General features: G+C 45.1%; 2 protein-coding genes across 2 annotated transcripts in view; one reads left to right on the top strand and one right to left on the bottom strand.

The window, feature by feature from the left end:
* The first annotated feature begins 23,517 nt into the window (after nucleotides 1-23,517).
* On the top strand, nucleotides 23,518-29,190 carry LOC115481887 (G-protein coupled receptor 37-like 1). The gene is made up of 2 exons (XM_030221333.1): nucleotides 23,518-24,356; nucleotides 27,589-29,190. The coding sequence occupies exons 1-2, from the start codon at nucleotides 23,565-23,567 to the stop codon at nucleotides 28,396-28,398; spliced, it is 1,602 nt and encodes a 533-aa protein (XP_030077193.1). The 5' UTR covers nucleotides 23,518-23,564; the 3' UTR covers nucleotides 28,399-29,190.
* A 17,664-nt stretch (nucleotides 29,191-46,854) lies between these two features.
* LOC115482128 (ADP-ribosylation factor-like protein 8A) overlaps nucleotides 46,855-72,089 on the bottom strand; it is a 37,618-nt gene continuing 12,383 nt past the window's right edge. Inside the window, exons 3-7 of the mRNA XM_030221698.1 lie at nucleotides 67,239-67,312; nucleotides 64,906-64,999; nucleotides 59,187-59,254; nucleotides 51,007-51,077; nucleotides 46,855-50,304 (exon numbers count right to left, since the gene is read on the bottom strand). Coding sequence (XP_030077558.1) covers nucleotides 50,255-50,304; nucleotides 51,007-51,077; nucleotides 59,187-59,254; nucleotides 64,906-64,999; nucleotides 67,239-67,312 — 357 coding nt within the window. The 3' untranslated portion in view covers nucleotides 46,855-50,254. The remainder of the gene's footprint in view (nucleotides 50,305-51,006; nucleotides 51,078-59,186; nucleotides 59,255-64,905; nucleotides 65,000-67,238; nucleotides 67,313-72,089) is intronic.

Consider the following 72,089-nt stretch of genomic DNA (forward strand, 5'->3'; position numbering starts at 1 on the left):
TACTTTTTTTTTTTTTTTGATGGACTCAGCAGTTTTCTCTGTTTCGTTTATATCAACTACAAATGACAGTCTGTAACTACCCGTGGATTTCCCCTCTCTACTATATTCCCTTCCCTCCCCCCACAGCACATCTAGTCTGTGTTGTTGCACGGATTGGTCCTGAGCTGCCATTATAGGTCCTGGATCTGGCCAATAGGTGTCACCCTTGAGCGATACTGACTCTCCCTCCTCTCCCACCATTCCTAGCCCCTGCCAACCTGGGCAATGAGAAACTTAGGGGTCCTTTTACAAAGCCACGGTAAAAAGTGGCCTGTGGTAGTGTGAGCTGGGAAAAAAGACCATTTGGGCCGGGAAATGACTGCGCCAAAAAATTAAAACTAGTGTGTCCCTATTTACAGCTTGAGCCGTTATTGCCAGCCATTGACTTAGCAGTAAAGGCTCATGTGCTGAGAGAGAGAAAGAGAGAGAACAATGCATGCAACTTAATTGGCTTAACAAGCTAATTAGCATTGATAACAGCACTTAACAAGCAATAATGAGCACTAGTTAGCAATAATTATAATTTACACGCACAATTCATTAGGTGTATTCTATAACAGTGCACCTAACTTCTAATGTGTGCAGGCATGGTTATAGGCGGGGAAATGGGCATTTCATGGGTATTCTGAAATCTATGCACATAGTTACAGAATATGGCCCAGTGCATGTAAATGTACACCAGGGGCGTAGCCAGACCTTGGCGGGAGGGGGGGGGTCCAAAGCCCGAGGTGGGGGGCATAGTTTAGCTCGCCTCCCCCAGCCGCCGACCCCCCATGCCACTTTCAACCCCCCTGCTGCTGCCGCCCCCCTCCACTTTCGACCACCCCCTCCCGCCTCCGACCTTCCCCCATCACCACAAAGTATCTTTGCTGGCCGGGGTCCCCAACCCCCGCCAGCTGAAATCTTCTTCAGTGCCGGTCTCCGGCGCCTTCGCTGATCTGTTTCTGACTCCTGACGTCCTGCATGGATGTCCTGCATGGGGCTACATGCAGGAAATCACACAGGACGTGAGGAGTCAGGACTGACAGAAACAGATCAGCGAAGGCGCCGGAGACCGGCACTGAAGAAAATTTCAGCTGGCGGGGGTTGGGGACCCCCACCAGCAAAGGTACCTGGCGGTGGCGGGGGAGGGTCGGCGGTGGCGGAAGGGTGGATCCAAAGTGAACTAATGTGCAGAGGCAAAAAGGGGCGTGGCTATGGATAGGGACATGGGTGTTTCATGAGCATTCCAAAATTTAGGCATCTAGTTATAGGTAAGAGGATGTGACCCAGAACAGCACCAATGCATTCGGATCCCGAACTGCAGTTGTAGACATTTTGAAGTGAGATTACACCCAGCAATGGGTCATCCTTTTTCATCTCAAGCGTGTCAATGATGTTTTGAAGGAAGCACATCAAATTTTGGGATTGCTTGTCAGTGAACTCTGTGTCAAAGTCATGCAAAAAATGAAATGAACTGGTTCCAGTTTTGACCATGTCAGTGCAGTATTAGAAACATAAGTATATAAGTATTGCCATACTGGGACAGACCAATGGTCCATCAAGTCAAGCATCCTGTTTCCAACAGTGGCCAATCCAGGTCACAAGTACCTGGCAAGATCCCAAAACGGTACAATACATTTTATGCTGCTTATCCTAGAAATAAGCAGTGGATTTTTCCCCAAGTCCATTTTAATAATGACTTATGGACTTTTCTTTTAGGAAGCTAGCCAAACCTTTTTTAAAACCCCGCTAAGCTAACTGCTTTTACTACATTCAGAACTATCATTGAGAAGAATGATTGCACTTGTCAGGCGACTGAATGCTTCAGCTTTCCAGGGCATACAATTATGACCTGGAAGACAAGACTTGTTAAATCATACTGAGTCATGACGTCCTAAAAGGCTTGGTGACAATGTACTGTGGAGTCCTGTTTTTGATGCATCTGCCTTCATTCCCTAGACATACCAAGTCCATAGATAGATGAAATTCTTTGTCCCAGAAAGTCTTTCTTTTCTGGAATGTTGTGGGGCTGACAAAACAGGATGATAGCTGTAACCACACTGGTCCTTCAGATTTGCTAAGAATTTATGGTAATTTTATTTATTTATTTTATTTTTATAATACAATTAAACCTTAGCATTGTAAAGTGGTTGATAGAGAAAAAGACATCAATAACAGATCATAGCAGGGGAAACAGCCAAGAGAAATATAGCCAAAGACCTCAGTCAATTTGTGCAATGTTCCTGAAATACTTCCCTTCTTGCATTGACAGTGATCCTTGAAACCTTATGTCTCGGGTGTATAAAGTGCACCCTCCCTCTGGTTTTGCTACATCAGACTGAAATGGATTCTCCTCTGAAAGTTTCTCTTTTATAAAATTTACTGGTAGCCAACTAGGTCCCAAGTCATATATGCTGGTGTTTGAAAGGACATTAGAAGAACTTTGAAAGGAACCGGGGGGTGGGGGGGGGGGGGCGGGGTGGAGGGAGAGATCTTCCTTTTCCATAACAATGTATTAGATGGAAGGAACTTAAGAACAGAAAGAGGGTTACTGTTGTTCTGTATTTTGGCATATATACAGTAGGTACCCCATCAAGGGTATCTTTGAAAAAGAGCTCAACATTTTCATTAATTTACATAAGGGAACAGATTTAATGAGCTTCTTCCTATAGGCAAAGAATGGAAGATAAACTTTAGAAAGTAGTCCATAAATGAATCATTATTCAAAGTGAAGTACAAATCAGTGGAGAAGGCATGCAGAGCTTGGCTGGAAGTTGTGGTACAGTAAATCAGTGCAATCTAGACTGCAGCTATTAGAGGGGATTCATCTCTCTTCTGCCTCAATCACATGTAGAAACTTCACTTCTACAGCATAGAAACTTCCTCCCATTGGCTATACACTACCCCAAATCTCTGCTGTTAGTTACAATGGAAGCAGACCGGCAGGGCAGGCTCGATCACACAAGGGGAGGTGGAGGAGGCAGGTACTACTAGAACTGCAGATAGAGGTTTTAAACTCAGAAAAATGCCCAGATATATTACCTATCCTTTTACCTTCTGCATAAGTGCCAGCTTCACTCCGGACCGCCCACAAAATGGCCGACTTTGTGTTTGGTGGATTGCCCCACACAAGTGATTTTAACCTGCCAGGAGCCTCTGCTGCCTGGTTAAATTGCTTTGACCCCCTTTTGGTATTATTTTTCCAGCTGTTTTTTTTCACCAGCTTTATACTCATTGGCTATTGCCACCTTCTATAAACCATACATTTTTCTTTTCGGTGATCATGATGTTAAAAGTGTTGTGCTCCAACTGTCGGTTTGTATTTTAAAGTCCCATAATAGCTTGACCTTCTCATTTTCTAAATCTTTTTAGTGGTGTGACTTCAATACTCATTTGCTGCAGTTAAATCTTAGCTTTTGCAGAGATTCCAGTGGATTAATTCAGCCACTCTATCGTGACACTGTTTATCGTCAGTTTGGGCTATTTTGCTACAGAAACTGATTACCAGTAGATGGTCTACCGTTTCATATTTGGCTTTTTGCACATTCCGCACTTGCTGTCAGTCAACATTTGTTTTCAGTCTTAGCTTCCATGGTGTTTTCCTTGTATTGCCTGTTCTTGGGTTGCTAAAATCATTCCTTCGGTTTCTATTTTTGACTGTCCCAATTTTCTGCCATTGCCCGATAGGTTTGTGTCACATTTTTCATCAAGATCTTTTACGTATTGGCCACGCAGTGGCTCGTCTTTCCAGTCGTTCAACCTGTGTTCCATTTCTTGCTTTTTCTAATATAGTCATTCAGGCCGTGGCTTTTATTATGTTTTGTTGGGTTGGACTATGTTTATGGAAGATGGTTTACAAAAACAGCGTAACAAAATGCGCTATAACACATTAAACTGCAACGGGCTAAATATTCCTTCAAACATCAAGCGATAACAACGAAGTTATGACAATAATTAAAAGACAACACAGGTCATCTAAACAGAAATCAGGACGTGGTTGGAATGTGCTTTCGTTCTAAATGACACAAAAACACCAACGATAATTCCTGTTCGTTTTGTGTCTTTGCGTTGTATCCCATCCAAAATGATACAAAGAAATAATGAAATGTTGGTTTTGTTGTTTTGGGAAGCACTGTCTTAATGCGTATTATTTTACTTCAAATCCCATTTTGTGTAACGGGCACTGTTTATTAAATGCGTGTTACAGCAGTAGCGTACTTCAGTAACTCTAACCCCGTGGAAGCAAATCTCTAAAGTGGGTGATAACATTTACGGGCCTATTACACATGTACATGAATAGAATCATGGCATATACACGCTAACGAGTGCGCATATATGCATAAATCCCCAAAATCCACCCCAGTGTTATTCTCTAAGGGCTAGCACCTGAAAAATCTGAGGGGTAAAAAATTATACCTAGGCATATTCTCTAAAATACACATAAATTTTATAGACTAGGCTTAAATTTCCACACGGTATATAGAATACTACTACTTATCATTTCTAAAGCGCTACTAGACGTATGCAGCGCTGTACACTTGAACATGAAGAGACAGTCCCTGCTCGACAGAGCTTACAATCTAATTAGGACAGACAGAACAAACAAGAGATAAGGGAATATTAAAGTAAGGATGATAAAATAAGGGTTCTGAACAAAGTGAATAAGGGTTAGGCATTAAAAGCAGTATCAAAAAGGTGGGCTTTTAGTTTAGATTTGAAGACATCCAGAGATGGAGCTTGACGTACCGGCTCAGGAAGTCTATTCCAGGCATATGGTGCAGCAAGATAAAAGGAACGGAGTCTGGAGTTAGCAGTGGAGGATAAGGGTGCAGATAAGAGAGATTTACCCAGTGAATGGAGTTCCCGGGGAAGAATGTAGGGAGAGATGAGGGTGGAGAGCTACTGAGGAGCTGCAGAGTGAATGCACTTATAGGTCAATAAGAGGAGTTTGAACTGTATGTGGAAACGGATAGGAAGCCAGTGAAGTGACTTGAGGAGAGGGCTAATATAAGCATAACGACACTGGCGGAATATTAGTCGTGCAGCAGAATTTTGAACAGATTGAAGAGGAGAGAGATGGCTAAGTGGGAGACCTGTGAGAAGCAAGTTGCAATAGTCTAAGCGAGAGGTGATAAGAGTGTGGATGAGGGTTCCGGTAGTGTGCTCAGAAAGGAAAGGGCGCCTTTCCTCGTGACCAAATTTGGTCATGTCCATTTATGCCTAGTTTCTGGCCTGGTCCCTGGATCCAGAGTTACCTGCACAGTCTCTAGCAGGCACACAAGGCCAGGTCAAAACACAGACTCTTCAGGGTTCCAAGCTGAACTTGGTCGACCTGATTGTAGTGGTTGCAGTTTCTCAACTTCAGGCCGAAGGCACCTGTAGTGGCTATTGCTGCTCATAGGCATTGTTACAGGGGTGCAAGGGGGGCAAATACCTCCCCCCAGAAATCTTAGTTACCCCCCCCCTTTGCCACCACAATTTCCTTACCCAAATGGTTCAACATCTTCTACCCACCCTACCTCCCAGGTCTGGCAGTTCTCTCCCTCTTCCACCCCCCCCCCCATGTAGTCCAGTAACTCTACTCCCTTCTTCCTTCTTCCCCCCCCCCCCCCCCCCCCCGGTCAGTCTCCAACCTTCGGCTACAATGTCGGCAGCGTCAGCCACTGAAGCAGACTACTGCCGACAACTCCAGAAGTGATCTTTGTGCCGCATCCCACCTCTGCGGGAACAGGAAGTTGTGTCAGATGAGGTGGGACTAGGGAGGCAGCACAGAGATCACTTCTGGAGCTGGCCGGCACTGGTCTGCTTCAGTGGCTGATGTTGCCAACAATGTAGCTGAAGGTTGGCGGGGAAGGGTAAAAAGAAGGGAATAGAGAGTTACTGGACTGGGAGGAGAGGGCTGAAGGCGGGAGGAAGAGGAGGAAGAAGGGAATAGAGAGTTACTGGACTGGGAGGAGAGGGCTGAAGGTGGGAGGAGGAGGAGGAAGGGAATAGAGAGTTACCAGGCCACATGGGGCAGGAAGAGGAAATAGAAAGATGCCGTGTCTGCAGGGGGGTAGGGGGATGGATGGAATAGAAACAGAGATGCCTAACCACAGTGATAGTGAGGGGGAGAGATGGATGGGGCAGAAGGACTTGGAGAGAATGAGAGACTCAGGAGGTTCAGAATTTCCCTGGTATTTTACAAAAGGCTCAGTTTCTTTTAGGACTCTCATTAGCCCAATATGCTCCTGGTTTAAAGACCATTCTAAGGTAGTATAGCGAGGAGGTGCATCATTCTCCTATAGCATTCCCTGCTGAACTGTTGAAAATCTGGTCAGATCACTCAGCAATATTCAGACAGTGTCAGGGTGGTCTGGGCAGTATTACATAATAGCACACAGACAAATGCATGCGCAAATCTCGATTGGTGCCAATTAACATCCAATTATTGACTTAATTGCTCGTTAACCTATTAAGTGTTGCACGCATCTCAGGATTGTGCGCAAATATCACCTTGCAACTGTGAGTTACCTTTATAGAATCTGGGGGCCAGTGCTGAATATCTAGATATAGAAAGTCTATGGAGGCCATCATTAAAAAAAAACCAAACAAAAAAACTCCACTTCCTGTGGCCTCAATATTGACCTGTATACGTTTTCCACAAGTCAAGTTAATTGGAGCACCCTATAACAGTCTCTGAGTGTTTGTGGTGAAGATGAGAATCTACACCTGGGCCTTGAAGGGAAATTCCTTCCCCCCTTCAGAGAGAACCTGCAGTCATTGCACAATGGCGACACCTAGAGGCTGAGTCTAGGACTATGTTAGCTGAGCATGGGAGCAGTGGCTTATGGCCCTAGCTGTGGATTCTTGCTGCAGTGCTTGAAGAGTGCTGATTTGGGAAGGGTCTATATAATTTAAGGAAAAAGAATCTTCGGTAATTATGAATAAAAGCTTTGGGCCTTAGTTCCAAATGAGCTGAAAGCCTAAAGCAACAAAAGAAAACTGCTTGGCAAAAGAACTCAAAACATATAGATCACCACCTCCGTTTCTTATTGGTCGAGCATGCATTTTGGGGGACAAACCCTCTGTTGATGAACTAGCAAAGTTATAATTTCACGCTAATACTAAAGAGTCTTTCTCCTGCAAGATAAGCCATGAGCAGGAATTAAGATCTATCAGAACAAGTACTTACGGTATCACTTTGTACTGTAGGAACGTTATAATTTCTGTTTCCTAGCCTAAAGCCTGCTCGCTTCTCTGTGTTTTCCAGAGCCACTGGAGGAACGACTGAGCAGACTTGCTTAGTAACATTACTTTCCTGAAGTGCTTTGTCTGACAGGAGCTGGGTGCTTTCAAGGTATTAAAGGAGGGGCTATTTTGCTTTCCCATCCTCAGGCAACACAATGCACTCAACGCTAAAAAGCAAAACCAGATAGGATTGGTATTTGTTGGGACTTTCTAGAGAAATTTCACCTTTGCAACTCTGCGTATATAAACAAATAAACCAGAAACCCTAAAATAGCCATTACAGTCATTGCGGACGACTGAAAAGTGACTGACCACTGACCTCTTCTTATCTAGGTTACATTGTGAAACAGCAACATTCTTTTTCACTTGTTTTTAAAATGTACTATTTATTGGCTAAAACCCTTGTTACAGTTATGACAGGGAACAGGGCTATGTGCTTAGGGCAGGATTAACCCTTTGGTGAGCCCGGGTAATCACATTGGGCCCCCAGAGTAATATATTTTACTCACACCTTTTTTTCAGTTGTAGCTCAAGGTGAGTCACGTTCAGGTACACTGGGTATTTCCCTGTCCTTTGGAGGGCTCACAACCTAATTATGTACCTGAGGCAATGGAGGGTTAAGTGACTTGCCCAAGATCACAAGGAGCAGCAGTGGGATGTGAACTGGCCACCTCTGGATGTCAAGACTGGTGCTCTACCCACAACAAAGAGAGTCCAAATCTCCCGTTAAAAAAACACAAGAAAACAACAAAAACGGAAGATGTCCAGAAAGACCAAACTCAAATCACAGATGTAAAAAAGCCCAATTCGTTTATTAAGACCCTACACAGTCCGTGTTTCGGCCAAAGAGGCCTTCTTCAGGGGTCTACAAATTGGCATATACAGATATTCTTCCAAAGGTTCACACAAATTGAGACAAATCTCCTGGTACTATCCAAGCGAAGCGTGAACCCTAAAGTCAAATAAAAAAAGACTGGTGCTTTAACCACTAGGCCACCCCTGCATAGTTCTGACTGCACAAGAAAACTGGGAGAGGTGGAAGCAGAACATAAGAAGAGGGGGGAGGAGAAGAGAATGGCAGACCAGTTTGGGAAATGGTGGCTCAGCCACTCCCACCCTCCCCCTCCCCATTTGACTTAACCAGGCAAACATGCCCTGGGAGCCATTGAATTAGTATATCAGAGAGGGCCCCTTCTAAGCATTTCAGCTCTAGGCATATGCTTAGTTTGCCTATGCCTTAATCCTGCCTTGTATCGTGCCCACTAAACCTAACTTATTATCACAAGTTTGTGTTAGAACAAAGAGTTTATTTTTACAACACACTTTCAGGCCTGGAAAAAACTCTTTTCAGCTAAAATTGGAAAGGTGGGTTTAGAAATATAAACAGTACAAGGATGCTGACAAAGTGGCCAGGAGGAATCTGTTACAAAATCTGACTGTGGATTTCACGGCTAAGTTCAAGGGTAGCAAAACACCTTTTTGGTTGGAGTGGCCAAACAAACCAATCTCCAGCCCCATCCCAAGGCTCGTTACTGATGCTGCATTGCCTGTCCTGTTCTCACTTGCGCCATGCATGCTAGTTTCACTAAAAGGAGTGTGCACGGTGTGACTGAGAAGAGCAGGATAGGCATTGCAGCAAGACCAGTGCGGGACAAACACTTCAGCTAGTGGGGGTTGGGGACTCCCACCAGCCAAACTGGGGACCCCAGAGCCAATTTGGGGGGGGGGGGGGCCCAGGCTCCCATGACCCTTTTGTAGCTACGCCACTGATTGTAACCACAGAAAGGCAGTATATTAAATCCTATCTCCTTTCACCCTTTTCCTACCTACTTCCTAAGAGTCTGGGGGAAATGCCATGTCTATTAGGTTATGAAGGATGTCTGCACTTGTGAAAGAAACCCTTTTCTGTGCGACCAGATTTCTTTCTTATCTTCTGAACGCCAAGATTATCTTAATTTAATTTAATTTACTTTCGTAATTTTTATTCTGTTTTTATCATTCCAGTTCCGAGTGGATCACATATGCTTTGAAATGGTAAAATAAAAATGAGGCCTAGCAGTAGATCCACAAAGCACTGTCTGACTCATTTAAACCTATCTGTTCGAATGATATGTCCATATTGATAAATTACAGAAGACAGTTCTATGATGTGAATGAGTCTCTTTACTTCCTTCCTGCTGAAAATGCATTCCAAGAAATGGTAACAAGCTCCCAGCTCTCATGAATGTCCAATCAATACCCTTTATGACATCATAATAAATTGAACCAATCAGGTCTGGTGTGGATGAGGTAATTTGTAACACAGTTCAGAATATGGTTATTTGTAGAGGATATTGCAGTCCTAAACTGTGTATGGGAGTGAGAGGCTGGGGGGAGCTGTATAAGGACTTAATACTACAAACTGTTAGTCCATGTGCAGTAGGTTGGGTGCTATTAATTTTGTGTTGGACAAACAGCACAGCACTTTCCAAGGTGTGACCTTCTTTTAAGTTACAGCATCCCCATGTGAACGAGTAAGGACACCCCAGTCATTTTCCACTTTATTGTGGATTATATATTGCCTTTTGTGACAGGAACAATACCAGATGTTATCACTCTTTCTCAGCAGCAGCTTTGCAGAACTGGTTTGGCTGGATATGGAAATAAGGAGGAGAGGCGGAAAAAAAAAAATCCCCCAAGCCATTGTTCAGAAGAACCCACAGACTAATATTTTACTAGCCTTCGCTACTGCAGTCTGAATGACAAACACGCTAGTAGGATTCCAACTAAGTCCTTTTCCGGAGACGGGAGGCGGTAGAACTAGAGGACATGAATTGAGGTTGAAGATGGGGGGGGGGGGGCAGACTCAGGAGTAATGTCAGGAAGTATTTTTTTCACGGAAAGGGTGGTGGATACATGGAATGCCCTCCTGCTTGGAGTAGGGTTACCATATGGCTCCAGAAAAAGAGCCAACACCAACAGAAGGTAACCTCTCCACTGAAGATCAAAGGCCAAGCAAAGAATGGGTGGGGCAAGAAAAAGACCTCTCTCAGATGGTGTTCACAACAAGGTCTTTATTCAAATCCACAGAGGTCTTTTTTCCTCCACCGTTCTTTGCTTGGCACCCAGAAAAAGGAGGACAAATTGAGCCAGTCTGGGTTTTACTTCCATTTTTTTTTTTTGTTACATTTGTACCCCGTGCTTTCCCACTCATGGCAGGCTCTATGCAGCAGGCAATGGAGGGTTAAGTGACTTGCCCAGACTCACAAGGAGCAGCCTGTGCCAGGAATTGAACTCAGTTCCTCAGAACCAAAGTCCACCACCCTAACCAGTAGGCCACTCCTCCGCTCCTATGGAAGCAAAACCCGGACTGGATCAATGTGTCCTCCTTTTTCTGGAGTCATATGGTAACCCTAGTTTGGAGGTGGTAGATATGAAAACAGTAATGGAATTTCAAACATGTGTGGGATAAACGCAAAGGAACCCTGTTTAGAAGGAATGGTTCCGCGGAATCAGCGGAGATTGGGTGGCGACGCCGGTAATTGGGAAGCAAAACCAGTTCTACGGTCTATGCCCTGATCGTGACTGAATAAATATGGATTGACGAGTGTAAATTTTAAGGGGCTTCAACGTTAGCTTCAGAACATTTAGTACAAGAACAGTGCTGGGCAGACGTCTACTGTCTGTGCCCAGAGAATGGCAAGGACAAATCAAACTTGGGTATATATATATAAAGTATCACATACCATGTAAAATTAGTTTATCTTGTTGGGCAGACTGGATGGACCATACAGGTTTTCTTTATCTGTTGTCATTTACTATGTTATTATCAGGCTTATTTTCGACAGAGAAGGACACCCATCTTTCGACACAAATCGCAAGATGGGCGTCCTTCTCACAGGGTTGCCCAAATCGGCATAATCGAAAGCCGATTTTGGGCATCCTCAACTGCTTTCCGTCGCGGGGCTGACCAAAGTTCATGGGGACATGTCGGAGGCATAGCGAAGGCGGGACTGGGGCGTGTCTAACACATGGGCGCCCTCGACCGATAATGGAAAAAAGAAAGGCGTCCCTGACAAACACTTGGACGACTTTACCTGGTCCTTTTTTCTTACGGCCAAACCACAAAAATGTGCCCTAAATGACCAGATGACCACAGGAGGGAATCGGGGATGACCTCCCCTTACTCCCTCAGCGGTCACTAACCCCCTCCCATCATCAAAAAAATTTTTTAAAATATTTTTCCAGCCTCTATGCCAGCCTCAAATATCATACCCAGCTCCATGACAGCAGTATGCAGGTCCCTGGAGCAGTTTTAGTGGGTGTAGTGCACTTCAGGCAGGCGGACCCAGGCCCATCCCCCCCTACCTGTTACACTTGTGGTGGTAAATGTGAGCCCTTCAAACCCACCAGAAACCCACTGTACCCACATGTACCCTCTTCACCCCTTAGGGCTATGCTAGTGGTGTACAGTTGTGGGGCGTGGGTTTTGGGGGGGATTTGGGGGGGCTTAGCACACAAGGTAAGGGAGCTATGCACCTGGGAGCAATTTCTGAAGTCCACTGCAGTGCCCCCTTGGATGCCCGGTTGGTGTCTTGGCCAGGGGCGTATCTGGACTCTGGCGGTAGGGGGGGCCACAGCCAGAGGGAGGGGGCACATTTTAGCCCCCCCCTGGCGCCACCGATCCCCCCCCCCCCCGCCATTTCCGGATCCCCCCCTCGCCACCAATGACACTCTTCCACCCCCTCCCGCCGCCGCCAACCCTCCCCCGCTGCTGTCACTTACCTTTGCTGGCGGGGGACCCCAACCCCCCGCCAGCCGAGGTCCTCTCTTCCATGCAGGCTGCGCTGCTGCAAGTTGCAATGCTTCCTGTTCTTCTGAGTCTGACGTCCTGCACGTACAACGCGCAGGATGTCAGACTGAATTCCAAATTCTGAGTCTGACGTTCTGCACGTTGTACGTGCAGGACGTCAGACTCAGAAGAACAGGAAGCGTTGCAACTTGCATCCTGCACAGAAGAGAGGACTTCGTCTGGCGGGGGCTTGGGGTCCCCCGCCAGCAATGATCGGCGACGGGTTGGTGGCGGGTGGGACGGAGGGGGAGGTGGAGAGGATCTGTGGTAGGGGGGTCCAGAGCGAAATCTGCGGGGGCCCAGGCCCCTGTGGCCCCACGCAGATACTCCCCTGGTCTTGGCATGTCAGGGGGACCAGTGCACTACGAATGCTGACTCCTCCCATGACCAAATGGCTTGGATTTGGTCGTTTCTGAGATGGGCATCCTCGGTTTCCATTATCGCCGAAAATCGGAGACAACCATCTCTAAGGACGACCATCTCTAAGGTCGACCTAAATTTCGCAATTTGGGCGTCCCCGACCGTATTATCGAAACGAAAGATGGACGTCCATCTTGTTTCGATAATACGGGTTTCCCCGCCCCTCCGCCGGGACGTCCTGCGAGGATGTCCTCAGGAAAACTTGGGCGCCCCTATTGATTATGCCCCTCCACGTTACTTAGCTCATGCTCAAGGTCTAAGTTTCGGTAGCCCAGAGTTACTAACAACTTGCCCAGGAGCTTCTATAGACAGTTATTATTTGATATTATTGGCAACCTCCTTTATCCTTTTTTGTTCAAAAATAGTTGGTTCTTTCTTCTTTTACATGTGTGCGGGGGGGGGGGGGGGCATCCAGTAGTTTCCTCATCTGGGCTTCCAGTTCAAGCCATGAGCCTTCCTTCAGGTTTTTATCTGCCCATTTTAAACTGCCTCCCCGCTTCTGTCTAGCCCTCTCAGGAGCCACAGACCATGGCTTCCTCATGCATCACTGCTCTTGTTGCATGAGGGCTGGGACTTCTCTCCCTCTCAGGGCTATGAAGTCTGCTTTAATGAAGTCCCCTCTCTGACCAGGACAAGGAGATCTGGAAATCAAACCAAGGCACTGCCACCACGGCTTGGCCTCACAAATCTGGTTCTTCTGTTGTTTTGCATATTTACAGTTTTTAGACACATTCTCCCAGATTCTATACAGTGCGCCTAGCGTTCTTTGCCAAAATCCAAGCGTATTCTGTAACAATGGGCATAACTTAATTGGCTTAACAATCCAATCAGTATTGTTAACAGCACTTAACAAGCAACAATGAGCACTAATTGGCGATAATTAGAATTTACACACACAGCTCCTGAAGTGCATTCTGTAGCACACTGCGCCTAAATTTTCATGCGTGCAGGCAAAAAGAGGTGTGGTTATTGACGGGGAAATGGGCATTTTGTGGGCAATCCAAAATGTATTTATTTATTTATAGCATTTATATCCGACATTTTCCCACCCATGGGCAGGCTCAATGTGGCTTACATCAGTCTGAAAGACATACATCAAATGGGCAATAAACAATCAAGTACATTGAAGTTGAAGAGGTTAGGGAGTAATTAGTAACATAGTAACATAGTAGATGACGGCAGAAAAAGACCTGCATGGTCCATGCAGTCTGCCCAAGAACTACTACTACTACTATTTAGCATTTCTATAGCGCTACAAGGCGTACGCAGCGCTGCACAAACATAGAAGAAAGACAGTCCCTGCTCAAAGAGCTTACAATCTAATAGACAAAAAATAAGATAAAACTCACATGTGCCATTTTTTGGGTATACCTTACCTTGATTTGTACCTGTCTTTTTCAGGGCACAGACTGTATAAGTCTGCCCTGCACTATCCCCGCCCCCCAACCACCCGCCCCGCCTCCCACCACTGGCAAGAAGGAGAAGGGCAATAGGGTTCAATAAGTCATTATGATAGCTCTGTAGTTATGGATACAAGGAGGGACTTTGGCGTGAGCTTTTCCAAATTGTCTTGAGAAATGTTCTGAAAGTCGGATGATCAAGAGTAGTTTTTACAGATTTAGGTAATCCATTCCACAAATGTGCACTAATATAGGGAAAGGTGGATGCATAAGTGGTCTTATATTTGAGGCCACCGCGTGCTGGGTAATGGAGATTTAAGTACGAACGAGATGATTTGTGAGAATTCCTTAGTGGCAAGTTGATAAGGGTGTCCATATAAGCAGGAGCTTCACCATAGAGGATTTTATGCACCAGGGTGCAAACCTTAAAAATTATTCGGTCCTTGACAGGGAAGCCAGTGCAGTTTTTCACGAAGTGGTCTTGAACTTTCGAATCTCAATTTTCCATAGATCAGTCTAGCAGCTGTATTCTGGGCAGTTTGTAACTTTTTTTGAAGCATTTCTTTACACCCTCCGTATATTCTATTGCAGTAATCAAGTTGGCTTAAAACTAGTGATTGAACTAAATTGTGAAATACTTCTCTAGGGAAATAAGGGTTTATACGTTTTAATTTCCAGAGAGAGAAGAGTACTTTTTTGATGGTGGCGTTTGTTTGCTGCTCTAGCGTTTCTATCAACAATTACTCCTAGTATTTTTAGAGTTTCAGAGATTAGTAGGGCAAGCTCAGGAGTGAACAGAGAACAAACGCCCCAGAGGAGGGACGTTGTCAACCTCCTGTGCTTTGTCAGTAGAGCAGGGGGTGTTGTGGCTGGTGGTGCCCACTTTAAAGGCATACTTGGTTTTCCCTGTCCCTGCCTTACCCCATTCCCCCTCCTCCCGGAGTTCCTCTGTGGCTGCCTCATGCATTGTTACAGAATATGGCCCTTTGCACGTAAATCTATACGCCGAGATTTACACCACATTTTCACTGGTGTAAATGGAGGTGTGTAGTTTTAGTCACTAGCGTATCAACGAACTGTATTTTATTTACCGCGCCTAAATATAGATGCCACTTATAGAATATGCTTAGGTGGAAATGTTTCCCATGCAAACTGATGCCATATGTAGTATCTGGCCCATTTTGCCCATGTGATCCTGCCTATTCATTCGTCTGAGTGTTTGGCCATGTGATAGGGCATTTGCACAAGCTCTCCTTTTAGCCACCAGTAGGGCACCCACTTTATAAAGCAGTACTGGTTGTGTGCACGACTGGTGCCAAGAATGGGCAGTTGCACACTTAATTCTAGGCGTTAATGTATAAACAGTCTGGTCGATATTCAAAACATTTTAACTGGCCAGAAACAGCCGCTGACCGATTAAATCACTTGATCAGTGCTACCCACTAATTTTTAGCAGCACTTAACTGGTTAGTTCCGCTGAAAATGCCTGGTTAGCGCCCAACTCAAAGCCAGCTATTTTGGGGGTGTTTTGGGCATAGCCGCCGAGAGGGGGGGCAGGGGGGACAAAATTCCCCGGGCCTCCAAGGGGGGCCCAGCGCCGCAGTCCCACCCACCCTCCGTCGTCGACCGTCTGCCACCGGGCCGGGACCCCTGCATTGAAATCACAGCGCCTCTCACCTCCGTGTGAAAGCGCTGCAGGCAGCGGGGCAGCAGATCGCCTCCCTTCAAGCCTCCTTCCCTCCCTGTGTCCTGCCCTCGTCTGATGTAACTTCCTCGAGGGCAGGAAACAGGGAGGGAAGGAGGCCCGAAGGGAAGCGATCTGCTGCCTGCAGCGCTTTCACACGGAGGTGAGAGGTGCTTTGATTTCAATGCAGGGGGCCCGGCCCGGTGGCGGACGGAGGGGGGCGGGTGGAGGGGGAGCGGCGTCGATCTCGGGGGGGGGGAGGGGGGAGCGGCCGTGGCGGGGCAATGGCAGGGGCGGGGTAGGTGAGAGGAGGGTAATAAGCATAAATAAGAATGATTGAATATTTTGACACCCAACAAACAGGACTTAATAAGGATCTGGGTTTTCTAACTCATTATAAACCATAAAGCTGTATTTCTCTGTTTATTACCCTCCTCTCACCTACCAACACCCATTCTGTTAGAATATCAATGAAATGCTTTGATGTCCCCATGCATACCCCCATCCTCCCACCCTGTCAGACTGTCATAGTAATGCTTGAATGTTTTCACTTATATACACTGTCAGCTAGCACATTTGCTTATTTCCGATCTGACGAAGAAGGGCAACCTTCGAAAGCTAATCAAGAAATGTATTAAGTTTCCAATAAAAAAGGTATCATTTTATTTTCTTTTCCATGTTTTATTTTGTTTGATTTCTATTGATAATATTTAGTGGGATATATGGTTGTATGGAAAAGATTTCTTGATAATATCCTGGTGATATGGGATGATGATGACTGTGATACACTAGAATCTTTTCATGCACAACTGAACTCTGGACAAGGATGTAGTCCAAGTATCATTTTGGAAACTATGATTCCTATGCTGAACAAGGAATTCAAAACCTCCACCTATAGGAAGCCTACTGAGGTTTGTAAGCATGATAGGAATTACTTGAGTCAGCGTGTCTAACAACCAACCTCCATACCAAGTCCTGTACCCTTAATTTTTTTTTATACAACCAAGATTTATGGCTTTCAAACCTCCTTTCACCAAGCTGAAGACACAAGAGGAATTGTAGGATGGAGCAGCCAGGCTCCTCTGTGCCTGCCATAAACAGAGTTATCAGGACGTTTCCTCATCTTTTGTCTTTGCTACCATCTAGTGGTCAGAAGGAATAATTAGAAAGCCACATCTGTAGAATTTAACCTTTCCATAAAATCACGTTTTGGAGGGAGAAGTCTTCCATCAGTCTTGCATAGAAATGCTGTCCGATGAAAGCCACCTCGCGGTTAAGAGAACTTGGCTTATAAAAGATCTGCCAAACGCTTTCCCTCACACATAGCTACATCTGTTATTGTGTAATGAAAGCAGTGGCCCAAAAAGAGAAGATATGTTATAATAGTCTAACTGAATGTGCTTCATCTTGGACTTGGGTCCTTGGTCCTTGTTAGAGGGTGAGTGATATACCTGCTTGGCAAACTTACAGCTGTGGGGTAATGCACAGTTCCATCTTATTCCTCCCTTTTGTTTATTTGATACACTGTCACAGATACACAGTGACTGTTTTATTGTGATGTGTAGTGTTATGTCTTTTATATATACTAGGAAAACAGGTCTGTTTCAGGAGCAAATGAAACGGGCACTAGCAAGGTTTTCCTCCCCAACCCCCCCTTCTCCCTCCCTCCCTACCGACCCCTTCATCGCCCCCTTCTCCCTCCCTCCCTACCTACCTACGGACCCCTTCGTCTTTCTGACGGCATTGCTCCACATTCCGCACCTGCCTCTTGGATGCACCGAATGCCATTGCTCCGCCCTCGATGTCATGACATTTGATGCGAGGGCGGGGCCCCTAGCCTGGGCGATTTCAGTGGCTTCACCACCATGGTCTTACGAACCGTTCTGGAAGGAAGTGACAGTGACGTCACTGTCCTCAGAACGTTGAGGGTGAGTTTTATTATATAGGATATGTATTTTATCTATTTCAATATTGGCCAGCCGTTTGAACATTTCTGTCGAATAACCAGGTTATAAAAATGAAAATAAATTAAAGGCATACAATAAATAAAAACGCAGTAGGGTATGTTTACTAAAATACAGGGGGGTTAATATTTAGCTGGCGGCAGACAACGTTTTTAAAAATGCTGACCACCACTGCTCAAATTATGCCCAGATAATCAGTTCTGGGCCATGTCTGGGTACCAGTATTAAGTACATAAGTATTACCATACTGGGAAAGACCAAAGGTCCATCGAGCCCAGCATCCTGTTTCCAACAGTGGCCAATCCAGGTCACAAATACCAGGCAAGATCCCAAAAATGTACAAAACGTTTTATACTGCTTATCCCAGAAATAGTGGATTTTCCCCAAGTCCATTTAATAACGGTCTATGGACTTTTCCTTTAGGAAGCTGTCCAAACCTTTTTTAAACTCCACTAAGCTAACCGCCTTTACCACATTCTCTGGCAACGAATTCCAGAGTTTAATTACACATTGAGTGAAGAAAAATTTTCTCCGATTCGTTTTAAATTTAAATATCTGGATATGTGTGAACAGGCAGCACTTAACTAGATAAGAGCTGATATTCAGCCCTTCATCCCATAAATTAAGCTGGACAAAGATAGTATTATGTGGTCCTATTTGCCTAGTAAAATCTGGTTGAGTGCCGACTGCAACCCTGGCCACCCGCTGTCCAGGTACCTGTCACTGAATATTTTCTCAGGGCCCAGCCAGTGGGGACTTAATCAGCCTCTCCTATCAGGTTAACTCAATTTGAATATGGACACCCAAAAGGTTTTTGTACTTACCTCTTCTTAAGTGCAAAACTTGTGGTAAGTGCAAAGTCTGTGTGGTAAATGCAGGGGGTGTGGCCAACATCTGCCCTGCATCTATGCACAGGGCAGACACTTTTCGGTTCACCTGCAACTCTCTCCCGACTGCCACAGCGGCGTTGTTGACAGAAGTTGGGCTTTAAACCCCTGCTGCAAGCACTCACGGGCCGATGCTCAGAAGCAAACATGGGCGCTAGAGGCCATTAGTGCTAGACTAGTGCCCGCAGTAGTGAGCGCAGAATGCTCGGGCTGTAGCGCAGGAAGCAGTGAGTGCATCAAAGATGAGCACAAATAGAATGCTAAAGTAGTCAACCAGATGTTAACGAGGTCATTTCCTATTCCTTGCCAATGCTCAGAGAACAGCGCACAAAACAAAGCCGCCCTTATCGCTGAAAAAATTACGCCAGCTCGGAGCAGGCATTAGAGTATTGAAGAGAGGATTTCTCATGATTCTTTCTTTAAAATCTGCTGGTTTTTCTTTAATTTGGAAGCAGAAGGAGGCCCGAGCAAGTCCCTAAGTGCCAGTAGTGAGTGTGAGCAAGCCTGAAAGTGAAAGTACACATTGATGCCTGCTTCTAGCATTTAAATATAAGCCTTCCAATTAAAAAAAAAAAAAAAAATTTGAAAAACTTGTATTTAAAGGTGCAGAAAACAGGTACCACGTGTGCTTCACGTCCAGGTTTGCCTGGCGCATGCGCACAGGAGCTGCGCTTACCGTGAAACTCTTCCTCGCATGTGCCAAGAACGTTCCCCCTTGCTTTTACAATGGACATATCATTTGACTATCATTTCCTTTGAGCATTGGTGAGCTAGTTTTCTGTACTGTTGGTTTTACCACGGGAGTTCTGAGCATCGGCCTCTTAGTAGGATATCCAGGCGGCGGGAAGAGTTTCCCACCCCAGCTCTGGACAGCCCAATGTCCACCCACCTGCCCAGTGTGGGTTCTTCCACACCAGTGGCGTAGCCAGACTGCCAATTTTGGGTGGGCCTGAACCCAAAGTGGGTGGGCACAAAATTTTCTCTCTACCCCCCCCCCCCCCCCAGCAAAATTTAGTCACACTCAGATGCATTTGTCACACAGGGTAAAGTGCTGCTTTTCAGTGCATCCGATTTCAGACAATTTATTTAATAGCCTAATCCTTTTCAGTGAGCTTTCAGAGGCCAAAACCTCCTGCCTCAGGTCAGTATAATGCTGTTACGGTATCCTCTCCTGACCTAAGGAAGGAAGTATTGGTCTCTGAAACTTTATTAACACCATATTACTTTATCCTAAATTAAAAATAAAATTATTTTCTTTACCTTTGTTGTATGGCCATTTACTTTTTCTCATTGTGTTGCTCCCAGTCTCTAGATTCTGCTTTCCTTCGTTTTCGCTTAACTCTTCTGCCAGGATTTAATTCATTCTTACTATCCATTCTTTAATTTCCTTCATCTACTTATGGCTTTTCATCTTTTTCTCACCCTTGTTCTCCCCATGCCCCTTCCTCTTATTCTCCAATCTTTCACTACTCCCCCTTTCCATGCAGCAGCTCTCCTCTTTCTCTCCCCATCCTTCCAATGTCTCCCCTCTCTCTCCCCATCCTTCCAATAGTCTCCCCTCTTTCTTTCTGCATCCTTCCATCCAGTGTCACCTCTTTCTCCCTACCCTTCCATCCAGCGCCTTCCCTCTTTCTCTCCCCATCCTTCTACCCATCTACCCTCTCTCCTGATCCTTCCATCTAATGTCTCTCTCCCTCCTTCTAACCAGTGTCTATCTCTCTACCCTTTTCTGTTCAGTGTCCCTTCTCTCTCCACATCCTTCCAGTCTCTCCCCTTTTTCTCTGCATCCTTTCATCCATCTCCCCTCTTTCTCTGTCATCCTTCCATCTGTTTTCCCTCTTTCTCTCCCCATCCTTCCATTTTCCCTCTTTCTCTGCCATCCTCCCATCTGTTTTCCCTCTTTCTCTCCCCATCCTTCCATTTTCCCTCTTTCTCCCCATCCTTCCATTTTCCCTCTTTCTCCCCATCCTTCCATTTTCCTTCTTTCTCTGCCATCCTCCCATCTGTTTTCCCTCTTTCTCTCCCCATCCTTCTATTTTCCCTCTTTCTCCCCATCCTTCCATTTTCCCTCTTTCTCCCCATCCTTCCATTTTCCCTCTTTCTCTGCCATCCTCCCATCTGTTTTCCCTCTTTCTCCCCATCCTGCCATGTTTTCCCTCTTTCTCTCCCCATCCTTCCATTTTCCCTCTTTCTCTCCCCATCCTTCTGTTTTCCCTCTTTCTCTCCCCATCCTTCCATTTTCCCTCTTTCTCTGCCATCCTCCCATCTGTTTTCCCTCTTTCTCTCCCCATCCTTCCATTTTCCCTCTTTCTCCCCATCCTTCCATTTTCCTTCTTTCTCTGCCATCCTCCCATCTGTTTTCCCTCTTTCTCTCCCCATCCTTCTATTTTCCCTCTTTCTCCCCATCCTGCCATCCATTTTCCCCTCAACCGATTCAGGCCCACCAGCCCCAGCTCCCATTGCCGGCCACTGCTGCTTTTCCTGATGAGCAGCAGGGCCGGCGCTACAAAAGAAGAAGCGCTCAGCTGACTGAGCTGAGCGCCAACGCAAACGACGACTCGACGAGAAAAAATGTTTTTTAAAAAATGCGGCACCGCAGGCAGCCTCGAAGCATTGGCTGCTGGCTCTGCAGGCTCCGCCCGTCTCTTACGTCACTGCCCCTGGAGTGAAGCAGGGGCAGTGACTTAAGAGACAGGCGGAGCCTGCAGAGCCAGCAGCCAATGCTTCGAGGCTGCCTGCGGTGCCGCGTTTTTTAAAAACATTTTTTCTCGTCGAGTCGTCGTTTGCGTTGGCGCTCAGCTCAGTCAGCTGAGCGCTTCTTCTTTTTGTAGCGCCGGCCCTGCTGCTCATCAGGAAAAGCAGCAGTGGCCGGCAATGGGAGCTGAGGCTGGCGCCGGCGCGGGCCTGAAGGAAAAGTGGGTGGGTGGGCCAGAGCTGAAATTGGGTGGGCCTGGGCCCACCCAGGCCCACCCGTAGCTACGCCCCTGTTCCACACATACAGTGCCATGTTACAGGTAGTTCCAAACACCCATGGACACTCTACCTTGTTTACTCAAATAATCAGCCTCCCTGTGGGTAAAAGTCTGCGCTGATCATTTCTGGAGCGTGTGTAACTGTCAGGCAGGAGCTGTTGCTTTGCTTTGACTATAGTAGTTCTTTACTGCCCCACTAGACTACCTTCTAGCTTGCCTAATGGTTAATCTAGCCTTATAGAGGCTATTTGCCTGTGGAATTGTATTGGTTTTTACTTGCTGAAGTATCATGGGAACTCCCACAGTGTGTGGAAAACTACAGCCTTGACTCATCTGGAAATCAGTGTTCTTGGGTTGGACTCCTTACTCCACCCTTATCTGACCTATGTCCTCAGTACCTTTAAGAAGTCTGGGGAAATCTTTTCCAAAACATCGTAATCATTTTATATGAGCATCGTCTTACCGGCTGAGTTTATAAATAGATCAGGAAGGGTTTTGTCTTTCCCAGGATGGTATTAACTTCCTAAATTTCAGCCTTAGAAAAGCTTGGACGGATTCACTGGAAGCAATTTTAAAAATCACAGTGAACATGACATCACCATCATTTTATTCCTCCTCACCCCACCCCCTCCAATTAATTCACTATAGCACCTACTGGAGATCTCCCTGGTGGAAAGTGGGGCTAGGGTGAGGGGAGAGGGTACAGGAACGATCCCTGGGTGTTCCTGCTACAACGCCCCCCCCCCTGCTTCAAAATGTTGGCCTGTCAGGAGTCAGACTGCTAGATAAGGGAACCCCATTAGAGCTCTGAAGCCAAGATTTTGAGACAGGAAGATGCTGAGCCAGGAGCTCCTGCAGATGGCTTCTACTCCCACCACACAATTCACCAAGGAGACCCCTGGTAGGTGTGGGGGGTAGAGCACAAGGGTAGAAAGCACCAGAGTTTCCCCTGAAGCATGGGGCCCAGCTTTGAGGCTCAATGCTCTTAGTAACAACACCTTCTGAGGTGTTACCTTTCCATGAATAAAGCAGCTGTGAGATTTAACACAAGCTGTGTTATTGATTTTACGTAAAAATGATCTGCTTTGCAAGCATTGGCATTCTTCATGGCTCATTAATATTTGACGTGTCGCCATAAAAAAAATCCCATGTCAAGCTGCGTTATTGGCAAATAATGCACCTTATTGCCATACAACATGCAATTGGTAAATATAACACCATAGACACTGGAATGGGGTAGGCCCCATGGGATATGGCCTGCCCAAATGTTTCACCCTTAGATCAGTGGGAGCTTTTTCCTTTGTGCACCATCCGCTGCCTCTGGCAGTATGGGAAACTCCACTGGTATCTGACACCAAGATCCTTCTTCCTGTGGGATAGGCATGATTTCCCCACTAGACTTCATACAAAAAGCCTAAAAATAGTACAGAAAGGGAAAACCTAAGCTAAATGGCTAAAACTCAACATGTAATTAAACTCTGGAATTCGTTGCTAGAAAATGTAGTAAAAGCAGTTAGCTTAGCGGGGTTTAAAAAAAAAAAAGGTTTGGATGGCTTCCTAAAGGAAAAGTCCATAGATCATTATTAAAATGGACTTGGGGAAAATCCACTGCTTATTTCTAGGATAAGCAGCATAAAATGTATCGTACTTTCTTGGGACCTTGCCAGGTACCTGTGACCTGGCTTGGCCACTGTTGGAAACAGGATGCTGGGCTTGATGGACCTTTGGTCTGTCCCAGGATGGCAATACTTATGTACTTATGCACTTATGATGTTTTGTGTTGTTCAAGAGGGTTCAGCTCAGTATAATCTGCTGCCAGAAGAGGGCCACGGTGTTCTGTGATTTTCTTGTGGGGGCTTTAGGCGGATGGGAGAGAAGGGAGGGGAGAAAAGAAGTCCTTTTAACCCTGGATTAAGATCTACAGATGATCCAGACCAGCGGCTGAGACAGAGTGAAACCCCTCTGCACCTTGTTCTGTGACCTCAGGGGGAAACATTTGCTTTTTAATGATCTTTCACGTTGTTTTCCTGTTCTTTAAACACTTATTTTTTGGGTGAAATTACAAGGACAGTACATATTTTGGTGCCACAACATTCTTAAATCTTTTACAAGAAAAAGTCCACATTTTGTAAAACTTTTTGGTAGAAACAAAGGGATGCTTTTTGTTTTGCTGTGCTTGCTGGGAGCCCTCCTGCAGACCCCAGGGACCCTGACAGCAAAAGCAGACGCTGAGCTTATTGGGAAGGATGGTGACCCTTCGGAGATGAATTCCAAAGACATGGAATACAGGGCTTGGGAAACATCCCTTTTTCTAGAATCCACTGCACGGTTTGATATGGAAAGTGTTGGATGGAACACGCAGAATTTCAGAACTGATGACATAGTTCTCTCATCTCCATCCAGGTTGCGGACCAGAGAGAGAGTGAGGAGGGGAGCCAAGGATGATGATTCAGTAGCAATGCAGCAGTTTGCCCCGGCTGTACGAGTGGAATACCCCAGACCCATCAACCCTGCCCAGATCTGGCCAACCAAGCCTCCGCTACCTTCCAGCATGGACCCGTCAAAGCACCGAGAAGGGAGCCACACGACAAGAAATGGAAGCAGGACTCCAGACGTGGGACCCCATAACAACTACACTTTGACTTCAGATAAGCAACCACAGATCCAGAACCCGCTGTACCCTTTGACGGAAAACTCTTACAGTGCCTACGCTGTGATGTTCCTGTCCCTGATCGTCTTTGCCATTGGCATTATTGGTAACTTGTCCGTCATGTGCATTGTCTGGCACAACTACTACCTGAAGAGCGCCTGGAACTCCATCCTGGCCAGTTTGGCCTTCTGGGACTTTCTAGTTCTCTTTTTCTGCCTGCCAGTGGTGATTTTTAATGAACTCACTAAGAAAAGGCTCCTGGGAGATATATCCTGCCGAGCTGTGCAATACCTGGAGGTAAGAGAGACCGAGCTGGGTCATCTGGGCGCAGAATTGGTAGAGGAACCGTTCCCGAAACCTCTTGAGGCAGCCGAGCACTTAAAGCCTGTTCATTAATCACTGATCCATGGGGATGGAAAAGTGACTTGTTTCATCCCAAAAATACATCCCCAAGAAACTTTCAGTTAGTCAATAGCACAGGTCTGACCCATTTCAGTCCTTCAGTTTCATTTACATTGTTAGTTTTGTTGTTCATTTATCTTGTATTGTTTTCTGTTTACTGTTATTTTAATGCCCACCCTCCCCATTTTTATGTTCACTTCTTTGATACTGTTATGAAAGGTGGTTAATCAGATCCAATGAACCTTAACCTTAAACCTTCCAAAGACAATCTTATGTAATATACAACACGAGATGTTCTCCCCTCAGATCCTGTTGAATTTACACTAATAAAGTTATTCCAAATCTAAGTGTTAACCCCAACACCCTCAAAGATGGGATTTTCAAATATAATTATTACACCCCTGTTATCTAAAAACACATCACTAAAGGGCTTGTCCTGGTGACCCTGCAGTCGGTCAGGTTTTCAGGATATCCACAGTGAATATTCATGAGATAAATCTACCGACATTGTGGTCCCAGCATATGCAAATGTCTCTTCTGCAAAATCATTATGTTAATGTAAAAAAATATCTACCCCACCACTAAATCTTGATAATTAAATTTCCAGAGAGAGTATGTACGTATGTGCTTATTTATTTGCATTATTTACTGCTCCGTACAATCCAGAAAGTTTTTATGGCTTACAATAGTAACATACATAATTAAAAACATAAACAATATAATAAAAAACATACTTCCAACATAAAAGTAAACAATATCAACCTTAGTTAAATATCAAGCAATAACCCTCCAAAATAAATAGTTAGGAGTTACTAAACATTACTGATTAAAAGCTTGTCAAAATAGAACTGTCTTAAGTTTCACACTTCTCATGGTCTTTCAGGGAGCAATTCCCTTACTGCTTTTAATTGGTTTGTTAGGGATGTGCTTTTGTTTGAAATGAAATGGGGGATTTTATTTATTTATTCAGAACATTTATACCCCGCTTTATACCACTTAAAGTAGCCTCAAAGCAGCTTACAATGAACTGAGGAAACAATTACAATGACAGTAGAGAGGGTAGAAGGATCAGAAGAAGAAGGGAAGGGAAGGGAAAATGCACTGAAAGGCTTTGGCCAGATCAGAGGAGATACAAGTACAATGAAATCAGAAATTGATTAGATAGAAACAAAGAAACAGAGAAAAATAGACAATAAGGAAAAGTGAAAAAAAAAAAGTCCAAAATGGTCCATAAATATGTTGGCAGGAAGGACTTCAGGTGATATTTTGAGGCCGAGGAATTTGATAAAATGTCCCATTTTGTTTTGGTTTTAAAAATTAGGCCGATCCTTGTTGCAAACATGTGAAATGCCGTCCGAGGTCCTCCCTTGATTCCTCAACCTCTTTTACTGTAAGGATCTCTCTTCACGCTGCCGGGCAATTCCCCATCGTTCCTGCTCTGCCAAATGTGGCTGTTGCCAGTGGCACCAATAGACCGAGGCTGGTGTCATTTTTAACTTGTGCCATATGCAAAAATGCTACTGACCTAGAAAGAGATTTTTGTTGTTGTGATGGTGGTGTCAGAGAACTGACTTTTATTTTGTCAGTTTTTTAAAAAGATTTTAAGCGTACAAAATGAAACCACTAGTTAAACAAACAAAATGAAAAGAAATTTTTTTTATTAATTCTGGAAAGCTAAATAAAAATCTCCTTAGACATCATTAGGGGCCCTTTTACCAAAGCAATATAAATGTGGCCTTAGCGTGTCCTTACACACGTCATTCCTGCGCAGCTAAGGCCACTTTTACCACCAGGGTAAAATGGTCGACCTTTCTATGTTCCCTATTAATGGTCATGCACTAAGGGGCCCTTTTACCAAAGCGCGATAGGCTCTACATAAATGCAGCGTACGCCAAAACGAGACTACCGCCAGGCCAGCGCACCCCCTGGTGGTTATTTCAGATTTGGCACACGCCCATAACACCGTGACAAATCATTTTTTAAAAATTTCCTACTGTATGCGGTGTTTCTGGTGTTAATCGTCAGTTGGCGTGTGCCGACCAGTCACCGTGTATATAGCACGTGACCCCTTACCACTAGATCAATAGGTGGCGTTAAGGACTCAGGCATGCGTTGATTTCAGTTTTATCACAGGCCCTTTTCCCGGCCCATTGAAAAAGAGCCCTTTTTCACAAATACACGCACCCACACTGCTACAGGCCACTTTTTGCCACGCTTTAGTAAAAGGACCCCTAATTTTCTCCCAGTCTGACTCCTTCCTAGTCTGTCCTATTATCACGTTAACACGTGTAATGGCATAGCGACATCGTTTTCTCTGCGTGCATCCTTCTTCTTGAATCCTGAGCGCCTCCTGCTTCGCTCTCATCCCGTCTCCGCACCTCTGACTCTGTGGTTCGGGCTGCGGTGGCAGAGAGAAGACTCACTCAGGCGGCTAGCCAGGGAAGGTTAACCCTTACCCGGTCACGGCCACCGGACAGCAGCACACACAGACACAGCACATCTGAGTGGGGACAGTCAGACTCAGACAACCGGGGAGCTTGTGCCTAAACATGGGCATGCCATTACTGGCATTCTATAATGAAATCTTGGCACCAAAATGCCGTTTATAGAATTGGCACTATACACTGACTTGCTGGGGTTGCTGTGAAGAGGCTGTTCACCATCCCTGGGGGAGAGGACCTGTGGTCATCAGCAAAGGAAACCTCCGGTGGCTGGATTTAGATACAAGGTTCTAGAAAGAGCCCTGGCACATGGCTCCTGGTCTCGGGACCATTGGTGAAGTGATTAGATTAGGAAGAGTGAGGTGACAGAAGGGGAGTCCTATTAAAACAGGAGATAAGAAGCCTTGAATATTTATGAATGAATGCTCATTGTGCCAGCCCCAGAGAATAAGAAAAAAGAAACCATCAAGCAAATGACAACAAAAAATGCAACGTTTGTTTTTTACATTATTCTTAGAACTGTAGATCTTAATGGAGGGAATGAGGTTTGCAGTATTTCCATTTTACTAATTTCCAAGCCTGGGAAAGACGTTTTGCATTTGTGTCTTATAATACAGTGACTGATGATTCATTTCTTCTCCAGCCTTTGTTTATGCTGTTTTCTCTCTGTTCCCTCATATTCCTAGGTGTCTTCGCTAGGGGTTTCTACCTTCAGCCTCTGTGCCTTGGGAATCGATAGATTCCATGCAGCAACAAGCCCTCAGTCCAAACTGGGGCCCATAGAACAGTGCCAGTCCATCGTTGCCAAACTTGCTGTCATCTGGGTTGGATCCATGACGTTGGCTCTGCCAGAGATTATGCTTTGGCAACTAACACAAGACACGTCACCAGTTTCTGGTATGGTTACAGAATTCTGCACCATAAAGCCTTCATCGAACCTGCCTGAATCCATCTACTCTCTGGTTCTGACTTATCAAAATGCAAGAATGTGGTGGTATTTTGGCTGCTATTTCTGCCTCCCAATTATCTTCACCATTAGCTGCCAACTGGTGACCCGAAGAATCCAAAGTTCTGTAAAGACAGTTAAGTGCCGCGGTTCAAAGCATGACCAGTGTGAGAAGCAGCTCAACTGGACTGTGATAGGATTGGCCATTGTATACGGAATTTGCACCGTTCCCGAAAATATCTGTAACATTCTGGTAGCGTACGCATCTCTGGACATGTCCAAGCAGACCTTGGACCTACTCAATCTCATCAACCAATTCTTCATGTTCTTCAAGTCATCTGTGACCCCCGTGATTCTGCTTTGCCTTTGCAAACCCCTTGGCCAGGCTTTCATGGACTGCTGTTGCTGCTGCTGTGAAGAGTGTGGACAACGGGGGTCTTCCAGTGATGGTTCTGACGGCCAACTCAAGACAGAGATGTCCTCCTCCATTTTTTTTGATAAGCCTAGGGAGATGCCAGCACCAGTCCTCGCAATTGGAACGCCTTGCTAAAGGCAGAAAAATGTTGAAGATGATTTCATTGCCTTATGCTAAGAACACATGATTTTACTTTTTTGTTTGAGTGTTAGTACATTTGAGCGAGCTATACAGTAGTCTGCATTCCCACTTAAGTCTGGCTGTAAGTATGTTATTGCTCTCATGTGATAAGATGTGTACGTATGACTCAGTCACAGCTGCCTAAGCATTGCTGGAAGGTCTCTAAGTCAATTTTCCCAAACATATCAAGCTTACTGAAGGATAAGCTTTAATGGCTGGAGCCTCACAAGATTTGTTCTCCAAAATTGCCATTTTGGTGAGATGTGAAACAAATAGGAGCTTAGATATATACTTTATAGACTGTTTATCAAATGAATTTGAACTTGAACATTAACCCACTCACAGAGCAAATGGCAAAAGGTCATCGAGATTAAAAAATATTTTCATTTCTGTCTGTTGTATAATGGAAGGAGACTTCTGTATTCTTTGCATTGAACATCTTGAATGATGTTGTGGCCAATATGATGCCAGAAGATGAACTTTGTTATATTTAGTGCTGTGGGAAAAATATAAATTGAAATTATGGGGCTAGATGAGTTCTATGTATTTTAGCTGATGCAAAATTCCCCTTCAAGTGGCTATAAACAGATATTATTTGGCCTTGGTAATACGTATTTTGTAATTGTTATGGAGTCCTTTGACGAAGCTGCGGCAAAAGGGGGGCTGCGCTGGCCTTGGCATTTGTTTCTGACGTGGGCTGAGGCCCCCTTTCACCGCAGCGGGTAAAAAGCAGGTCTGTGCGGCAAGTGAAGCACTTGTTGTGTGCCCGTTTTTGGGGGGTGGGGGTGGGGGAGCACTTACTGCCACCCATTGAGGTGGCAGAAAGGGCTCCCGCGTTAACCCGGCGGTAACCGGGCAGCACGTGGCACTGCCTGATTACCGCCGGAAATGGCACGCGCTGGGGGTGGGAACTACTGCCTGGCTGCTGCGGTACTTCCGTTTTAGCAATAGGTAAACCCACGTTAGGCTTACCGCAGCTTTGTAAAAGGCCCTCTCCGTGCTTTGCCTGTTATGATGACGACAGGCTCTCAAGTTTTTGGCTAAAAACATTCATTTATTGCATAATATTTGGGTATAGTTTTGAAGCTTGATTATTTGTGATATATATCTATATCTATGTATCCCTTGCACCAAGAAATCCAATAATTTCTAGACCTGCACTTCTCTTAGCATTATCTAGGGCTCTTTCATAGTAATCAGGTCATGGTCCCATAGCTGTAGATAATAATAGGCAGAACTTCAGGATTCCATAGATTTAGGTAGGCTTACCATATTTGGTCAACCTAAAAAGAGGATGCGTGCTCCGCCTCACCCTCTGTCACACCCTCGCCCTGCCTCTGTCACCCCGCCTCCCCCACACACTCCCCTAAGGGTGTCCTATCCCCTCCCCTTACCTTACTCTACTGCCCTGGTGGTCTAGTGACCTCTTGGAGGCAGGAAAGAACCCCCTCTTTCCTGCCCGGAGCTCTGTCCTGCATTCTCTCTCTTCCCCTTGCAATGCTGATGGTCCTGGCGCCAATTCAAAATGGCCACCGAAAGTTGACGCGGCCTCGGTCTTGTGAGGCCACTTCAACTCTCGATGGCCGTTTTGAATTGGCGCCAGGACCCTCAGCATTGCAAGGGGAACAGAGAGAATGCAGGGCGGGGCTGTTTCCTGCCCCAAAGAGATCACTAGACCACCAGGGCAGTAGAGTAAGGTAAGGAGAGGGGATAGGACACTATTAGACCCACCCACCAGCCTGCCCATTTGTCTGGAAATCCGGACAAACGGGCAGGCCGGCAAAACCCGCCCAGTTGCCCAAAACCGGACATATGGTAACCCTAGACTTAGGTGTTGCCATTGTTCTCATGGAATGAGATGTTACAAGGTCGTCCTGACCATGGAATTTCAAAGCTTTGGGGACCCTTTAGTGTTATGTGAAGGATCATTGAAATGGGCTTTTCTGATCTGCACTATCTATCTGGCTCGTTGCAGCTGTTACTGACTCCTGTAATACGATTCTCTCAAATCATGGATTTCAAAAGTCCCATCCCAATGGACTTCAGGCAACATCGTTTTCTGTTGGTGCGCTGGGATGGGAGCTGAGATTGGTTCAGATGGCCGATGAGAAATGAGGGGGTATGTCACAGGCGGAGAGTGGACGTTCCTGCCTTATCCAGCTAGTGTATTAGGGGCGCCTTTTAGAAAGCGGTGGTAAGCCCAACGTGAGCTTACCGCTTGCTAAAAAGGAAGTACCGCTGGGCTACTGCAGCAGCCTGGCAATAGTTCCCAACCCCAGCACACGTCATATCCAGCGCTACAAAAATATTTTAATTTTTTTTAGCACCAGCGTATACCCAGGGGTAATCGGGCAGTGCCATGTACTGCCCAGTTACCGCCTAGTTAGCACGGAAGCCCTTACCGCCACCTCAATGGTTGGCGGTAAGGACTGCCCTCAAAATGGCTGCACAGCAAGTGCTTCACTTGCCCCATGGCCATTTCCTGAAAAAAAGGACTTACCTTTTACCCACTGGAGCTTCGGCACACGTGAAAAACACGCGCCGACGCCAGCACAGGCTCGGTAAAAGGGGCCCTAGGATTGCTGTGTGCCAACTGAATAACTGTTGGTTAATGTGGGAGCACTTAATGCAAGTACGCCCATGTTATTTTTTTATTTTGTTTTTTTGCAGATGCCATGTGCTAATGGGTACATTGCCACAAAACATGCAAAAAGAAAAAAAAAACGTCTGACTTTAATGCCATGGTAAATCTGGGGTTAGCGCATGGGAAAATCCCCCATTAGAATGTGCTAAACCCAGATTTCACTGCACCTCAGTAAAAGGGCTCCTAAGTAAGCAACTCTCTCCTTCACCTAAATTTTTCATGAGCTCCATTTTTTTCTTGGAAAAAATAAAGGCTTCATTACAAATGTATTTACAATACATAATTTGTTCTAGCTTTTGTACATTTTCACATTGAACTAGCTGGACCTATGTTACCATGTGATATTTTTATGCAATATTATAGATTAGTATACTAAACCCGGTGCGGTGTTGTATGATGAATCAAAAAAGTTAAATGTCTACTGTGTTCTCATATTTTGTTGTTGTTGTTGTGTCTTATCCTTTGCCTCCAGTGTGTTTTGCATTCTGTGCCTGTAGAGACTGTCGGTATTGAATTTTTCTGGGGAAGGGATAGAGAGAGTTTGTAGCAGAAAATAAAGCATTTGTGGAAACTGAAAAGATGTAGCTCATTTAAAAGATGTCATTTTTAATAGAAATGAAAAGGACATCAGAGCATGTTTGTGGAGCACAAGGAAATGAAGAAGCAAAAGTGGAAATTCTGTTGTTGATAGCATGAGGCTGAATGCTCAAGGTGATGAGCTGAAGACAATCGTCTATTCTAACATCATTAAGTAACATCATTCCATGTAGAATCTCAGATAGTAGCAACATTCCATGTAGAACCCCAAAGAGTAGCAACATTCCATGTAGAATCTCAAGGAGTAGCAACATTACATGTAGAACTCCATGCTACCAATCCCTGGGCAAGCAGTGGCTTCTCCCATGTCCATCTCAATAACAGACTATGGACTTTTCCTCCAGGAATTTGTCCAAACCTATTTAATACACATGGACCACAATGTCATTCATTTTTAGCAAAATAATCCATCATCACCTCCCCCTCCCTCTCCACCTTCCTCATCCCTCCTCACACCTTGAAACATCCTGCCAACCAGGCTACCTTCTCATAGTCATCCACATCCAATTGTATTTTATTTATCCATTTATTTAACAGGTTTTTATCTCATCTTACTGAAAAGATACATTCAACATGGTTTACTAGGTCATGATAGACATAAGCAGTTAGAAACCAGAAATTCATAGCCTGAGAAACCCATCTCAATACCTAAGCCAAATAAAGCCACCTCTTAAAAAATACAGTTACATACTAGAACTAGCAGCTTGGGAGAGGAAAGTTTTCAAATTCTTACACAGGACAGTAAATCAACCTCAATTTTTAATACAAGAGGTAGTACAATCCACTTCATTGGGCCCATAACACTGAAAGCCTTCAATTGCCAAGATACTGTCCTAAATCTGTCTAGCCCAGAGACCACAACTAGACTCCCTTGCTGTGATCTCAAAGGTCATCCAGGGATGTAAGATAATAGTCTATCCTTCAAATTAACAGGTTTATGAGCATGAAGAAAAGGTTCTCCTGGACTGGAAGCCAATGTAGCTGTTGTAGTAGGGGATGAGCCCTCGCCTATCTACTCCCCCCCCCCCTCTCAAATAACAGCCAGGCTGTGGTATTCTGAATGATTTGCAGTTTTTTGTAATGTTTACAATATATAGAGCATTGCAATAATCTAGAGTACTTACAACCAATGACTGAACCACAGTACGGAAGGCAGAACCCTCTAGAAATTGCCTTGAAGGAGACCTCCTCCACTCTAAAACTGCCCTTAACTGGGCATTGTGATGATAACTCTCTAAGTCTGGTACCAGAATTCTCTCTTCCATCCTAGGCTACCAAGAGCTTGCAGGTGACTCAAGGAGGCCTCTTACACCAAATTCAGCTGAACATTTTCCTGGTAAGAATCCTTAACTCCTTTCCAGGAATATGCATGGGAAGGATCTGGCAGAGATCTAAGAACTTGGCTAGTAACATAATCTTTAAATATGGAATCCTACCTATCCAAAAGTGGTTTAGCCTACTCCTTCTCCACTGTCTGGTCTCCTAAACTTGAGTGATCCTTCTGTCTCCTAACATGGAAAGGTTGATATCAAATCACATGTAGAGTCTCTCTCCAGAGTAACATTGAGCTGCTCTGTATTAGCTAGATTCACCTTGAACCCGAGAGTCTACTATATTTTTTCATTTCCTCCCCCTAAGGTGCCCGGTTGGTGTCCTGGCATGTCAGGGGGACCAGTGCACTACGGATGCTGGCTCCTCCCACGACCAAATGGCTTGGATTTGGTCGTTTCTGAGATGGGCATCCTCGGTTTCCATTATCGACGAAAACCGGGGACGACCATCTCTAAGGTCGACCTAAATGTTGAGATTTGGGTGTCCCCGACCATATTATTGAAACGAAAGATGGACGGCCATCTTGTTTCGATAATACGGGTTTCCCCGCCCCTTCACGGGGACGTCCTGCGAGGACGTCCTCAGGAAAACTTGGGTGCCCCGTTTGATTATGCCTCTCTACGAGACATAACCTTCACTTCTGCAAACAGGAAATACCCGACACGGGCCATGTTTCGGCACACATGCCTTCATCAGGGGTCCTGTGACGCAGTGGCTAGAGTTTGAAGATGATAAGGCTCAAATGATAAGCCCACACGGACATACAAACTAATCAAAACAGCAGTACAACACACTTAGGGCCTTGTTTGCTAAGCTGCACTACAGGAGCACTAGCGTTTTTAGCGCAAGCTAAAAATTAGCACACACTAATTCTAGAGACACCCATAGGAATATATGCACTAAAAACGCTAGCGCACCTTAGCAAGCAAGGCCTTAGCGTGTGATGGTCCACAATTGCGTAGCAGCTCTGCTCAGTTGTATCCAAAAAAATAATAAATATAATAAATGTAAACTACCTTGGTTGTACCACAGAAAGGCGGTATACCAAATCCATGACCCTTGATCCATTACATATTCAAGGAGGCTTATTTTTCCCTTTCACTTCTTCATTAAATACCAAGGGGTCCTTTTACTACTCAGTGGGAAAAGGAGCCCTGCGGTAACGGTGGGGGCCATTTTTCTCATGCGCCAGGGTCCTTTTTACTGCAGCAGGTAAAATGCCCTTCCAAAAATGGCCAAGCGGTAAGATAACTCTTACCACGTGGCCATGCAGCAGGGATCACTTAGCACCGCCTACTGAGGTGGTGGTAAAGGCTCCCGCGGTAACATGTCGTAACTGGGCCGCACGTGGCGATGCCCGATTACCGCTGGGTTAAGCGCCACACTACTAAAAAAAAAAAATTCACGGAGTGCTGGAAATGGCATGCGGTCAAGCTGGAAGTACTGCCGGCAGCCGCTTTGGGCCGGCGGTAATTCCGGCATCGTGTGCTGTAAGCCCGCTTTGGGCTTACCATCACTTTGTAAAATGGCCCCCAAATTGCAGAGGAGGCCGTGTGAGACTGGTCCATCCTTGCTCTGAGGATGTAGTGTGTGTTAAGAAGTTTTTAGTGGCTGTAAAATTTTTCTGTTCTGGAACAAACATCATTACGAGTACACACTCTTCTTCAAGATTTTTTATTTTTATTTTTTTTGTTACATTTGTACCCTGCGCTTTCCCACTCATGGCAGGCTCAATGTGGCTTACATGGGGCAATGGAGGGTTAAGTGACTTGCCCAGAGTCACAAGGAGCTGCCTGTGCCTGAAGTGGGAATGGAACTCAGTTCCTCAGTTCCCCAGGACCAAAGTCCACCACCCTAACCACTAGGCCATTCCTCCGCTCATAGATTGCGTACTATGTGCAAAGAGGATGCACTCCTTCCAGTTAGTGCACACTTTTTAAGAGGCGTGTGCACTAATATTAACAAATGACATTTTGTCTCAAACGACAGCCCAACCCTAGGGTCTGTATACTTGAAGACAGAGATCTGGGACCTGCTGTAAACATTTGAGTTGTCTGGATAACTTTTCCGGGAACTGGTGGATTCCTACCCTACACTGCGCTGGTTGCCTTTGGATCTGTGTCCTTCACACCGTTTTTTAAGGCCTCTTGTTCTTCTTCCCTTCTCTCGGAGACATGGAATACCATTCAAAGGAGGAGTTGGTTGCTAAGAAACGGGCCAAAATGTGAGTGGAGAACGAGGGCCATATGAAATGAATTACTCCCTCAGGTTTCTCTGCAACCTGTTGCTATGGGAATGAAACGCACAGGCTTTGTCTAAAGAAAGTTAGTAATTCTCTCCCCCCCATCACCACCCTTTTAACACATTTGACAGGTCCTGTTCAAGAATTGTTTAAGAACAGTTAAACATCTTTTAATGGCAATGTCTGATCACTAGGCAGTTAATTGCTTCCTTTATTTCACTGGCATTATCCATCCTTCATGGCTTATTGGCTTGTCTCAACTGGAACCTACTTATAACTTATGCAGGCTGCACCTACTCTCACCCTGACCCACATGCAGAAGGCATACAATGACTGGGCAAGAACCAGGCTTTGGGAATAAATGGCCACAGCTTTATTAATATACATTATCCTATTCCTAGGAACCACCTGAGCCTTGGGTTCTATGCTGTAGATGGCTTCTCCCCGCCTTGGCCTTCCAGCTAGGGAGCATGACTCACTGGTCAATGTGGTGGCCAACCATATCTTCTCCAGCATGTCCGCAGTGCTGGCCAGTGTGGCAGCCAGCCAAATCTCTCCAGCATGGCCGCAGTGTATGTCTGCTTTTTGACTCCACCCTGGTCTGGCATTCCACCCGTCATTAGAGCCAGCTGGGGAATCAGCCCATCACCAGTGGGTGTTCCTGTCCTTGCCTCAATCGACCAAACACCCTTTTGCCTGTTGTTCCAGCACCTCTGGCAGTTTCTAGGCTCGGGTGTCTCCACAGCTGTGACAATGCTATTAATTATGCACAGACAATGTAAGAGAAGGTGACCAACAATGCGTGCCCTAGGCCCATCCAGTTACACAGTACAACATAACAAACAATGCTGTTAAACTTTTTCAACTACGCATCTGTACAGTTCCCAACATCCTTATCAACTTATCGCCTTACACCTTGCGTAACCACATAGCAGAATTTAGTTGTCAATGCTTTCTAACACTTTGAACTACCTGAGAATAATCAGTGGCCCCCATGAGGCCCAGCCATTTGTCAGAGAAACAAATAAACAAAAAGGGGGGAGGAGGAAGGGATCCCGCCGTCCCCAACCAAAGAAGCTCATTCCCTCCTTCGTCGGCTCTTTATTTCTCCTCTTCCTGCCGCTGTGCTTGGGCCACACCCCTTCCCTGGCTCCCCCACCAATCCTCGCTAGGATTTCCTGTGAGATCACTCTGTGCCGCAGAGAAGCCGGGAGAGGGGCAGAACATGAGTCGGGAGCTCCTGCATTGCAGCCGCCATGTTATGTTCGGCTGCTCGCAAGTCAGCTCGCCAGCCTTCTTAAGTATTGCATTTATGCCCCATAACGAGAAAGGATTTTGATTTCTGCAGTGTCATTTTTATTTATTTATTTATTGCATTTGTATCCCACATTACCTCTTTGCAGGCTCAATGTGGCTTACAATTCATCATGGATACTGGTTTACATGGTGGTGAAATACATAATAGTGTTAAAGCAGCAGACATTATAAGACAATTCTGGAAGTTTTAAAGATTATACAGTTACACATGTTGATCTTTGTGAAATATCTTGCCGAAGAGATAGGTTTTCAGTAGTTTTACAATCCCACATCTTCCTTTCCTTAAGTGAGAACTACCTTTTTTCCCCCTCATGTTCCAACCGTGGAGGATGAAGGAGAGCCACCGAATCCTGAAGCCACAGTAAAATATGCAGGGTGATCCTACCTCATCTCAAAGAAAAGCAGCATGACCGAATGTGATGCTGCCACTAGCACCAGTCATGGAATCATACCATTTTTGGGGGGCTCACCCAACGCATAATTAAACTCTGGAATTTGTTGCCGGAGAAAGTGGTGAAGGCGGTTAGCTTAGCAGAGTTTAAAAAGGGGTTGGACGGTTTCCTAAAGGACAAGTCCATAAACTGCTACTAAATGGACTTGGGAAAAATCCACAATTCCAGGAATAACATGTATAGAATGTTTGTACGTTTGGGAAGCTTGCCAGGTGCCCTTGGCCTGGATTGGCCGCTGTCGTGGACAGGATGCTGGGCTCGATGGACCCTTGGTCTTTTCCCAGTATGGCATTACTTATGTAACCCCAAATAGTAGCAACATTCCATGTAGAACCTCAAAGAGTAGCAAAATTCCATTCAGAGCTCCCAATAGTAGCAACATTCCATGTAGAACCCCAAAGAGTAGAAAGATTCCATTTAGAATCCCGAATAGCAGCAACATTCCATGCTACCAATCCCAGGGTAACCAGTGGCCCCCACGTCTATTTCAATAACAGCCAATGGATTTTTTTCTCCAGGAACTTGTCCAAACGTTTTTTTAAACCCAGATATGCTAACCGCTGTTACTACAGCCTCTGGCAATGAGTTCCAGAGCTTAACTATTCTTTGAGTGTAAACATAGTGCCCATTGTGCGCACTCTTAATGACATTCCAACTCAAAAAAAAATTAACATAAAATGAAAAATTTCTGGGTGCCCATCCCCAGTGGAAAGCCTGGGCTAGAGATTAGATGCCTTGACAGGGAAGCACAAAGAAACCACTGCACTTTCTTTTTCACTCTGTTCCCCTCTGTGCATTCATGACCTGCCAAAGGCGCTTTGTTCCAAGTTTGATCACTGTGGGCTAATATGAGCTGAATGCCTTTTACAATTCAGGAGGATGAATTGGAGAGAGGAGGATAGTTTTCTCTCTCTTTCATTCTATGCATTTTTTTTTTCCATGAGCAAGGGCCAGTGAAAGAACAATGTCTGTCTTGTTGGTTTTCGAGCTCAGCTAATGGTGATGGGGGCAGGGAGGGACCAGTGGACATTAGACAAGTGGGACAAGTCCAGCAGTGAAGGAAAAGGAGGAGTGGGGGGGGGGGGGTGGAATGGGGGGAGGGAGGATGAAAGAAAAAGAGAAGTTCGGATCATCCACAGCTATGCAAAATAGGCATGAAACAGGACGGACCATGTAGCTGCCAAGTGACAGCGATAAACACAGACACTGCAAGATTTCTGCAACTTTTCCTTGCCCTTAAATCCTGCCAAAAGTGAAATACACTTGTTGAAAATACTGAAGAGCAATGTAAGCCCATAAAAAAGCTGCCATTATTTGGTTTGCCCAAACATGTTGATTTTGAGACTGCAAAGGCCCTTTCTTGGGATGTGTCTAGCCTGCAAATGTCAGTACCAGGCACCAAATAGAAGACCAGTGCATTCTAGTTGTGAGCAAATGTTATTATCTCTTTGCGTCTGCATGTGCTGCAAGAGTTCTGTGCTCTCTGTCTCTGAGCAGGGCTACTTTTAGTCTGGAGTAGAGCTTTTCACAGATCCCATGTGCTTACGTTCAAACACAGCCACTTCTGATATACAATTAAACAGGACACATGTAAGCAAGCCCAGTCTTTTGAGACTTAAGCTTAACATCTGGCTCTGTGTGACCTTGCAAAAGTCTCTTTACACCATTGAGCCTTATTTTATTCACTAGATGAAAATGATAATCCTATTGTTTTTCCACTTTGGAAATGACTAATAGTCTAACACATTGAAGGGCAGAGGGGAGGGCTGGGAGGCACAGGTGAGACAGTCCAGACCGTTTGTCTTCTGTTTCAAAGTATTCAGGCAAGTGCCTAGTGTGAAAAAGTCTCAAATAGCTAGTCCTGGCTGTGCTCACCGGTCCTGGCACAGATGTAGGCATATTTTCAAAGCACTTAGCCTTCCAAAGTTCCATAGAAACCTATGGAACTTTGGAAGGCTAAGTGCTTTGAAAATATGCCTGATAGTCACCCTAACCATGTTTAAGCCCGCTGAGTAACGTAGACAGGCCAGATGGATTATGAAGCAGTTGTGATGTGTAGAAGCCAGACCACATCTGTATAGGGGGAAATCCACCTGAGGGACTATTCTAATTGCTTAAGTTCAGAGTTGGGGATGAAAGGGATCGTCCTACTTTAAACTGGAAACTTCTTAGATTTATTCAATCTTCTGAGGTTGCTTGACAAGATCGAACGGAGTTTACATTTTATTGATATTTGAGATAAGACCTTATCACTCTCAACTGGTGCGATAGCATTTATACTTGGATTTAGCTCATGCTTTTTCAGTATGAGCTTCTGGTTATTACAAAAAGCCGCTATTTAAGTAAACTGATATATCAGAATGCCCTTTAGCTTTGCTGCCAATTTGAATTTGGAAAGTAGGGCAGCCAAGTTTGATCCTGTCCTGGTTTAGTCCACCATTACAAACAGGAACTCATTGTTGCTGCTTATCAAAGGGAAATCAGATCTAATGCAATGGTGTCGAGTCAGAATTGGATTAACCTGTCCTGAGAAAAAAATGGAGCCAGTACGTAACCAGGTGGCAAAATTAGTATGTGTCTTTCTGGGAAGCAAAAGTTGCTTGTACAAAACCGCCATTAGCATGTTTCTGGGGGTTTTCCCCCTCTCTCTCCCTATGTCTATGTTTATAAACCAATCTCGCATCAAAAAAAAATAGTTTGTTACATTTCAGTTCAGTTAACCCTGTACTTATGTCTGTAAAAAAAAATTATATTTATAAATGAAACCTCAAACACTTCATAGATAGGCACTAAGGCAGCTCCAAAAAACAAACAAACAAATCCCAGTATATAACACTCAATAAATACAAAAATAAACCAAGCTGTAGTACAGAGTTCACAAAACTGAATCAAAGAAATAAAAAAAAACAGAGTTCAAAAAACACACTGCACTTTAGGTGGCTTGTTTTGGCTTAATTTCCCCTGTAAATGTGTCTTCTATGATCCAACTCATTTGAGTTCTATTTTAGACTCGAGGACTGACGTACCTCCTATTTCACAGCCAGTAGCACTATCTTCATCCACTCCGTAATCAATATTAATATGATACTCCGAGTTTCTCTTCTATTACATAGCTTTAAGTAGTGGAATATATATTTCATGGAATTGTACCTTGTTTTCTCTCCTTAATTGTGGACTAGAGAATGGGGGAAAATATATATTGCCTTTTAATTTGTTTTTTTTTTTCTTTTTTTGTGTGTAATATGACTTTAATATTGCATAATATTGCCTAATGTTTCTCTATCTTTTCATATCAAGAAATTTCTTGATTTGTGAATGCTTAAAAAACAAACAAAAAAAAAAAACACACACACACACACACTGCACTCAAAAAAAAAATCACTTATCTTCCAAGGATCCCAGTGCTGAACATATTTTCCTCCTCCAACTACCATCACTACGGAGAGATAGGCCATTGGGGGTGGAGGGGGGCAGATAGTGGTCCCACTAGACTACCAGGGCATTTTTGTGCGATTTGTGGGGGGGGGGGAGGAAGGGGGAAGCTAGCGGTTCCATTGGACCACCAGGGCATTTTTGTGTGATGTGGGGGCCAGGTCTTGTGTTTTGGAGGGGGGGTGGGCTTAGGTTTGACCTGTCAATCCCAGACCTGTCAAACCTCTTCAGTGGGTCTTCCTCATTCCTCCCTCGCTAGCAAACCCTAATGCCAGCTCCAAAAACATACCATTACACCAATATATATATATATATATATATTAATAAATCCCACCTTGAACATTCTGAAGCTCACTCCAAGGCAGAGAAGCACAAAAATCCTGTAGTCTTCATAGGCTAGGACCAGTCACCCTCACTCATAGACCCGCCCTCAGCCACACCCCATCTGTACATAAAACGCTACCTCAACATGGCATGGATTAAAAAAAGTATTTAAAAATGACCCCAACAGTCCAAAAACACAAAATTGTTAATTTATTAGGAGGCCAAAATGATTGTACAGTTACAAGACCCATCTCCCAACAACAGAAAAGATCTAATATGAGCAAACAACAAAATGAGACACTTCTTACAATTTATTAAATTAAAAATTCATATAAAATAAATTTTCTTGTGCAACTCTGCAAAAAAAAAAAAAAAAAGAAAAGAGGAATTGCATTTTTAAAGATTTCAGCTCTTCCAAGTTAGCTGTACCCTAGGGAAAGGGGATTCTGAAGTAACAGGAACTGGAAAAGCTTGCCAACCTACACATGACAGTTGGAGATGGACATGGGTGTACAAAGCACCAAAATGGGTGTCATACTGGCATTAGAATCATTGTAAGAAATCTGGAATTGCAGCATTATGGAACGGGAACTGCAGAGAACACAGAAATGCGTTAATAGCAGATAAAGATCACAAGGCCCATCCGGTCCGGCCATTTTCCCTTGTTATACCACAGACACTACTCTATCTCTGGCTTTATCCCTCACGTCTCCCGTAGCTAAGGATCTTCTGTGCTCGTCTTAGGTTTCCTAGAATGCCAAAACTGTTTTATGACTCCTCCACCCTCCTGGGGAATCTGTCCCATGAATCTGTCACTTTTTCTCTGATATTTCTTAATGCTACATCTTAGTTTATTCTCTTTCAGTCCGTGAACTCCTGTTCTAATATAAAACACCCTTTCCATTTAAGAAAAAGAATAAAGTTCTCTAAAGGCCAAGAACAGTAAGGGTGCACTGACCACACTGACAGGACTAAGGCAGTCAACTGCCCTGCAAAAGGATGGACAGATTTATCACAAAACTAACACCTATGTTTTCTACGTGGCGCTTTGGGTGCGTTAGCGTTTTTAACACACATACAAGGTTTACGCGCATTAAATGCTAACGCACCCAAAGAAATGTATAGGCACATTAGCGTTTAACGCGCCTTAAATGTACAGGCGTGTTAAAAACGCTAACGCACCTTAGTAAGCATATCCCTAAATCATCTAGTTCAAGAGCTTCAAGACACATCCTTAATTTCTATCGTACACTAACTCAGCAATCTCCAAAAAGCATCTGCATGGGCAAAACCTTATACAGAAGAGTGTGTTGGGTGGAACTTTTGAATGCAAATCTGATCCTTTTCAGTACAGCCCGGATTGTTATTTATCAGAAAATTCAAAAAACGCAATGCAAGACCCTCCCCTCGTTGGGGCATTTCTATACTACAATATTTTTCTAGACTGTTACAGTGCTGCTCTTTTTGACTTGAAATATGGAACTCTCTCATTTTCAAAGCACCTGGACTTACAAAGTTCCATAGTAACCTATGAAAGTTTGTAAGTCTAAGTGCTTTGAAAATACGCCTCAGAATCCACTGCAAGAAAATCTGCAAAACCCTTTTCCTAGTGATTTAGATTCCTTAGATGTCTGAAAAAATGTTCAGGGTTTTTATTATAAAATGAACCATAGGTTTCTGCTTCTACTATTGTCTGTACAAGCCGCATCAAGGGAGAGGATGTAGGTGGGTGAGTGGGGGAGGGGGAAAGAGGCAGGATTAACTTGTATCTAAGAACGTAAGACTAGCCATACTGGGTCAGACCAATGGTCCATCTAGCCCAGTATCCTGTTTCCAACAGTGACCAATCCAGGTCACAACTACCTGACAGAAACCCAAATAGTAGCAACATTTCGTACTATCAATCCCAGGCCAAGCAGTGGCTTCCCCCATGTCCATCTTAATAACAGACTACAGACATTTCCTCCAGGAACTTGTCCAAACCTGTTTTAAACCCAGAGTCCCAGAGCTTGACTATTCGTTGAGTGAAAAAAATATTTCCTCCTATTTGTTTTAAAAGTATTTCCTTATAACGTCATTGAGTGTCCCCTAGTCTTTGTACTTTTTGGAAGAGTAAAAATTTGATTCACTTCTACTCGTTCTATACCACTCAGGATTTTGTAGACCTCAGTCATATCTCCCCTCAGCCATCTCTTTTCCAAGCTGAAGAGCCCTTGCATCTTTAACCTTTCCTCATATGAAAGGAGTTCCCATCCACTGTCATTTTGGTTGATGATCTTAGAACCTTTTCTAATTCTGATATATATTTTTTGAGCTAGGCAACCAGAACTGAATGCAATATTGAAGGTGAGGTCTCACCATGGAGCGATATAGAAACATTATAATATTCTAAGTCTTACTTACCATCCCTTTCCTAATAATTCCTAGCATTTTATTTGCTTCTTTTTATCCACTGCCGCATACTGGGCAGAAGATTTCAGCGTACTGTCTACGACACCTAGATCTTTTTCTTCGATGTTGACCCCCCAAGGTGGACCCTAGCATTGGGATTCGGATTATTCTTCCCAATGTGCACCTCTTTGCATTTGTCCACATTAAATTTCATCTACCATTTGGATGCCCAGGCTTCCAATTTCCTAAGGTCTTCCTGCAATTTTGCACAGTCCGAAAGACCACAGACAAAGGGAAACTCTGTTTGAAAATTGCTGGTTGCTTTACTCAGAGAAAAAGAGCCTCTATCACAGGTTAGGGGGTTGGGAATAGTCTCATGAAGGGTCTATGAAAATCAACTGACTGGTCTGATCTTGCCTGGAGCTGTTGGTTTTTGGTCATCCATGGAGTGGCTACAAACCACATCTGTGGGAAGTGGTTATTCCAGATTCACCACTATATGACTCAGTTACCCACAAGTTCCATTTTATAGTCCTTAACGTTTTAGCCTACATTGAATAAGTGGAAGATTGGTCAGGCACTAGAGATGCTCAAGGGCAGGTGCTAGATTGATTGGCATTGCCAGATAGTAGACTGACTGTAACAGCTGGACATACTACTACTACTATTAATAGCATTTATATAGCGCTACCAGACGCACGCAGCGCTGAACACTTGACATAGAGAGACAGTCCCTGCTCAAAGAGCTTACAATCTAGGTAAAACAGACAGACAAGACATTACGGGCAAGGGAATTACAGGGTAAAGAGGAACAGGGGAGGAGGAGGGCAATGAGTAGCGGCTAGGAGCCAAAGGCAGCAGTGAAAAGGTGAGCCTTCAGCATAGATTTAAAAACAGGTAGAGATGGAGCTAGACGTATGGGCTCGGGAAGACGGTTCCAGGCGTAAGGTGCAGCAAGATAAAAGGAACGAAGTTTGGAGTTAGCGGTGGAGGAGAAGGGGGACGACAAGAGAGACTTGTCAACAAGGGTCAACAAACATAAACAGAGGCTGTCTGCATATACCATTGCATACACTCAGTACAAGGGTCTGAGAGGTAGGCAGGAACACTTAATAGTTGAAAGACCTAGAGGAATCTGTCCTAAGTAACCCTAGTGTGTGTCCTCCCTGACCTGATGAAAAGAAGCTAACACCCAACAGCTTGTCACAGATATAAAATAGTATTACAACATACTATTTGTTCAATGACCCTTATTTACAACTTCTCAACCGTACTGACAACACTAATTCTCTGCTCAACCTAGTTTTCGATAAATTCCAATTTTGTTGCACTTATGAGACAGAGCCAAGTGCGTAACAGTGCACCGCTGGAGGTCAGAATGCAGGGCTCGGGCAGTACATTCCTCCCCGTGAACTCCGCTCTCTGAGCAAGTCTCTCTTGTCATCCCCCTTCTCCTCCACCACTAACTCCAAACTTCGTTCCTTTTATCTTGTTGCATCTTACGCCCGGAACCGTCTTCCCGAGCCCATATGTCTAGCTCCATCTCTACCTGTTTTTAAATCTATGCTGAAGGCTCACCTTTTCACTATTGCCTTTGGCTCCTAACCGCTACTCATTGCCCTCCTCCTCCCCTGTTCCTCTTTACCCTGTAATTCCCTTGCCCGTAATGTCTTGTCTGTCTGTTTTACCTAGATTGTAAGCTCTTCGAGCAGGGACTGTCTCTCTATGTCAAGTGTTCAGCGCTGCGTGCGTCTGGTAGCGCTATATAAATGCTATTAATAGTAGTAGTAGTATGTCCAGCTGTTACAGTCAGTCTACTATCTGGCAATGCCAATCAATGTAGCACCTGTCTTGAGCATGACTAGTGCCTGTCCAATCTTGCACTATAATACAGCTGTGCACATCTAATGAGTCAATCACACGTTGCACAATTTCATACAGCCTGTTTTACAATAAGGAAAAGAAACGTGGCCGGGATTGTAGATATGGCCGAAACCAAAGTGCTATCAATCACTTTGGAAATGTTTATGAAGTCCGATATCACTGATCTGTTAGAATCTTGTTTTCGTACCAATCAATTGCCAAAGAAAGGAGGGGGGGGGGGGATCTTAACAACTTGACTTGATTTCTTTGACCTCAAAAACATTTAAAGGTGGACACCAAAACCCCACATCAATTTGCGTCTTACCTCATACTATATCGGAAATTAAAGACATAGTATGAAATCATCAAAAGGCTCTGCTCAGTGCTGGCCCAGATCAGTAACTGCAATGACTGATGCTGAGAGGCTGAAAATAGATTTATTTATTTATTTGTAACATTTGTATCCGCATTTCCCCACATATTAGCAGGCTCAACGTGGCTTGTGGCTTACAAAATACCGTAATGGTGGACGCCAAGTACTCAACCCAGTCCTCAGAACACACCCAGCCAAGTCTGTTTTTTTTTTAAGACATCCACAATGAATATGCACGATATAGATCTGCATACATAGTAACATAGTAGATGACGGCAGAAAAAGACCTGCACAGTCCATCCAGTCTGCCCAACAAGATAAACTCACATGCTACTTTTTGTGTATACCCTACCTTGATTTGTACCTGTCCTCTTCAGGGCACAGACCGTATAAGTCTGCCCAGCACTATCCCCGCCTCCCAACCACCAGCCCCACCACCCAATCTCGGCTAAGCTCCTGAGGATCCGTTCCTTCTGAACAGGATTCCTTTATATTTATCCCACGCATGTTTGAATTCTGTTACCGTTTTCTTTTCCACCACCTCCCGCAGGAGGGCATTCCAAGCATCCACTACTCTCTCCGTGAAAAAATACTTCCTGACATTTTTCTTGAGTCTGCCCCCCCTTCAATCTCATTTCATGTCCTCTCGTTCTACTGCCTTCGCATTTCCGGAAAAGGTTCGTTTGCGGATTATGGAGGTGTATGCAAATTTCTTTCATGCATGTTCTTTGTGGGTATCCTGAAAACCTGACTGGTTGGGTGTGTTCCGAGGACTGGGTTGAAAACCCCTGCTCTAGTAAATACTCCATTCTTCCAATACGGTAATCAGGTGATGAAAAGCTCTATGGCTTCTGTGCATTTGACTATGTACATGTCCGTTGCATTGTATATAGTAGGCAAGGTTATCAACTCATCTAGGTCAACTTAAAGAGGATGGTCTAGTCCTAGTCTTCCCCCCCATTACCGATTCTTCTAAAACACAGGTTCTCAATCCAATCCTTAGGACTCACCTAGCCAGTCAGGTTTTCAGGATACCTACAAAGAATATATATCAGATAGAGCTGCATACAATGGAGATGGTGCATGCAAATTTACCTCATGCATATTCATTATGAATATCCTGAGAATCGGCCTGGCTAGGTGTGTCCTGAGCACTAGGTTGAAACCCCTGCCCTAAGAAAAAAATGGGACTACATCTCCATGCATACTGTGAGGCAAATTCAGGCTTAATCGGCCTCTTAAGGTTGGCCCAAGTGAGGTGGCCACCAGTTCAAACGGTGACTGCGAAAGTACCTACTGCTAAACTGCGTCACTTGGCACAACATCGTCATCAAAATACGTCTTAAAAGAACACACGTTGTGATCTATAACAGTGGTTCTCAAACAGTCCCTGAGAACCAGGCAGTTGGTGGTGGTGGTTGGGGGGGCGGGGGGGTTCCCAATATCCACAGTGAATATTCATGAAATAAATGAGAAGAAAACCTGTTAGGAGAAGGTTCCAGAACTGGGGTTGGAATCACTGCTCTAGGACATTTAACTGCACTAAATTCCCCTTAGTGAAAACGTGACGGAAGATGGGCCAGTCCTGCTAGTCATGGCAATGCCCAAGGGCCAACTCTGTGCTCCAGTGAGGCAACGGATGGGAGAGCAGGAGGGGCCTGTGTGGTGCTAAGACTAGAGCCTGAGTTGGCCTGGCTGGCTAAACCAAATCTCAACTGTAAGTTCAGTTCTTCTTGGATATTACAAACATCCCTCCCTTCATAGCACATGCGGAGTGTAAGTCTAAACTCTGGCTGATGACTGGCACGGATTTCACCTACTCTGTGCTGGCTTGGAGCATTCCAGCCAATTGGGAGCTGAAACTATGATGTGCCACTTATATTCTTTCCATGGCTTAAGTCAGGGCTTCCCACACTTGTCCCGGTGATTTTCAAGATACATTTGCATACATTGGAGCCCAAGTACAGTATATGCAAATCCCTCTCACGTATAATAATCATGGATATCCTAAGTGCTCAGCTGGCTGTGGGGTTCCCAGGATTGTTTTGGGAAGCCACTCAGGGAAGGAAGAAGCCATTAGATAGGGCATGGGCTGAAAAAATGGACTGCTCATTGTGCCCCACAATCCAAACAGTTGACAGTTAAAGCTAGAAGAAGGGCCAGGAGATGGTCACCTTCGTCTCCCTGGAGTGGGAGAAAATATTCTAGGATTTCTGAAGTTCCTACTATTTAATCTCCCATTTGCTTCCTTCTCCTCACCCCTAATCTTATTAAGAAGCCAAGTTAATTAGGATAAGCTGCTGTGCAATCGAGTTGCCCCTCATCAGAGTCCCACGGAGTTAGCACAGGGACAGATGGAAGAGCTGAAACAGGGACAGACCCACAGGAAAAAGGGGCATGCCCCTATGAGCAAGGCTGTAGGACGATACAATCTAAAAGGGGGAAAAGACCAAGATGCAAGACAAGAAACCAGAGGCAAGAACGAGACTGAAAATGAAAAACTAAGATGGCATTTCTACTAGTTGGCGTCTCCAAGGGACGAGCTTAGCACCAAGTCTACAGTATAACAGCCTAAGGTTGTGTTTAAGCTGTTGGAGAATATAAGCAAAACAGACAGTGCAAACAGCAGCAGTGAGCCAAGGAAGGACGAGACAACAAAAGTTCACTCAAATGTAACTTTAATGGAAACTAGACCCAACCTGGTCAAGTTTCGGACAACTTTCGTTTGCTGTTCCTGCCTCTCCGCATTTGAACTGATTTTTCTTCAGCACAGGAATTGCAGTGTATTATTGGCTACTTATGCATTTACCAGAGAATATATTTGAAAACCAGTGTGACCCCTGATGAAGGTTATCTGAAACTTGGCCAGGTTGGGTCTAGTTTCCATTAAAGTTTCATTTGAGTGAACTTTTGCTGTCTCCTTGGATCACCGCTGCTGTTTTGTACGGTCTGCTTGGATACTGCAGCGGGTTGTCTCTTGTTTCAAATCTTAGCGAAAGCCAAACTGGTGCGCCAAAAGATAAGGTGTGCCTGCGTATGACAGGTCAATGGCTGGCCTAAGAGCGCCATGCAATGTGTGAAGCTAATAGCATTCTAGAAAGTTCTGCGTGTTGCTTGGTGAGATGCCCATGACATGCTGATGCTCTGACCATGGGTACCCAGCTGCGCACTAAGGGGCCCTCTCTAACTTAACATGGGAAAAACAGCCTATCGCAGGAACTGCGACAGCGTTTTGCATTACTTTCGCAATTTGCATACGCTAACTGCGCCGCATTTATTTTTTTTAATTTTGGGGAGAGGGGGAGAATGAGCACAGAAGAATTATTCCGCTAGCACGCTGACATTAGTGCCTGCCAACTGAATAATGCTGACTTAACATTAGCGTATGGCCAGAAAAAGACAATATTGAAAAGGCCGAATTTACAGCCATGTAAGAAATGGGCTTAGGATGCACTAAGCCTATTTAACAGTGCAACTGAGTGAAAGGACCCCTAAGGGATGTCAGTGCACTGTTTCCAGAATAACACCTAGTGTGCATATAATCATCACTTATTGGTACCAATCATTCATGTAGCACTAGTATTCTATAAGTTAGGCAGATTGCTGATGCCTGCATTTAGGTGCCAGATGGAGGCCAACCGAAAACAGTGGTTTTGGTTTCAACTGAAACTACCAAATCGGTTTCGGCCGGAACCAGAACCAAAAATGAAAATGTGGCCGTGGCCCCCCCTTCTGCCGCCACAAGCCTCTCCCACCAGCCCAAGAAAAAACCCCATCCCATCCCCCCATCTCAGGCTGCCCACCAACTCCACCCATCCTCCCCAGGCCTACCATTTAAAAGGTCCTGGTGGTATAGTGGCTTCTTCGGGGTAGGAGCATCCCGTGTTCCTCCTGCCCCCCGGTGGCTCCGTACTCCAAAATGGCGGCCAGGACTTCCCATAGTAGTATCCCCAGTTCCAAAATGGCGGCCACGATCTCCCACGGCAGTCTCGCGAGGCTACCACAGGAAGTTGCAGCTGCCATTATGGAGTAAGGAGTCACTTGGGGCAGGAGCAACATGGGAAGAAGTCACTAGACCACCAAGACCTTTTACAAGGTAGGCTCGGGAGTGGGAAGGGGGGCTGGCGGGTTTGAGGGGGTGGAGTCACGTTTTTGGTTCCGACTGAAAATGCTCAGGCATTTTCAGCAGGAGCCCAACCCCAAATTTTGGGTCAGTTTTCAGTGCCAGATTCGAAACTGAAAATCGGTCGGCCTCTAGTGCCAGTTTCTAGAATTGCCTTTTAAGAAATCCAGACGGTGCAGCCCCGCGATGTGAAAGAGCAGAAACAGAATGAGAAAATCCTGGATTTCATTTTTCCCAGAATTATCACTGCTGTGTCTGAGAAGTGGAACTTGGGGATTCTGAGAGGGCAGAAGATCATTCAGCAATGCAGGAGCTCCTATCACACCTCACTCCCATTGGCCCCGAACATTGTCTGTACCTACCTGACGGTCAATTTTAGTCACAACTCGACTGATTATTTTCATTTAAATTAAAAAAGTAAAATATATATACATATATTTATATACATCAACGACAAACGAAGGGTGCGAAAGAGAAAAGAAGGTATAGGAAGGAAGAAAGAAAGGGAAGATGAAATGATACATAGTGTTTCCAGTATAACAGGTGTTGAACCTTCAGAAGGGCAGGAAACTAGGTTTTCCCCTAAAAATATTGATCTTGAGAGAAAGAAAGAGAGAAAGTGTGGAAGAGAAAGAGAGGTGAATATGTTAGACAGTGAGCTGTAGGCCTTGAGTTATTCACTCTGGTGAATTCCCAAGGCGAAACAGGAACCGAAGAGGCCTCAGCTTCTCCTGGACTTTGAATGCTGAATAAGCCATTGCAGAGTAATGTCTAAAAGACAGAATGAGAAAAAAAAACGCATTTAAAAGAAGGCTCTTCAGTCGGACCTCTTTTTCTTTCCTTCCCCCAACTCAAGAGTGGACTAGCAGATGGACTTTTAAAACCTGATCATTTTTCCCCCATAACAAATATTTTGCCTTCCAAAATGAATGGAATACAATGAGAATTAAGGGGCGTTTTTACTAAGATGGACTAAGAAATGGGCTTTGTGCATGTTAACACGCAACTTTCCCACACATTAAATCCATTCTATTGCATCCCAAAAATAGTTTTTTTTTATTTTTGCAGGTCCTGCGCTAATTCTTCCATTAGCGCGTGGGACTCGCAAAAAAATTAACACGGGAGCACTTACTGCCTCTTATCTAAAAGACGCTCTGCCCCGTGTTAACTCAGCGTTAAGCCAGCTAGCTTATGTTAATGCAAACGCACTAGCTGGTTAATGCTTTCACGCCCATTCCCCGGTTCCACACGCACTGACAAGCTAATTACAACACAACATTTTAGTGCATTTGAGGTAAGTCTTTTTCCCCATGTTATATGCATGTTAGAGCTGAACAGAATTTAGTAAAATATCCCTGTATTGATCCCCAGTTGAGTGAATTTCCAATGGCCCTTCAGGTTCTCTTTTAAACAGTTTTATTCCCCCCCCCTCCCCACAGCCACTATGGACAAGAGAAAAGACCTGATACAAACCGATGTTGTCTTTTTCTTTGCAGGAGATGGAGTAACAGCAAATTTCTCGGTCCTGGATAGCTGAGAGATTCCTAGGGAAAAACAAGGGGTGAAGACAAGCTTGTTATTCATTTTTTATAACTCTGACATCTAACTCTGTGCTTCTTTACCCCGCCCCCTTCCACTCCATTCCCATCTCCTGCATGAACTGGTGAAGACCTGAGCCCAGTTTTCTCTTTGTTAACAGCCTTCTAAGCAGCTGAGTCAGTTCCTGCTTTTACCCCACTGCATGTAGGGAGCTGTAGTTCTGATTTCTCTGAGAAAAGCAAAGTTATCCTTCGGATTCTAGATATGACTAACGAGACGCTAACCAGCAACGATTGGATGCTAACAACCAATTACTGACATTAACTGCAACAATTAGGATTTGTGTGTGCATTTGGCCGTGCGCCATTTTATAACACTGGGAGCCTAAATCCCATAGTGCTGAACCCAAGAGGGGGGCGTGGCCATGGGAGGGCCGCGTCAGGGTGTTCCAACAAATTGCGTGCAGGTTATAGAATAATGGGTCTCCACATCCCGCTTGGGCACTGAGATTTACACCAGGTTTCAGCAGGGAATGCTATGTGTTCTTTATAGAATAATGCTTAGCGCCGATCTTTTCTGGCACCCATTTCTGAGCGACATTTATAGAATTTTGCCCCCTCTGTGCATATGTCCAGCAGTTAGGCAGGAGCACTTACACCAGCTCCATGGCAGGCCTAAGTGCTTGCGCCTAGCAGCGTACCTTCCTTGGGTTGTCAACTGGGGCGGAGCACCGTCCTCCTCCAGGTGCAAACCCCCCACCCTCTCTCCTCCGAGCAAGTCGTGCGGCTGTCAGCTCTGCCAGTCCCCTGCCCCAGAACAGGAAGCTGACATCAGAGGGGGCAGGGGACTGGCAGAGCTGACAGCCGCACAACTGCTCAGCTCATCCCCTTGCTGCTTACACCCATGGTGGACTGCCCCCACTGCTCTGCCCTTGGAATGCTAGAGATGTGCCCATATATACCCAGTTCTGCTTGCATTGAAAGCTGGCGCCTGTTTTCCTTTCTAGAATATTCTCCTCCAGGTAAGTGCAGTGTTCTCAAATTACCCCTGCTAATTAATAATCTACTATAATAAAACTCACCCTCAACGTTCTGAAGACAACGTTCTGAAGTCACTCAGTCACTCCCTGAAGGGTTCATGGATTCATGGTGGTGAAGCCACAACACTGACCATGTCTCTCTGCCCCGCCCTCGCATGACAGACCAATCAGAAATAACACCCTCAACATTCTGAAACACAAAGGACCATCACAACACCGTTCCCAGGCAACACTAGGCAACGTAAGACGGACCAATCAGAGGAAACTACGTGACAATAAGGGAGGAGCATTCCCCAGCAGAATGGCTCATTATCTGTGCAGCACGGAGAGCACAGAACCACCGCTGGAACGAGAGAAGAATATTCCTGCTGTGGGTATGTGCAAAAATAGACCGGGGGGGGTGGGGGGGGGGGAGGGGGAGAAATTTTTAAATGCCTAATGCCAGTACTGAAGAGTGCCAGAGGGCCTATAGCACAGACTATATTTGGGATCGCTTGACATGGAGTCAGAGGAGCCGGAAAACAACGTGCCCGTCACCATCTGGGACGTGGGCGAACAGGACAAGCTGCGGCCCAGCTGGAAGGATTACCTGCGACCCAGCCAGCAGCAAACAGTGACCAAGGACAGCACAGCACATCCCCCAACCCCCAAGCAAAAAACAAAACAAAACAAAAAAAGACACACATCAACAACCTGCACACACACCGCACCCTCACACACACACACACACACACAAAATAACTCTGTGACACATACACACACACACAAAAAAAGCCACATGCTAGCGCCCGTTTCATTGGTTTCGGAAACGGGCCTTTTTTACTAGTAATAATAATAATAATAATAATAATAATACATGACATTCGTATTTCACACTTACCATCATAGTTCAGTATGGCTCACAAAAGAATAAACCAGACCAACTCCAGGAAAATTACATACCAATAGTTAATCAACTACAGTTAAACACAACTAATTCACATTTACAAATTTTCTAAATTAAAAAAAAAACGTTTTCAATAATTTCCGGAAGACCAAATAATTGGATTGCGTTCTGAGATCAATTGGTAATTCATTCCAGTAGTTGGCTGCTACATATGCAAGTGTGCCAGGAAAAACCTTTTTTTATACACCACCTGTTTAGGGTCTGGATACTGTAAAATCAAAAAACACCTAGCTCCAGGGCTGATATTCCTCAGCGATAATCATATAACGTATATATAGGTGCTTCACTGTGCACAATTAGAAAGACAAGGCAGCAAAGCTTGTTAACACGCGTTTCTATTGGCAGCCGATGCAGCTGTAACAGCAATGGAAAAGCTCTATCAAAGTTTAATACCCTAAATATTAATCGTGCAGTCATGCTTAGCAAGGTTTAAAGTTTCTTTATCACTGCATCTTTGTAACCTATATAAATGACGTTACAGGCACAAATACGCACATTTAAATAACTAGAATAAACATTTTAAGTGTGTAAATGCCAAAACCCTAAGTATTATTTGGTAAATACACGCATATCTTACAAATAGATGTACACACAGGTAGAGTCTGGGTGGGACTGACACTAATGCGTGTAGCTTAAAAAACAGTATAAATTCTGTGCACATCATAAGACAGGCCAAAGGTCCATCAAGTCCAGTATCTTGTTTCCTAAAGTAGCCAATCCAGGTCACAAGTACATGGCAAGATCCCAAAACATATTTTATGTTGCTTATCTTGGGAAAATCCACTGCTTATTTCCAAGTCCATCTTAATAATGGCTTATGGCCTTTTATTTTAGGAAATTAGCCAAACTTTTTTTTTAAACCCTGCTAAGCTAACTACTTTTACCACATTCTCTGGCAACAGCATTGAGGCACAAACATTTATGCCAGCTCTAGGGTACCTCCTTTGTTTTATAGAATATATTTTCATAGAATCACCCCATAGTGCTGAGGCAGAGGGCATGCGGAGCGTAGGCATTCCACCTAACTGACGGATTCATCAGTGATAGTCAGCTAACCATATCCATATAGTTCGGTGGTTCAATTTAGGCCAACAAAAAGGTTCTGCTAAATTAAACTACATAGCTATATTGAAAGTGCTGGGTGCTGGAATATCATGCGCTATCTGGATAGTGACAAAGGTCACTGTTCCCTGTGCAGATTCAGGCACCATCTCTTCGATGGATCATGGCACTGAATACTGAACAGGATATGCAAGGGAATAATTTCAAGCTGTTTCAAATTATTTGTATATCTATATGTATAACGAGTGCTGCTGGATATGCAGACATAAATGTACACATAAGTTATACATATAAATACTGAATATTGGCTTTCTGCTGTACGTAAACGGGCAAATACATATAGGGGTAGATATTCAAAGCGATTAAAACGGCCAGGAAAAGATCATGGCCATTTAATCGCTTGTGCGGGGACATTCAGCGGCCCTGGCCAGAGAGAGCTGTTGAATATCCCCTCTAATTGCCCATACCGAAACTGGCTAGTTGTGGGAGTCAGGGAAGAGAGGAAATGCGGCCAGTTAGTAGCAATTTTCAGTTCGCTGACTGGCTGAGCAGCTGCATAAAGTTAGGACAAAAAAAAAAAAGGCTGTCACAACTTTATGTGAGGAGTTAACCTGGCCTAAACTGCTGCCATCCCCCTCCTTCCCTCTCACCCCCAAGCAGCTCACAAGCTCCCCCTTCCAATCCCTCTCTCTCAAACTCCCTCCTCTCCCCCCCCCCCCCCCGAAGCTCTAGTGTACCAAGAGTGGGGCAGTGGGGGTGGTGCAGGCAGAAAAGGGTGCACTGAGCAGGCTCACAGCTGTCAGTTCTGCCAGTCCCCTGCCCCCTCTGATGTCAACTTCCTGTTCTGGGGCAGGGGGACCAGCAGAGCCAACAGCAGCACACCTTCTTGGCGCACCCCCTTGCTCGGAGGAGGGGGGGTGCTACGCCCCGGTTAGCAAATAAGGTAGGTATGCCACTGCTCCAAGAGCACGAAGGCCAACCAAGTCCGCTGCTACCCTTCCCTCCCTTGTAGGTTCCCCTGGGCCTACCTTGGGTGGTCCGGAGAGGTCCTAAGGGCAGGAGGGGGGGGGGGGGTCAGTAAATTTAAAATGAATCAGAGAAAAGTTTTCTTCACTCAACGTGTAATTCAACTCTGGAATTTGTTGCCAGAAAATGTGGTAAAGGCGATTAGCTTAGCAGAGTTTTAAAAAGGTTTGGACGGCTTCCTAAAAGAAAAGTCCATAGACCATTATTAAATTGGACTTGGGGAAAATATTTCTGGGATAAGCAGCATAAAATGTTTTGTACTTTTGGGGGGATTTTGCCAGGTATTTTGAGACCTGGATTGGCCACTGTTGGAAACAGGATGCTGGGCTTGATGGACCTTTGGTCTGTCCCAGTATGGCAATACTTATGTACAGCAGGGGAGGGAAGGGAATCAGGAGAGCAGAGGGCACCTGCATCCCTTATGCAGATCCAGGCCAATGTTCAGCTGGGGCCCGTATAAGTTAAATAGTGGAAGAGTGGCCTAGTGGTTAGGGTGGTGGACTTTGGTCCTGGGGAACTGAGGAACTGAGTTCGATTCCCACTTCAGGCACAGGCAGCTCCTTGTGACTCTGGGCAAGTCACTTAACCCTCCATTGCCCCATGTAAGCTGCATTGAGCCTGCCATGAGTGGGAAAGAGCAGGGTACAAGTGTAACAACAACAAAAAAAAAATACATAAAGATGGGGCACAACAATGACTAGATCAACCTTTAGGGTAGCAACTGTGTTTCAGATGTTCGATGCCTACCCCATCAGACTTCAAGCTTAAAAGGGACTGGAACGTGACTAATGTTACAAATGATATTATTATTATTTTTTATGATATATAAAGGAACTGAGCTGGTGATTTCATTCTGGACTTAAGCTTTACTAGTGAAAATGCAGGACTCTCAACGGCAGCCCAAGAGCCTCCAGGCAGGCAGCATTAGGTTCAGGTTCCATGCAACACAAGGTTAAAGACGCTTTTCCACTATACCAACATGTTTTCATGTGCCCCCTTGTGGAGAAGGCTAGTTATTGCCGGCAGAATTATTATTATTATTACATTTGTACCCCGCGCTTTCCCACACATAGCAGGCTCAATGCGGCTTACATAGTAAAATGGTAGAACAATTCCACTGATACGGTTTTGTTTTTCTTGGGAATTGTTGGGTTTCAGTAGTAGAGTAGCAGGGAATGCAAGGCAGCTTTAGGGTATGCTAGTACATCTACGAGTGAAATGCCAGTGCTGGGCAGACTTCTACAGTCTGTGTCCTGGTTATTTATTTATTTATTTATTACATTTGTACCCTGTGCTTTCCCACATACAGCAGGCTCAATGCGGCTTAGATAGTAAAGAATTATTATAAAGAACATGCAAGAGGAATATTATAAACTGTGATAAGCATACCGTGTTTCCCCGAAAATAAGACACCGTCTTATATTAATTTTTGCCCCCCAAAATGCACTAGGTCTTATTTTCAGGGGCTGTCTTATTTTTCGGGGAAACATCGGGGTTGGCCCGCCCGCCCTCCGTCGCTCCCAGAACTAACCTTAAACGCCTCCTTTCACCTTCGCAGCAAGCAGCAGCAGGGCAGGCCACTCCTTCCTTCCGTGTCCCGCCCTCGCCTGACGTAACGTCCGCGAGGGCGGGGCACGGAAGGAAGGAGAGGTCTGCCCTGCTGCTGCTTGCTGCGAAGGTGAAAGGAGGCATTTAAGGTTAGTTCCGGGAGCGACGGAGAGCGGGTGGAGGGGGGCTGGCGTTTTAACACATATCTGGGTATTATTTGCAGCTGTTATCCAGATACTGGCATTGAATATTCACTGGGGTATAGCGGTGACTGCACGCTGTCCTAAATTATCTGGATTTGCTCCCCGGTTCAGCAGCTTTGAATATCGGGGCTTTACTCGGTGGTGGCTAGGACAGGCTCCTGGCTGGTTAAATCGCTCATGCGGGGCTGTCTTAACTGGTTAGTAATCACTGAATATCGGCACTGACCACTAAACTGAAAGCCGGCTATTTTGTGGGCAGGCCCAGGGGCGGAGCCAGCTCTTAAAACAGTTAAGTGTCAAGATTCAGCACATAACCGCCTAAGTTAAGGGGCAAGATCAGACCACATAAAACACAGTCTTACCTTTATGCGGTTACGTGCTGAATATCGCGCTCAACCACATAAGAGATAGCCGGCTGCATAAACCCATTCGGCTCACATCCACTTTATCAGTCCCAGATTTTTCCCACCACCTTAATTATCAAAGTTTGTCAAAAACAGTTTAACTCTTGCCTCAGTAGTGCATAAATTGTCCAATAATAGTTTTTGGCAATACAAACTAACTTCCTCATCTGCTTTAGTACTTTTATATTAATGTATTCAATGTACTTATCTTTAGTATTTGCGGACTGGGGGCGTTGTTGTGTGTGCCTCAGTGGCGTAGCCACAGGTGGGCCGGGGCCCACCCATTTAGTGCTCAGGCCCACCCAACAGTAGCACACATTTAGCGGTAGCTGATGGGGATCTCAAGCTCGGCCAGCTGAAGACTTCCCTCTGATGGTAACAAAAGCGCTACTCTCCACGATACTGGCACCTGCACACGCTCAGTTTTCAGCGCATGCCTGCTGCATACTGCCAAGGTGGAAAGAAGCATTTTCCCGCCAGCTGAAATATTTTTTTGGGTGGTGGTTGGAAGGGGGGAGAACACTTGGTGCCCACCCACTTCTTGCCTAGGCCCACCCAAATTTTGTTGTCTGGCTACGCCTCTGGTTTGCCTTAGCTGTCTTGAGATCTGGGTCATCGTGAAGAAATAACGCAGTTGACTCAGGCCAAGATGGTTTCTTATTTTGTGACGGGAAGGGTGGTTGTTTTTGGTGAGTGGGGGGCGCGGGGATTTGGGGGACACCGTGTTAAACAAAAATTGGTCACCGCGGTTGTATTGTACAGTTCTGAGTGCTTATTTTGTTTCAAGTGACTTGAATAAAGTAAACAAATAATTTAAAAAATGTTTTTGATCTATGGTGTAGGTTAAGGCAGAGGAGAACTGGAGCACATTGCACAGCTCCAGGCTGGCAATATTTCTTAAGGTCCTTGATTCGTCCCATGAAAACTTTACAATAGGCCACATCCCAACGGCAGCTTTTAGTACAGGTGCTGGGTTCTGCTTTGTTATAAGCATGTTAAACTGCACTGACTGTACAACAAAACACCAAGAATCTAATACTCAAACACAGCAGTTAGCTGGGACCCATTTCTAGAATGAAACAACATCACAGGAGCCTCTGCAGAACAGAATGACTGCAGGCCCCAGAAGAAGACGCGTGGCGAATGCTGTAGGTATGATGCTGTGTGTTGGAAGATTTGCAGACTGCAGTGTATCCACCATGCTCTTCACACTTTGGTCTACCAGGAGACGGGGCCGCCAAGAGACTGAGCCGCCGGGGTAGGGCCGTCGCAGCCACGGCCCCCCCCCCCCCCCCCACTGAGGATGTAGGTCCTGCCACCGCCCCTCGCTTACTCACTCAGGCTGCCACTGCCCCTACCTTCCTGTGTCAACGCGTCTCCTCCTCCCCAGCCTCCAAGGGGGGCCCGGCACCGGTGTCCGTCTCTCTCCCGGTCCTGTGTGCTGGGACTGGGTTATAGTGTTAACGAAATCACCTGGATCCCAACAGGAGCAGGAGAGAGACAGACCCTAGCACCGGGCCCCCCTTGGAGGCCAGACCCAGGGAATTTTGTCCGCCCCCTCTCGGCAACCCTGCCAGGAGAGAATTTGGAGGAATGCTCTGATTCACAAATCGTCTTGAGGCCCTCCAAGAACCCACCAAGTGGTGCGCCACCTTTTCCCCTGTCTGTCCCGGGAATTGGCAATTTAACGTTTGTCACCAGGATTAGGCTGGCACAATCAAACACAGGAGGCGACTCCTCCTCCATCAACAGCGTTGCCTACTGGCCAGAGCCATAAATGTAGTATGTACAGAGTTCGAACTGAGCTAGAAATGAAAGTAGCTAGACAAGAAAAAAAAAAAAAAAAAAAGAGAGAGAGGAGAAAGTAATCCGGAAAATGTACTCACATTTTTTCAATTAACTCTTTTTCATCCAAGGCACCAGGGAGGTCTCGCTTGTTTCCAAGGACTAAAACCTGCAACGGATGGAGAGAGGCAGAAAGAGATCAGGAAAAGAGTTTCAAAGCACCAGCAGTTAACAAATCCACTACTCTAGCCCCAGTGGTCACTTTGGCTACCAGCTTTGGCCAGGATAAATCCACTACCGACTCTTTCCAGCAGCTTTCACTATCACAAATACAGCTGGAAGTGATGCAGTAGGTATGACGAAGACTGACTCTTGGGTCCTTGCTGCTCACTTTATATAATAATTGGTTTTACATCTCCTGGAATTTATTTATTTATTTGTTGCATTTCTATCCCGCTCTTTCCCGCTTGGTAGCAGGCTCAGTGCGGCTTACATAGTATGGGATTACATAGTATCACAGAAAGAACACAGCTGTAGCAATAGTAGAGGTATGATGTGGTTGTTAGGAAATAGGTTGAGATAGGTGAAATGGGCAGGGGATGTAGGGGTAGGAGAGGTACAAGGTGGTGTAGAGTGGGTTCATAGATTGTCTGGTCAATTTGGGTAGGCTTGTTTGAAGAGGTAAGTTTTTAGCGACTTCCGGAAGGGTAGATGGTCACTGATTGTTCGAATGGGTCTGGGTAGGGCATTCCAGAGTTGGCTGCCTATAACGGAGAAGTTGGATGCGTAGTACGTTTTGTACCTGAGACCTTTACAGTTGGGAAGGTGTAGATTGAGATATGTTCGAGAGGATTTTGATCCGTTTCTAGCTGGTAGGTCAATTAGGTTGGTCATGTAGCTTGGAGATTCTCCGTAGATAATCTTGTGAATCATAATAATAATAAATCTACGCCAAAAAATTGTAAAGATAAGATCAGAAAACAAGAAAGGTACTAGGAAAAATTCTCAGAACTCCAGAGCTTTTTTCAATGTCATGGAAAAGGCCAAGGGAACCAAACTGGAAATGCTGGATTTTTGGAAGGGCTCGTTCTGTGATTGTTGCTTCTCTCTGCATGAACGCTTCCCTTTAGAAGCTTCACACAGGGTGGCAGATTTAAGTTTTGGGTAATGAACCATGCGAGTAGACACCAGCCAGGTTCCAACTTTGCACATTTCTGAGGATGCATATTTCCTGCAGCTTCTGGAAGGGAAAACAGAATCTCCCGGGAGTGTACTATGGAAAAAAAAAAAAAAAACGATTCAGGACTCAGACCCAGTTCTTACATTTTCAGCACTTTTGGGCTTAACACTGCCCAGTGGGTATTTCTGATAGAAGTTCTTTCTTGTACAAATTTGATTTTGTTTAGCTGTGGATTCTTCTCTGTTTGAAATGGAACATTTATATATACACACACATTTTTTTTTTAAATTTCACATTATATATTGTCTACCAATCCAGCTCACAGCAGCTATTTATTTGAAAATTCACTACTGTGTTCTCTCATTATTTTGGTCACCAAATTGTTATTTAATTTAAAAACAGACCCTGTGTATTTGGAAGGGTGTGCGCCCAATTTAACTAAATGAGCTAATTAGCATCAATTACTGGCACTAATTAGATTTAATTGGCATTTACACTTGTGGAATGGGATCTGTGCCTAAAATTCACAAGCAATCTGAAAAAGGGGGGCACGGGCGTTAATGGGGCATTCCTAAAATTAACGGGGGACACGCGGCTAATGTAGGTGTGTATATTTGCACTGATTCCTGGGCATAAGCGCTATTCTATAAAGCCATATATAGAACCTAGCCCTTAGTGGACAAAAAGATATTCTTCCCCTAAAAGGCAAAAGATGGGGCTGAGCAAAGTCCAGAACACAAATGGATGCAAATGAAATAAATTGCAGATGTTGCAAAAAAATATTCTTAATTTCCCACTCACATATCTGGTGGATCTGCCCGTGATTTCAAGGTGCAGTCATACATGTCTATTTGATTACGCTTGTGACAGAATCAAAGGCCCGGTCTTGGTATAACATTAACATCAATGAATATTTTACATTAGCAATGCAGCCTGCAGAAAATCAAATTCAACAGTCCAGAGAACTGAAGTCTGCATTCACTGTGGGTTACACTAGAAGAGCCAGGACCAGGAGGTCAATGGTAAAACAGCTTTTCCAGGCCAGGGAAAATTTCTGAGCCATGACAATAATTGAAGCTGGCAAGATCAAATGCTCTGGGGCAGCGATTCACAAACCTGTCCTGGGGGAACTCCAGCCAATCAGGTTTTCTGGATATCCACACAGAATATACATGAGTTGAAGCTGTGAAAGCAAATCAATCTCATGAATATTCATGGCAGATACCCTGAAAACCTGACTGGCTGGTGTTTCCCTAGGACAGGTTTGGACACAGGTTTGCCTAAGGAGTTTCTGACACAAAGAATGTGCCTTGGTCCAGTAAACCAAGAGACCTCAGGGATCCCAGCTGTGTGTGGGAGAGGAAACTATAATCCCCACCAACCAAAAAGAAGGCAAAAATGCAAGAGGTCAAACACCTACATAACAGTGCTTAAAAGACCACCTCACTGCCATATCAAAGCTACCCCCAGACCACCCTTTGGAACTATAGGATTGGTGAATGCCAGATCAGCTGTTACGAAATCGTCAGTGATCCATGATGTCATCCACAAACAGCATCTTGACATCTTAGGAATAAGTGAAACCTGGCTACATAAAAATGGAGGTTCACCACTGGCTGATGTCCAACAGGTTTCAACACCCATATCATCCAAGACCAGGAAGAAGGGGTAGAGGGATACAATCAAACTGCACAGAATCGCCATTCCCCAACTAAAAGAATCAGAATCTCCTTTAATCTAACTTGAAGAACAGAAACCAATCTGGCTGCTCATTGTACACCGAGCACCTTGTAACAACACATCATCTGTGCAAGAACTCCTGGATTTGATTACACAAGTAACCCTGAATTACCCTAGGATGGTGATTATGGGAGATTTCAATCTACACATCAAAACCCCAGATACCACCACAACTGCCTTCCTGGACATGATGACAGCACTAGGATTCACACAGGTGATCAATTTTCCAACCCATGAAAAGGGTCACATACTAGACTTGGTATTCTACAAAGGGGTTGGCATCCCAGAATACTGGGATAGCAGTATTGAAATAACACCCCTATCATGGTCAGACCATTAAGTTTTCCCTAAGTGACCATCTGAAACAAATGGCGCCTCTCAGAGTTTGGGCGGAGATCAGAGACAAGAAAAAGTTGACTGCCGAGAATTTCCTTGAGGACCTGGACTATCCACATGTGGATGAAAAGACAACAACAGTGTCAGAACAGGTTGACATTTGGAATACACACTTAGCCAAGACCTTAGAGAAAATGGCACCACTAAAAAAGGTTTTATGCCCCACTCGCAAATGCTCACTTTGGTTTTTCTCCCGAACTTCAGATCCTTAAGCACGAAGGACGGAAACTGGAAAGGAGATGGTGTAAATCTCATACCCACTGAACTTAAAAACAACAAACTTTACCTGAACCTAAGTAAAACGGAGCTTCTCTGGGTCCCTAACACAAGTGGGCACATACCTGACATCAAAATCGCTTTTGGGAAATATGACCGCCTCCTCAAATCACAAGTCAGGAACCTTGGAATACAGTTAGATTCAACACTTACCCTAATCCCAAAATCCAAGCAACCTTCAAGAGCAGCTTCTATCACTTACGAGACCTACGCTGCCTCTCTCCTTATATTGAGAAGGCAAATTTTGTCTAAGCTGTGCATGGCATGACAACATCAAAACTAGATTACTGTAATGTACTCTACACAAAGGATCTGTACCAGCTGCAATTGATTCAGAATACAGCAGCAAGACTCACAGAAGGCTGTAAGCGATGTGACCACATCACACCATTTTTGCAAAAACTTCATTGGCTACCAGTACAATATAGGGCTAAATTTAAAACTCTATGTCTGATCTTCAAGGCCCTTAAAGGAAATAGCCCCGAGTACCTGAAGAGCAGGATCGTCCTCTACACAACTCCAAGGACACTAAGGTCCTTCCAAGGAGTATCCCTAACCACCCCCTCTCCGAAGGACATTACATGATGTGACACCCACAAGCGAGCCTTCTCTGGAGTAGCCCCCACATTCTGGAATGCACTCCCTGAAAGACTTTGCTCAACACAAGACTATCTCTACATCAGGAAGCAAGTGGAAACTTGGCTCTTCACCAGGCCTTTAATGGAAGAACTAACTAACTTGCTAGTCTCACACACAAACAAGGAGTGGCACCTGCTGCATATAATGTAGAAGGACAAGTTTATCCACTCCTACCCTAGCTGAGATAATATTTAAACACCTGTCTGACCTACTACTACTACTACTAACATTTCTAAAGCGCTACTAGGGTTACACAGCGTTGTACAATTTAAACATAGAAGGACAGTCCCTGCTCAAAGAGCTTACAATCTAAAAGACAAGTGTACCATCTAGAGGACGAGTGAACAGTTAATCTGATAGGGTGGATAGATTGGGGCATTCTATATTTCTCGAGCGGTTAGGCACCAAAGGCAGCATTGAAGAGGTGAGTTTTAAGCAGAGATTTGAAGATGGGTAGGGAGGGGGCATGGCGTATGGGTAAAGGAAGATTGTTCCAGGCATAGGGTGAGGCAAGGCAGAATGAGCGGAGCTTGGAGTTGGCAGTGGTGGAGAAGGGTACTGAGAGAAGGGCTTTGTCCTGTGAGCGGAGGTTACGGGCGGGAACATAGGGGGAGATGAGGGTGGAGAGGTAGTGAGGAGCCGCAGACTGAGTGCATTTGTAGGTAAGGAGTAGGAGCTTGAATTGAATGCGATATCTGATCGGAAGCCAATGAAGTGATTTGAGGAGAGGGGTGATATGAGTATATCGGTTCTGGCGGAATATAAGACGTGCGGCAGCGTTCTGAACGACTCATGTGAAACCTTCTTTAAACTAGTCCCCTTATCTTCTAACTCCTCTTGCATATCTATATGTTCCATCTTTGATTATACCTATGCTGTATATTAAAATGTTCTATTACGTATTGTGTAGGCATTGTAAGTAGTACACTATGCCATACTTTGTATTGTTATTTGAATATTTTTACTGCTGTAATTGTCTATTGCTTATGTTGGACTTATTCTTGCTGGACACCGCTTTGAGTGAATTCCTTCAAAAAGGCGATAAATAAATCCTAATAAATAAAGCACTGCTCTGGGGTCTCATTCAGTTGAGAGTGGGAAATGATAAACTTAAGAAAATGTTTGGGTGTCAGGAAAATATTTTCCCCTTTCCCTTCCTGATTCCAGCAGCTGAGCGTACAGCGCTGCGTACGTCTAGTAGCGCTATAGAAATGATAAGTAGTAGTAGACCTGTGCTCTGGGATGGATACGTCTTAAAATCTCTGTGCTTCCCTGAATGTCATCAGACGCTGTTCTAGGAGATCTCCGTTCCTCAGTCACTGATGGTCTAGAGAGGGACGGTCTTCAGGACAGAAGCTGCCGCAGTGGCTCCCCCTACTTTGTCCTTATCCCCTAAAGAAATTAGCATGCAAACCCATATAGAGATTTCTAGACTGCCCCCTCAAGTTAGTGGTCTCCAAAATCCTGAATGACATGCGGCAATCAAACCTGACCAGTACAAAACCCTATGAGGATCTCATCTTTTTACCAGAGAGTCTAGATCCTAGCAGTGGGAAAGTGGGCAGGTTGATGATGCCCTGAGAACTCACGGGAATGCCCTGCAGCTGGGGCTTGTCCAGCAAATTATGCAGCTCATTCTTGGAGGCCTCAATCTTCTCCTGATCTGCAGCATCCACCATGTATCTGCAATGAGAAATACAGGTTGGTATTAATGTACAGGTACAAGCTAACCAGACAGCAGAAAGAAGGCTCCATCTGGGTGCAAATCCCAGCTCACCGGGCAGCAGGAGCTGACTCCGTGTGTCTACAACACCCACTTAGGACACAGAGTCTATGTTTGTAAGGGCCATTTCCTTCAGCAGTGCTAAGTACAAGAACTTTGACAAGTTCTAGAGCTTGTTGCCGGAGTGTATGTGGTAAATCAGTCGGCACAGCAGGGTTTAAAAATACAGGTTTGGACAAGTTCCTAGAGGAAAAGCCCATGGTCCCTAATTACCAGGTAAATTCAAGGAAAACCACTGCTTATCCCTAAGATGTTACAATGAAGCAGGCACCGATGCGATACATGCAGTCTACGGAGCCTAAGTTTTGCCGGACCACACCCTGAGGCAGTATTCTCGAAACATGCCACATGTTGGAGGTGGCGTCCGTGTCCTGCAATATTTGAAAAGATAAGTGCTAAGCATAAAGCATATTTTATAATAAAGCTTGTTTTAAAGAAGAAAAAAAACTTTTTGTACACTGAGAACCGATGAAGAAATGAGCGATTTTGGATGTCAATGTCCTTCAAATAAATATTCTAAGAAAAAGTACGCTCTTGAAATGTGAAGTGCTTGAACTTGTGCTAAATAGAACTGGAACAGAAAAACTTGAGACACATTATATAGCTGGGAATGTGTTGAAATCCCCAGGATTAAGCAGCATGGAATGTATCTAGCTTCTGAGATCCTGCCAGGTACTTGTGACCTGGATTGGAACAAGAATCCTGCGCTTTGTGGACCTTTGGTCTGACCTAGTATGGCAGTTCTTATGCTTTTAAAGCCACTTTAAAGGAGGGTTCCAAAAATGTTACCTGGACAGCACAGTGAACCAATCACAGAGAAAGACTGAGGGAAGTAGGCACCTCCTTTTAGGCATCCCAATGCCATGTGGTAAATAAGTATTGCCACACTGGGACAGACCAAAGGTCCATCAAGCCCAGCATCCTGTTTCCAACAGTGGCCAATCCAGGTCACAAATACCTGGCAAGATCTTGAAAAAGTGCAATACATTTTATGCTGCTTATCCCAGAAATAAGTCAATTTAATAATGGTCTATGGACTTTTCCTTTAGGAAGCTGTCCAGACCTTTTTTAAACCCTGCTAAGCTAACTACCTTTACCACATTCTCTGGAAACAAATTCAGGAGTTTATTTACACATTGAGTGAAGAAAACTTTTCTCCGATTCGTATTAAATTTACTACTTTGTAGCTTCATCGCATGCCCCCCTAGTCCTAGTATTTTTGGAAAGCGTAAACAAACAATTCATGTCTACCCATTCCACTCCACAGCACCTGGGCGACCAGATTCCATTACAGAATACTAGTAGCCCAGTATCGGCACATCTTACTTTTAGGTACTTGCACTTACCTGGTGTCATTTCAGGTGCCCAAATGCGGTAAGAGTGCACATAACTTACAGTATTCTAGAAGTCGTGCATGTTACGTGGCAGCCCTGCCCATGCTCCGCCCCCTTGCATTTATTTGCTAGGCCACTTACATGCAGCCTTACAGAATATGGCTTAGAGGTGTTCTAATGCACACTTACCCACGACAGTGACAGTATTCTGTACCCCCTTGGTGTGCTGTTACAGAATTGACCTTCACAGGTGCTTTCTAGAACAGTATTTTCAAAGTCCAGTCCTGGAGTGCCCCTTGCCAGTCAGGTTTTCAGGATATCCTCAATGAATATGCATGAAGTTGATTTGCATACACTGCCTCCATTATATGTAAATCTCTTTCATGCATATTCACTGTGGATATCCTGAAAACCTGACCAGCAAGGGGTACTCCAGGATCGGACTTGGGTATTAAAAGGAAGCATTCTCTGTAAAATGGAAAGTTCAAGAACAAGTGTTCAAGTTAAGAAGGGAAGGAAGCTCAAAAGGTGTGGGTCAGAAAATACTGTTTCACTGAGAGGGTGGTGGACACCTGGAACAGTCTTCCAGAAGAGGTTATAGGAACCAGGATAAGCACCAAATTCAATACATCAGATCACAAAGGGTCTTTGTTGGTGGCGTGAAAGAGAAATCCACAGGTCAACTCAGACCTGTGAAATCTCAGGAGGCAGAACAAATGGTCAGGCTGGTTGGACCATGTGATCCATTTCTGCTGACATCTGTGTAAATATACTTGGAACAGGAACACAGACTGGCTGTACTTACATGATAGCACTGACCCCTCGGCAGTATCGCTCCCACATACTTCGGAAACGAGGCTGACCTCCGATGTCCCAGAGCTAGATCAAAAAGGGAGAAACAGAAATCTTAACACAGTGTTAGATACAGCCTGTCCTCTCCCTTCCCCCCCACTTCTCTGGGAGCGGCCCATGCCATTGAAAACATGGGCAGAGAACCATGAAACTAAGAGGCAGCGCATTTAGAATAAATTGGAGAAAGCTTTTCACTCGAGAAATAAAGGTGTGAAATTTGTTGCCAGAGGATGCAGTCACAACATCCAACATACAGTGGTGGAAATAAGTATTTGATCCCTTGCTGATTTTGTAAGTTTGCCCACTGACAAAGACATGAGCAGCCCATAATTGAAGGGTAGGTTATTGGTAACAGTGAGAGATAGCACATCACAAATTAAATCCGGAAAATCACATTGTGGAAAGTATATGAATTTATTTGCATTCTGCAGAGGGAAATAAGTATTTAATCCCTCTGGCAAACAAGACCTAATACTTGGTGGCAAAACCCTTGTTGGCAAGCACAGCGGTCAAACGTCTTCTGTAGTTGATGATGAGGTTTGCACACATGTCAGGAGGAATTTTGGTCCACTCCTCTTTGCAGATCATCTCTAAATCATTAAGAGTTCTGGGCTGTCGCTTGGCAACTCGCAGCTTCAGCTCCCTCCATAAGTTTTCAATGGGATTAAGGTCTGGTGACTGGCTAGGCCACTCCATGACCCTAATGTGCTTCTTCCTGAGCCACTCCTTTGTTGCCTTGGCTGTATGTTTTGGGTCATTGTCGTGCTGGAAGACCCAGCCACGACCCATTTTTAAGGCCCTGGCGGAGGGAAGGAGGTTGTCACTCAGAATTGTACGGTACATGGCCCCATCCATTCTCCCATTGATGCGGTGAAGTAGTCCTGTGCCCTTAGCAGAGAAACACCCCCAAAACATAACATTTCCACCTCCATGCTTGACAGTGGGGACGGTGTTCTTTGGGTCATAGGCAGCATTTCTCTTCCTCCAAACACGGCGAGTTGAGTTCATGCCAAAGAGCTCAATTTTTGTCTCATCTGACCACAGCACCTTCTCCCAATCACTCTCGGCATCATCCAGGTGTTCACTGGCAAACTTCAGACGGGCCGTCACATGTGCCTACCGGAGCAGGGGGACCTTGCGGGCACTGCAGGATTGCAATCCGTTATGTCGTAATGTGTTACCAATGGTTTTCGTGGTGACAGTGGTCCCAGCTGCCTTGAGATCATTGACAAGTTCCCCCCTTGTAGTTGTAGGCTGATTTCTAACCTTCCTCATGATCAAGGATACCCCACGAGGTGAGATTTTGCGTGGAGCCCCAGATCTTTGTCGATTGACAGTCATTTTGTACTTCTTCCATTTTCTTACTATGGCACCAACAGTTGTCTCCTTCTCGCCCAGCGTCTTACTGATGGTTTTGTAGCCCATTCCAGCCTTGTGCAGGTGTATGATCTTGTCCCTGACATCCTTAGACAGCTCCTTGCTCTTGGCCATTTTGTAGAGGTTAGAGTCTGACTGATTCACTGAGTCTGTGGACAGGTGTCTTTCATACAGGTGACCATTGCCGACAGCTGTCTGTCATGCAGGTAACGAGTTGATTTGGAGCATCTACCTGGTCTGTAGGGGCCAGATCTCTTACTGGTTGGTGGGGGATCAAATACTTATTTCCCTCTGCAGAATGCAAATAAATTCATATACTTTCCACAATGTGATTTTCCGGATTTAATTTGTGATGTGCTATCTCTCACTGTTACCAATAACCTACCCTTCAATTATGGGCTGCTCATGTCTTTGTCAGTGGGCAAACTTACAAAATCAGCAAGGGATCAAATACTTATTTCCACCACTGTAGCTGGATTAAAAGGAGGTATGAACAAATTCCTAGAGGAAAAGGCCACAAAACGGATTAGCCAAGCACAGGGCCGGTCTTAGGCAGAGGCGACCAAGGCGGCCGCATAGGGCCCCGCGCCTAAGGGGGCCCCGCTCTGCCTCCGCTCCGACCTCCGCTCGCCTCGGACGACCGTCCGCGTCATTCATGATGATCCCGTGGCTCGGCCACTCCACTTTCGGGGGGGGGGAGGTTTCAGGATAGCATTGTGCTTATTATTTCAATCAGTTTTTTTGTACAAGTTTAGCGTCATCTGTCTTTATTTGAAATTTCATACATAAAAAACATTTCTAAAAATAGAATAATCTTATCAATGGGGTGGAGCTAGGGTGGGGCCCCACCAAACTGGTCTGCACAGGGCCCCGCACTTGCTAAGACCAGCCCTGGCCAAGCAGACTGGAGGCTGACCAAAATCAGGTTTTTAAGTTTCCGCAGAAATCAAGTATGTGGCTGAAATTCACTGGTCGGTTTCGACAAACTGAAGCCAAAGCCAAAAGCAAAACCAGCTTGACCCTGCCCCCTGAACAGTACCCACTCCCTCTCCCCAAGACCAGACAGAGCGTTACCCCCTCCTACAAGCAGACCGAGCCCCCCTCCTAGACCTAGCCGTGAGCCCCTCCCCCAGGGCCTACCTTAAATTCTATAAGTCTAGTGGCTTAACCAGGGCAGGAGCAATCCACAGTCGCTCCTGCCTGTCAGCTCCAGTCTCAAAATGGTGGCCATGACCTTCAACAGCAGCCTCCCGAGACTGCCTCGGTAGCTATTTTGATTGCACAGGCAGCTGAGGCAGGATTGACTGAGGATTTCTCCTGCCTCAGTTAGGCCACTAGACCACCAGGGTTTCAGGTGGGCCTGGTGGTGGTGGTGAGGGGAGTGAGGAGGGAAGGAAAGCTTGTTCCGTGAAGAAGGGAGGGAGAGACAGAGAACTGGATACGACTCTTCCAAGAAGAGGCGGTGGGACAAACCCCAAAGGTTTGGTTTTAGCCAAAAATGCACCACATTTTCAGCTGAAACGGAAACAGGGCCAAATACAGATTTCAGGCCGGTATCAGCGCCGAAACCAACACTGAAATCTGGTCAGTCTCTACAGCAGACCTCAGAAAGTTTCAGCTCATGCCTTGAAAGCTGCTGCAAGGAATGGATCTATTCTTTGGAATTTACCAGGTACTTCCTAGTGACCCAGATTTGCCACTGTTACAGAGAAGATGCTGGGCTTGATGGACCTTTGGGCTGACCCACTATGGTATATTATATGGTCTTATGTAACCTAATAACGTGGAAAATTAAATTAAGACTACGTAATTACTACAATTCCACATTCAGATTTATTGGTGACTGTCATATTCTAATTTATTCTGGCAACATTACATTGGACCTTTTTGCTCTTTGGAACTGTGAAGTCATTGATATATTGAAAAAGTTAAGTAAAATGTTTTCTACATTTTAGGCCTCTGGAGTAACATTTCACAATATGCAATGCAGTAATTTACATGAGTGAACTTTTTCGAAGGCCAATGAGTAAACCCCATTTTAGATAGAATACAGAAATCATAATCGATACATCCAGGTCAGGAAGTGTACAATTCCGGTATTATTTTAGAAAGGGATCTTCTGACGTAGAACTTTTTCTAAAATACACGCAGGAGTGCATGTATACCAGGAGTAGGCCATTTTACAAAGATACACATTGAAAACCTGAAAGGAGAAAACCACAGCAATTTCCTGGTGTAAGAGCTGACATTTGCACATGGAAATTGGTATTCCACACTCTACATGTGTAAATGTCAGCACTATTTTTCCTGTCCCCAGAAGGCTTACAGCCAGGGGCTGCCCAACCATTAAGCCACCTGAGGCAGGGGCCTCAGGTGGTACTTTTTGGGAGCGGCATCTCCCCCTTCCTTCCTGCACCCCATTCCCTGAGTTTACCTTCTTTCTTCATGTTCCAAAAGCTGGTGGCAGCAGGCGCAATTCCCATACGCTGCCCTGCTGCCAGCACCCACCTCTTCTCCTTACTGCGGCTGCCTCTCTGACGTAACTTCCTGTTTTATCAGAGGCAGCTGCAGTAGAGAAAAGTCCAGTGCCAGCAGCAGGGCAGTGTATGGGAATCATGCCGGCCATTGCCAGCTTAGGAACATGAAGAAAGAAGGTAAACTCGGGGAACAAGGTGGAGAAAGGAAGTGGGGAGATGCCAGAACTTGGCCCCGGCGAGGCGGGGGGCATTTCAGCCCTGCTTACAGTTTAAATCTGTACCTGAGATAATAGTTTTAAGTGACTTGCCCATAACCACAAGGAGCCACTGTGGGATCTGAACCAGGCTCCCAGGTTCTCAGTCTACTCTTCTGTCCATGAGGCTACTTCATTTCAGGGGTGTAGCCAGACAACAGATTTTGGGTGGGCCTAGGCAAGAAGTGGGTGGGCACCAAGTGCCCCCCCCCCCCCCAAACAAAAAAAAAATCTCAGCTGGCGAGAAAACGCTTCTTTCCACCTTGGCAGTCTGCAGCAGGCATGCGCTGAAGACTGAGCATGCGCAGGTGCCATATCAAGGAGAGTAGCGTTTTCATTACCATCAGGGGGAGGTCTTCAGCTGGCGGCGTTGGGGATCCTCACGAGCTACCACTAAACGTGTGCTACTGTTGGGTGGGGGCCTGAACCCTAAGTGGGTGGGCCCTGGCACACCCAGGCCCACCTGTGGCTACGCCACTGCTTCATTTACATATGTTAGCCACTGTTTCCTCTAAGCTGAGCGACAGTCCCTCAGCTGCATTGCTGCCAGTAGGGGGTGCTGCTTCAACATTGTGCTTTCAATTGCTAGGGGCAGGTAGGTTCCCTGCAATCCTGCAGAGCTTGCCTGTCCCTCATTATTGAAAATGTGATAGTGAAACAGCCCCCCCCCCTCCCCACTGGCAGGACTGTTAAGTG

Source organism: Microcaecilia unicolor, chromosome 12 (assembly GCF_901765095.1).
Source record: "Microcaecilia unicolor chromosome 12, aMicUni1.1, whole genome shotgun sequence".
Taxonomy (NCBI): Eukaryota; Metazoa; Chordata; class Amphibia; order Gymnophiona; family Siphonopidae; genus Microcaecilia; species Microcaecilia unicolor.

What these genes read in the sequence shown, in the direction of transcription:
- LOC115481887 (XM_030221333.1), top strand. Translation starts at nt 23,565, where the DNA reads ATGCTTTTTGTTTTGCTGTGCTTGCTGGGAGCCCTCCTGCAGACCCCA. An exon ending in GAGCTGTGCAATACCTGGAG is followed by an intron (nt 24,357 to 27,588) that starts GTAAGAGAGACC and finishes TCATATTCCTAG; the next exon opens with GTGTCTTCGCTAGGGGTTTC.